Source organism: Coregonus lavaretus (genome assembly GCF_964263955.1).
Source record: "Coregonus lavaretus genome assembly, chromosome: 2".
Classification (NCBI taxonomy): domain Eukaryota; kingdom Metazoa; phylum Chordata; class Actinopteri; order Salmoniformes; family Salmonidae; genus Coregonus; species Coregonus lavaretus.
In genome coordinates, this window is record NC_139989.1 from 42663715 (window position 1) to 42734877 (window position 71163).

The 71163-nt window shown below is 42.0% G+C and overlaps 5 protein-coding genes and 1 pseudogene across 7 annotated transcripts; 3 read left to right on the plus strand and 3 right to left on the minus strand.

Annotated features, from left to right (window-relative positions):
* The first annotated feature begins 20278 nt into the window (after positions 1 to 20278).
* On the plus strand, positions 20279 to 23122 carry LOC311139076 (DNA-3-methyladenine glycosylase-like; annotated as a pseudogene). The gene is made up of 3 exons: positions 20279 to 20574; positions 22084 to 22259; positions 22679 to 23122. The product of its transcript is annotated as a DNA-3-methyladenine glycosylase-like (transcript).
* A 2438-nt stretch (positions 23123 to 25560) lies between these two features.
* LOC311102455 (GATOR1 complex protein NPRL3-like) lies at positions 25561 to 38857 on the minus strand. 2 transcript variants are annotated; one of them, XM_084143812.1, is made up of 14 exons: positions 38378 to 38678; positions 38214 to 38283; positions 36358 to 36396; positions 33760 to 33892; positions 32060 to 32134; positions 30382 to 30535; positions 30041 to 30122; positions 29808 to 29945; positions 29042 to 29198; positions 28236 to 28342; positions 27664 to 27793; positions 27034 to 27226; positions 26631 to 26823; positions 25561 to 26071 (listed from the first exon to the last, which is right to left on the minus strand). In XM_084143812.1, exons 1-14 carry the CDS (start codon positions 38589 to 38591, stop codon positions 25906 to 25908), a joined length of 1851 nt encoding a protein of 616 aa, XP_083999938.1. In that variant the 5' UTR covers positions 38592 to 38678; the 3' UTR covers positions 25561 to 25905. The 2 variants fall into 2 exon arrangements, with proteins under 2 accessions (XP_083999938.1, XP_083999939.1); XM_084143813.1 differs by lacking the exon at positions 36358 to 36396 and having other exon boundaries at positions 38378 to 38857.
* A 4287-nt stretch (positions 38858 to 43144) lies between these two features.
* Positions 43145 to 44067, minus strand: LOC311105966 (hemoglobin subunit beta-1). Its single transcript, XM_084148210.1, has 3 exons — positions 43927 to 44067; positions 43468 to 43690; positions 43145 to 43331 (listed from the first exon to the last, which is right to left on the minus strand). The coding sequence occupies exons 1-3, from the start codon at positions 44016 to 44018 to the stop codon at positions 43203 to 43205; spliced, it is 444 nt and encodes a 147-aa protein (XP_084004336.1). The 5' UTR covers positions 44019 to 44067; the 3' UTR covers positions 43145 to 43202.
* Positions 44068 to 45322: 1255 nt separating this feature from the next.
* Positions 45323 to 46199, plus strand: LOC311105982 (hemoglobin subunit alpha). The gene is made up of 3 exons (XM_084148233.1): positions 45323 to 45459; positions 45671 to 45878; positions 45988 to 46199. Exons 1-3 carry the CDS (start codon positions 45365 to 45367, stop codon positions 46114 to 46116), a joined length of 432 nt encoding a protein of 143 aa, XP_084004359.1. The 5' UTR covers positions 45323 to 45364; the 3' UTR covers positions 46117 to 46199.
* A 4944-nt stretch (positions 46200 to 51143) lies between these two features.
* On the minus strand, positions 51144 to 52513 carry LOC311105957 (hemoglobin subunit beta-like). The gene is made up of 3 exons (XM_084148198.1): positions 52357 to 52513; positions 51520 to 51742; positions 51144 to 51379 (listed from the first exon to the last, which is right to left on the minus strand). Exons 1-3 carry the CDS (start codon positions 52446 to 52448, stop codon positions 51248 to 51250), a joined length of 447 nt encoding a protein of 148 aa, XP_084004324.1. The 5' UTR covers positions 52449 to 52513; the 3' UTR covers positions 51144 to 51247.
* Positions 52514 to 54383: 1870 nt separating this feature from the next.
* On the plus strand, positions 54384 to 55297 carry LOC311105977 (hemoglobin subunit alpha-4). Its single transcript, XM_084148222.1, has 3 exons — positions 54384 to 54538; positions 54735 to 54942; positions 55034 to 55297. The coding sequence occupies exons 1-3, from the start codon at positions 54444 to 54446 to the stop codon at positions 55160 to 55162; spliced, it is 432 nt and encodes a 143-aa protein (XP_084004348.1). The 5' UTR covers positions 54384 to 54443; the 3' UTR covers positions 55163 to 55297.
* The last annotated feature ends 15866 nt before the right edge of the window (positions 55298 to 71163 follow it).

Sequence of the window (71163 nt, forward strand, 5' to 3'; positions counted from 1 at the left end):
AGCAAGCATGCTATTGACCTGCCACTGTAGCAAAATAAACATTTTAAGCCACTACTAACTTAATGGAACTACCAATACTCTGTGATTTACAATATTCAAAGAGAGAGAGAGAGTGAGAGAGAGAGTGAGAAGGGAAAAGTAGAGTACAGTAGTGCAGGACTATGGAGCCTCTGATTAGTAACGCTTGGATCTGCTTGTCAGCTGACAGAGATATCAGGTTAAATTTAGCAAAAGTTCAGTGAGGCGAACAGAGGAGGCAGAAAACACTGTGTTCTAAAGTTGTGACTACTTGCCTTAAAACTTCATGTTAGGGTTTAGTTATGATTTATTTACATTGTGTGGTACTGCAGCAGCTATTTTCTTCATAGTTCCTTTGAGTCTAATGGTGGCTTCAGGTCTGTGTACTGTTAGTTGTCTGCTCTCAGCTCTTCTAAATGGGTTATGACAGTGCTTAATTAATGTTGTTTGTCCTTAAAGAGTAACGTGAGTGATGATGGGGCTGCTGTGGAGAGAGTTAATACACTAAACAAAAATATAAAATATTTTACTGAGTTACAGTTCATATAAGGAAGTAAGTACATTTAAATAAATAAATTAGGCCCTAATCTATGGATTTCACATGACTGGGAATACAGATACGCATCTATTGGTCACAGATACCTTTAAAAAACAAGTAGGGGAGTGGATCAGAAAACCACCATTTGCCTCATGCAACGCGACACATCTCCTTCGCATAGAGTTGATCAGGCTATTGATTGTGGCCTGTGGAATGTTGTAACACTCCTCTTCAACGGCTGTGCGAAGTTGCTGGATATTGGTGGGAACTGGAAAACACTGTCGTACACGTCAACCCAGAGCATCCCAAACATGCTCAATGGGTGACATCTCTGGCGAGTATGCAGGCCATGGACGAACTGGGAGATTTTCAGCTTCCAGGAATTGTGTACAGATCCTTGTGACATGGGGCCGTGCATTATCATGCTGAAACATGAGGTGATGGCAGCGGTTGAATGGCACGACAATGGGTCTCAGGAGCTCGTCACGGTATCTCTGTGCATTCAAATTGCCATCAATAAAATGCAATTGTGTTCATTGTCCGTAGCTTATGCCTGCTTGCCCATACCATAACCCCACCGCCACCATTTGGCACTCTGTTTACAACGTTGACATCAGCAAACCATTCACCCACATGACACCATACACATCTGCCATCTGCCTAGTACAGTTGAAACCAGGATACATCTGTGAAGAGCACACTTCTCCAATGTGCCAGCGACCATCGAAGGTGAGCATTTGCCCACTGAAGTCGGTTACGACGCCAAACTGTTGTCACGTCAAGGCCCTGGTGAGGATGACGAGCACACAGATGAGCTTCCCTGAGACGGTTTCTGTAAGTTTGTGCAGCAATTCTTCAGTTGTACAACCCCACAGTTTTATCACCTGTCTGGGTGGCTGGTCTCAGAAGATCCCGCAGGTGAAGAAGCCGGATGTGGAGGTCCTGGGCTGGCGTGGTTACACGTGGTCTGCGGTTGTGAGGCCGGTTAGACGTACTGCCAAATTCTCTAAATTGACGTTGGAGGCAGCTTATGGTCTGGCAACAGCTCAGATGGACATTCCTGCAGTAAGCATGCAAATTGCACGCTCCCTCAAAACTTGAGACAACTGTGGCATTGTGTTGTATGACAAAACTGCACATTTTAGAGTGGCCTTTTATTGTCCCTCAGCACAAGGTGCACCTGTGTAATTATCATGTTGTTTAATCAGCTTCTTGATATGCCACACCTGTCAGGTGGATGGATTATCTTGGCAAAGGAGAAATTCTCACTAACAGGGATGTAAACACATTTGTGCACAACATTTGAGATAAATAAGCTTTTTGTGCGTATGGAAAATGTCTGGGATCTATTATTTCAGCTCATGAAACATGGGACGAAAACTTTACATGTTGCATTTATATTTTGGTTCAGTGTAGTTTGAAGATAATATACATTTGGCATGAGGGGAAGCATAATGAAAAGCATGCATGATTTAATACTCCCAAACAGTATGGCTTTGCTCCCTCTCCTTTGTGTGGTACACTGAGCACAGTAAGCCAAGCAGGTGCACCACTGAAACATGAGAGGGTTGCCATCTGTCTGTTTAAACATTTAATAGGTAAATCATTACATATCACACCATGTAAAAGCACAGTTAATATGCTTGCATTGACAGCTTCAGGGGTTTTCCCTGAGAGCAATACATCTTCCAAACACCTTTTACAAACAAGCAAATTATTTCCTAAATGCTGTGTAAGGAGTCACTGGTGGGTCAGAGTGAATTCCTCCTGGGTCATGTTCAGTAGGGCACACTGTAGCAAAACCTATTCAATGGAAAACAAAAATGTATTTGTATTCTGTAATCTCAATGGACTAGTTCAGTCCATTTCAAAATGTTTTCCACCTACTGAATACAACCCTCGTTTTATGGCTTTATGATTGGTTAGTGGCTTCAAATATTATTGAGTAAATCCAAAGTATACTGAACAAAAATATATAACTAAACATGTAAAGTGTTGGTCCCATGTTTCATGAGCTGAAATAAAAGATCCCAGAAATGTTCCAGACGCACAAAAAGCTTATTTCTCTCAAATGTTGTGCACAAATGTGTTTACATCCCTGTTAGTGAGCATTTCTCCTTTGCCAAAATAATCCATCCACATGACAGGTGTGGCATATCAGAAGCTGATTAAACAGCATGATCATTACATAGGTTCACCTTGTGCTGGGGACAATAAAAGGCTACTTTAAAATGTGCAGTTTTGTCACACAACACAATGCCACAGATGTCTCAAGTTTTGAGGGAGCGTGCAATTGGCATGCTGACTGCATGAATGTCCACCAGAGCTGTTGCCAGATAATTGAATGTTACTTTCTCTACCATAAACTGCCTCCAACGTCGTTTTAGAGAATTTGGCAGTACGTCCAACAAGCCTCACAACCGCAGACCATGTGTAACCATGCCAGCCCAGGACCTCCACATCCAGCTTCTTCATCTGTGAAATCGTCTGAGGAGGGGTGGGGTGCTGATGAGTATTTCTGTCTGTAATAAAGCCCATTTGTGTGAAAAAACTAATTCTGATTGGCTGGGCCTGGCTGCCAAGTGGGTGGGCCTATGCCCTCCCAGGTCCACCCATGGCTGCACCCCTGCCCAGTCATGTGAAATCCATAGATTAGGGCCTAATGCATTTATTTCAATTGACTGATTTCCTTATATGAACTGTAACTCAGTAAAATCTTTGAAATTGTTGCATGTTGCATTTATATTTTTGTTCAGTATAAATCTGAAAGGCCTTATGTGGGTCAGAGTACTATGTTTGGGAATCAAACAAAGGGACTTTGTTAATCTCTCAAAAAAGCCTAGACACAAATATTCAGGTTTGACAACAAAATTCTCTGGAGCAAGTTTCCACCAGTAGCAGATCAAAGTGGCACTATGCTATACTGAACAAAAATACAAACGCAACATGCAACAATTTCAAAGATTGTACTGAGTTACAGTTCATATAAGGAAATCGGTCAATTGAAACAAAATTCATTAGGCCCTAATCTAGGATTTCACAAAGTAGGGGTGTGGATCAGAAAACCAGTCAGTATCTGGTGTGACCACCGTTTGCCTCAAGCTGCCATTACAAAACTCCTTCGCATAGAGTTGATCAGGCTGTTGATTGTGGCCTGTGGAATGTTGTCCCACTCCTCTTCAATGGCTGTGCGAAGTTGATGGATATTGGCGGGAACTGGAACATGCTGTCGTACACGTCGATCAAGAGCATCCCAAACATGCTCAATGGGTGACATGTCTGGTGATTATGCAGGCCATAGAAGAACTGGGACATTTTCAGCTTCCAGGAATTGTGTACAGATCCTTGCGACATGGGGCCATGCATTATCATGCTAAAACGTGAGGTGATGGCGGCGGATGAATGGCACGACAATGGGCCTCAGGATCTCGTCATGGTATATCTGTGCATTCATATTGCCATCTATAAAATGCAATTGTGTTCGTTGTCCGTAGCTTATGCCTGCCCATACCATAACCCCTCCACCACCATGGGGCACTCTGTTCACAATGTTGACATCTGCAAACTGCTTGCCCACACGATGCCATACAAGTGGTCTGCGGTCCTGAGGCCGGTTGGAAGTACTGCCAAATCCTCTAAAACGACGTTGGAGGAGGCTTATGGTAGAGAAATTAACATTTAGTTATCTGGCAACAGCTCTGGTGGACATTCCTATAGTCAACATGCCAATTGCACGCTCCCTCAAAACTTGAGACATCTGTGGCATTGTGTTGTGTGACAAAACTGCACATTTTAGAGTGTCCTTTAATTGTCCCCAGCACAAGGTGCACCTGTGTAATGATCATGCTGTTTAATCAGCTTCTTGATATGCCACACATCTCAGAGAAACGCTCACTAACAGGGATGTTAACAAATTTGTGCGCAACATTTGAGAGAAATAAGGTTTTTGTGCATATGGAACATTTCTGGGATCTTTTATTTCAGCTAATGAAACATGGGACCAATACTTTACATGTTGCATTTATATTTTTGTTCAGTGTAATTAGGGGGCTATGAGTCACAGTGCTATAAGATATTTAGACAGTCTGTGCTGCCTAGCGCTGACTGATGCATTCTGGTTGCTGTACCGAGACCATCCATCTGTGCATCACAGACAGGTCCTTGGTGTCCCTGCAAAGAAGCATCGTCATAGCTGTGTTCACCTCAGAGATGAAAGGGGACCATAATGCAAAAGGACAGCCAAGCTCTGCCCACCACTACCCACCCAGCCCATTTAACTCATCAGTGGCACTGCCAAGCTGCCAGGCCCAGCCCAGAGCCCATCCACACTGCTGACAGTCACAGGAAATTCAGCTAACCGAGCCAACAGATAGAGCCAGAGCATGGGAATGATGGCCTCAGCCAGACCATCAGATCAGATATATGGCAGAGTCATCCAACCATCCCTGGCCTCTACTACCAGAGCTGCTCTTGGGGTTTGTGTCTGGCTCCCCCCTCGGCTCACCATCAGTCAGTCACAGACCTGTCGCCAATAGGAATTAAAGGACACCTGGTTTCCACAGTGGCCACACATTACATTTTTTTTTTTTTTTTACATTTTAGTCATATAGCAGACGCTCTTATGCAGAGCGACTTACAGGAGCAATTAGGGTTAAGTGCCTTGCTCAAGGGCACATCGACAGATTTTTCACCTAGTCGGCTCGGGGATTAGAACCAGCGACCTTTCGGTTACTGGCACAACGCTCTTATCATCCAATAACTTCAACATGCTGCTCTCAAAGAATAGAAGTATTTGATTTGCACTGAATTGATGTACTCAATGTACTCAAGTAAGGCAAGGAATTGATGTACTCAAAAATGGTTGAGCTCTCTGTTAATTTTGGATAATGGCAAGCTACCCTTTTCTCGATCGCCACATAAAAAGTAGGGCATTTTCATCATAAAAATTAGGAATAAGCAAAGGCTTTGATTTCTGGTCAAACAGATGGAAAAGGGTCTTAGGAAACATCTAGCAAAAAAGCCTTAAAAGGTATTAGAAATACATCAAAACACAATAATGTTGACGTAAAGACCCCTGCCAACTAATATCAACATTTATATTTATTTTTGCAGAAATTATTTGCCTTCTGTAAGTTTAAGAAATATGACCTACTGTCTTGTCACTGTTACCAAAAACCCACATATCTTTAAGATATTTTCTAATTTCTCTCTCTCATGAGGAGGGAGGATAATGAAAGTTCACAGAAGTAACAAGTAAAGGTAGACCTACCAATTAGATGTTTATGATTTATTAAGTGATTAAAACGAGTCATTCTGTCACCCAATCGGTACCAGAATGACAAAAAATCTGTAACAGAATGACTGCAATTGAATTGGCTACAATGGGTATTCACAAACCACAGTTGGGTCACCTGCTAATGTCCTCCCATCCACTGGCATACTGTTATGTTCAGCTCATAACTGTTTTCTTCTTTCTGTCTCGTGGTGGTTAAAGCAAGAGTGTGAAAACTGTCTGAACAACCCCTCCCTCTCTCTCTCTCTCTCTCTCCAGTTAATGTCAGCTCTCCTGGCTCTTACTGACACCTATCCATGAGCCCCCTCTATTTCCATTTAATGTAACCAGCCCTCTCACCCACTGACCATCGACCGACACCGAACGTCCATGGATGTTGAAAAGTAGTTGAAATTTGGTCAGTCCAAATCTGAACCAATCATAGATGTCTGTTTCACAAGTTTGAACAGCACAGTACAGTACACTAGAGTAGAGTGCAGTATGATTTACTGTGTTGCACTGTACTTTACTGTACTGAACTATAGTGTACCGTACCGAACTCTAGTCTACTGTACTGTGCTCTACCGTGCTGTACTTTGATGTCCAAACTTGTGAAACATAGACGTCTATGATTGGTACAGATTTGGTCCATTCCGGACCAACTAAATTTGGTCTTGTTTGTGGGCGGAGCTCATTAAAATAATAGCCAGTGTGTAGAATAATACCCAAACATGCAAATGAGGTCATTCAACTTTTCTACCGTTGTGTACTTATTCAGGATAGATCACCATAAAGAGAATGACATTCGTAATTAAGCCTTTCTGTATAGCTCAGATCAAGGACCCATGATGTCATTCTGTTACCCGATGTTGATCCACTTCACTTACTGTAGTTCAATAACCAAAATAGATTTTTTCAAACTCAAGGTGTCATATCATAGCTGATACCCTATTCTTTCTGCAGACATCTTTGAATCTTAATTCAGATTAGACATTTAACAGAGAGTTTGGAAAACGTTGTCACATAAACTGAGGGAGATTTTACCGTCATTCTGTTACCAAACTTTACATCTGCACTGTTTGAGTAAGTGTGTTTTTGGTATTGTCGGCTATTATTCATTCTAATCAGACAGGTTTTTTACAAGGAAGATACATTGGAGATAATATAAGGCAAGTATTGGAAACAATAGAACATTATGGAAAATCGGAGAAACCAGGCCTGCTATTCATAGCAGACTTCGAAAAGGCATTTGATAAAGTACGACTGGGGTTTATATATAAATGCCTGGAGCATTTCAATTTTGGTGAATCTCTTATAAAATGGGTCAAAATCATGTATAGTAACCCAAGGTGTAAAATAGTAAATAATGGCTATTTCTCAGAAAGTTTTAACCTGTCAAGAGGAGTGAAACAAGGTTGTCCACTATCGACCTAGCTATTTATTGTGGCCATCGAGATGTTAGCTATTAAAATCAGATCCAACAATAATATCAGGGGATTAGAAATCCAGGGCTTAAAAACAAAGGTGTCATTGTACGCTGATGATTAATGTTTTCTTTTAAATCCACAACTAGAATCACTCCACAGCCTCATAGAGGATCTAGTTACATTTTCTAACCTCTCTGGATTACAACCAAATTATGACAAATGCATTATATTACGTATTGGATCAATAAAAAATACAATTTTTACATTGCAATGTAGTTTACCAATAAAATGGTCTGATGGTGATGTGGATATACTCGGAATACATATCCCAAAGGAATAAATTATACTTCAATAAATTATAATAGAAAGTTAGCAAAAATAGATAAGATCTTGCTACCATGGAAAGGTGGGTGCCTGTCAATTTGTGGAAAAATCACCCTGATTAACTCTTTAGTATTATCCCAGTTTACCTATTTGCTTATGGTCTTGCCTACGCCTAGCGAACAGTTTTTTAAATTATATGAGAAAAAAATATTCAATTTTATTTGGAATGGCAAGCCAGACAAAATTAAACGGCCCTATTTATATAATGGATATGAATTCGGAGGACAGAAATTATTAAATATTAAAGCATTAGACCTATCACTAAAAGCTTCAGTCATACAAAAGTTATACTTAAATCCGAACTGGTTCTCTAGCAAATTAGTAAGATTGTCTCACCCAATGTTCAAGAATGTCCTTTTTCCCTTTATTCAGATTACATCCACTCACTTTCAGTTATTTGAAAAGGAAATCATCTCCCAGATATCACTATTTCTAAAACAAGCCATAGAAAGTTGGATGCAATTTCAATTTATTCCTCCAGAAACGACAGAACAAATAATGCAACAAATATTGTGGTTAAACTCAAATATACTAACTGACAAAAAACCTTTTTTTTGACAAAATGTTTAAAAAAGGTATAAACTTTGTAAATGATATCATCGGAAGGACTGGTGGAGTTATGCAGCTAACAAAAACATATGGAAATGTCTGCTCTACCCAAAATTACAACCAAATAATTGCAGCCTAAGGAACTTGTCTGTCGGCCTTGCATTAAAGAACATAATTGGTTAACGAAAACTGTGATAAATAAAAAGGTATATCAGTTTCATTTAAGGACCAAAGGATTGACAGCCGTCCCATATAGATTGCAAAATAGTTGGGAAGAGATTTTTGACGTACCGATCCCATGGCATAGTGTTTATGAACTGATACGCAAAACGACACCGGATTCAAAGCTTAGAATCTTTCAATTTAAATTATTATATAAAATTCTTGCTACCAATAGAATGTAATTTATATGGGGGATACAATCTTCCCAGCTCTGCAGATTTTGCTGCGAAGAGACAGAATCATTAGATCATTTGTTTTGGTACTGTCCATTTGTAGCTTGTTTTTGGACACAGGTCCAGGAATGGCTAAAGGATTGCAATATTTACCTGGAGCTAACCCTGCAGATAGCACTACTGGGTGATCTGAAAAGTCATAGTAAATCGATCAATAACATACAGTGGGGAAAAAAAGTATTTAGTCAGCCACCAATTGTGCAAGTTCTCCCACTTAAAAAGTTGAGAGAGTCCTGTAATTTTCATTATAGGTACACGTCAACTTTGACAGACAAATTGAGAAAAAAAAATCCAGAAAATCACATTGTAGGATTTTTTATGAATTTATTTGCAAATTATGGTGGAAAATAAGTATTTGGTCACCTACAAACAAGGAAGATTTCTGGCTCTCACAGACCTGTAACTTCTTCTTTAAGAGGCTCCTCTGTCCTCCACTCATTACCTGTATTAATGGCACCTGTTTGAACTTGTTATCAGTATAAAAGACACCTGTCCACCACCTCAAACAGTCACACTCCAAACTCCACTATGGCCAAGACCAAAGAGCTGTCAAAGGACACCAGAAACAAAATTGTAGACCTGCACCAGGCTGGGAAGACTGAATCTGCAATAGGTAAGCAGCTTGGTTTGAAGAAATCAACTGTGGGAGCAATTATTAGGAAATGGAAGACATACAAGACCACTGATAATCTCCCTCGATCTGGGGCTCCACGCAAGATCTCACCCCGTGGGGTCAAAATGATCACAAGAACGGTGAGCAAAAATCCCAGAACCACACGGGGGGACCTAGTGAATGACCTGCAGAGAGCTGGGACCAAAGTAACAAAGCCTACCATCAGTAACACACTACGCCGCCAGGGACTCAAATCCTGCAGTGCCAGACGTGTCCCCCTGCTTAAGCCAGTACATGTCCAGGCCCGTCTGAAGTTTGCTAGAGTGCATTTGGATGATCCAGAAGAGGATTGGGAGAATGTCATATGGTCAGATGAAACCAAAATAGAACTTTTTGGTAAAAACTCAACTTGTCGTGTTGGGAGGACAAATAATGCTGAGTTGCATCTAAAGAACACCATACCTACTGTGAAGCATGGGGGTGGAAACATCATGCTTTGGGGCTGTTTTTCTGCAAAGGGACCAGGACGACTGATCCGTGTAAAGGAAAGAATGAATGGGGCCATGTATCGTGAGATTTTGAGTGAAAACCTCCTTCCATCAGCAAGGGCATTGAAGATGAAACGTGGCTGGGTCTTTCAGCATGACAATGATCCCAAACACACCGCCCGGGCAACGAAGGAGTGGCTTCGTAAGAAGCATTTCAAGGTCCTGGAGTGGCCTAGCCAGTCTCCAGATCTCAACCCCATAGAAAATCTTTGGAGGGAGTTGAAAGTCCGTGTTGCCCAGCGACAGCCCCAAAACATCACTGCTCTAGAGGAGATCTGCATGGAGGAATGGGCCAAAATACCAGCAACAGTGTGTGAAAACCTTGTGAAGACTTACAGAAAACGTTTGACCATGGGCGGTGTGTTCAATAGGGCGATATGGGCGACGCACTGCCAAACGGGAAAAGGAAGGGATTTTTTTTCTAATCAATTATATCATGGCAACAGTAGTTCAGTGTTCACGTCTGATCTGCCAGCCACTAAATGTCCAATCAGGCTAAAGTCGTGCTTCAAATGTCCCCGCCCGTTTTGGGGCGATTTCAGTCAGGTTGAAAATCGCCCAGAAGTCTCTCATAGCCTCTAATGTAAAAATTTTTTTTTTCAAATTTCGGAGCTTTCAATACATTCTCTATGGGTGTCTGAGGGCTTGCACTTACGCGCTTTCGTCATACGTAACGTAACGTAACCATTAACGGCAGACAGCAACGCTTGGACAGCGACTGGTGTAACCGACATGCACCATCTTTCAGAAAAGATTAAGAAAAATGAGCTGTCAAAGACCCACATTGATAGCTGTTTGAGATTGTCTGCTTTGGTGAGAGTGAATATTACCACTCAACTGGATGAGGGATACAGGCTAGCTGTCCGCCGCCACAACGATGAGGTTAGCAACAGCAGAGTCGTGAACACTGTCTACGAGAATCGAGACGACCTCATAGAATGTTTTGAAGCCATCCGGACGGGTTCATTGGGTTCATTTGACCAGCCCACCGTACCAGAAGCTACAGAATAAGGACATCGATGCTGTCTTTATCAAACGTGCCCTCGACAGCTTCGCAAGCAGTGTGCAGGCCATAAGGTAAGATAAAGATTAAACAATATCATTCGATTTTTCTCAAAGCAGAGCTTTATTTGAAAATGTATGCATGAAAGGAGACTGCATTTGTGTTTGAAATTACATTATTGTCATTATATATGGCCAGTGGTGTAATCTATCTTATTTTATATACTATGTGTACTGTACAGTGGTGCTCATAAGTGTATGAACACATTCTAAAGCTGACTAAAAAGAGGAATAAAAAAATAAAAAAATCATCTTTTGGAAATTGATCTTAATGACTTAATTAAAAAAGTTGGAAAATCCAACCTTTAAGGACACCAATTTTCTTTTCTTTTTTATTCCTCTTTTTAGTCAACTTTAGCATGGGATCATAAGCTTATGAGCACCACTGTATACTGTGCTGAACATCCAGGCTATGTGAGACACAAAGGCTAACTTAAACACTAAAGACTTTATGCATCCCTGCCCATTTTAAGTGGAACTGAAGTATTTGTACTATACATGGATACATTGCATATACCTGTGCATCACATAGACAACAATACTGTACAAAGCCAACAAACACATTGGTCTGTTTGCCTTCAGGGACTCCTCTCAACAGCAGCTGCAAGAAGCAACAGGAGCCAAAAGACCCAGAACAGCTTTGAGAGAAGAGGAGAAGCAGAGGCTGTCTGAAGAGGTCTGCAACACCATCCTGGATCACACCAAAGAAAGGTTATCTTTCTCTGGCCACCTTGTGAGTGCTACCTTACTGCAAGCAGACATGTTTGAAAGGTACTGCCATTCAAAAAAATAAAAAATCTGTTCATGTTCATTTTTACAAATCTATACAATTGGCCAGAATATGGTTGTTCATATTTACAAATCTATACAATTGGCCAGAATATGGTTGTTCATTTTTACAAAGCCATACATATTGTTTATGCAGTGTTGAGGAATGTGAAAGAACACCCTTGATTATTTTTACTGTGATAACTTATTTTGCTTTTGTAAGCCAACACTTTTGAGATCAGTCAATAAATGCTTCTGGTATTGACTTATATGCTGCCCCTGTCTTCATGTTGTTGCTGGACATATCTTTTTAAAAATGTGTGTAGGTCACCTAAATCATCAGAAAAATTGCCCCTCCTGAGAATTTTTTCAGGAGCCGCCACTGCGTTTGACCTGTGTCATTGCCAACAAAGGGTATATAACAAAGTATTGAGAAACTTTTGTTATTGACCAAATACTTATTTTCCACCATAATTTGCAAATAAATTCATTAAAAATCCTACAATGTGATTTTCTGGAGAAAAAAAATCTCATTTTGTCTGTCATAGTTGACGTGTACCTATGATGAAAATTACAGGCCTCTCTCATCTTTTTAAGTGGGAGAACTTGCACAATTGGTGGCTGACTAAATACTTTTTTTCCCCACTGTAATAATACTATTAGCAAAAATGTTTATTTTCAATTCACAATCTGTAGAAACAATGAGAATAGAAAGGTTCAGAACTTTTGTAAGACATCACAGTACAGTTGAAATATATATGGCAAATAGAAATCCTATATGGATGGTGTTAAAAGATAGATGGGAGGTGTTGAATGGAATTGAAGGATGGGACTAATAACAACTAACAACAAACAATTACAAGATAACTAATAATGTAGGCACGCAGTGTCCATAATAAGTGTATGGGTTGTAGGTTGGGAGCTTTTGTAAAGGAGCACAGTTAGAAAGATATGGCAAATTGGATGGACATCATGAAAATGATCAGAGAGGTTGAGAGTAGAAGAAGTTCAGGAGAAAGAACAAACAAAATGTAATTACTGTAAAATTGACTGTGTCCATAAAATGTAGATAGTGGGTATGGGCTGGAAGTAGAGGCCTAGGCGTTGTTGTTCACTAGTTTACTCCAAGTGGGGAAAGGGTGGCGGGGTTGGAAAGTAATAAAGGGGAATATATATATATTTTTTAAAGGATATGTATGTGTATGTATGCATGTGTGTATATGTGTATGTATGTGTATGTGTATGTATGTATATACAGTGCCCTCCACAATTATTGGCACCCCTGTTTAAGATGTGGTCGAGGACTTCCAAAAATTCTCCTTTTTTTTTTAAACAACATAGAACCCAAATGCAAAAAAAAGAGAAAAATCCAACCTTTTATTGAAGTACATTACTTTGGTGTAAAAAAAAAAATCACACACTTAAAAAAAAAAAACTTGAAATCATGTGTCCCACAATTATTGGCACCCCTGCTGTTAATACTTTGTACAACCCCCTTTTTCCAACAAGACAGCACTTAATCTCCTCCTATAACATTTCACAAGATTGGAGAACACAGAGAGAGGGATCTTTGACCATTCTTCTTTGCACAATCTTTCTAGATCATCCAGTGCCATGGGTCCTCTCTTATGCACTCTCCTCTTTAGCTCACCCCACAGGTTTTCGATTGGGTTGAGGTCTGGGGACTGAGATGGCCATGGGAGGACCTTGAGTTTGTGACTGCTGAACCATTTTTGTGTAGATTTTGCCACATGTTTTGGATCATTATCCTGCTGAAAGACCCAATGACGACCAATCTTCAGCTTTCTGGCAGAGGCCATCAGGTTTTTATTTAAAATGTCCTGGTAGTTCAAAGCGTTCATAATGCCATGCACCCTAACAAGGTTCCCAGGGCCTTTGGAAGAGAAACAGGCCCACAGCATCACAGATCCTCCACCATACTTCACGGTGGGCATGAGGTGCTTTTCGGCATACTCATCTTTTGTTTTACGCCAGACCCACTTAGAGTGTTTGTTGCCAAAAAGCTCAATCTTAGTCTCATCTGACCAAAGCACACAATCCCAGTTGAAGTCCCAGTGCCGCTTAGCAAACTCCAGACGTTTACGTTTGTTAGTGTTAGTGAGAAAAGGCTTTTTCCTTGCATGCCTCCCAAACAGCTTGTTGGCATGTAGAGAGCGTCTGATGGTTGTTTTGGAGACTTTGTGACCCCAAGATGCCACTCTTTGATGCAATTCTGTGACAGTGAGCTTAGGACTTTTTTTTACTTCTCTTACCATCCTCCTCACTGTGCGTTGTGGCAAGATAAACTTGGGACCTCTTCCAGCCTTGTTTGTCACTGTTCCAGTTGTTTTAAACTTCTTAATGATTCCTCTGACTGTAGATACGGGCAAGTTAAGGCGAGTGGCTATTTTCTTGTAGCCATTGCCTGACTTATGAAGGTCGACACAAATCTGCCTTACTTGAATTGTGTGTTCTCCTGTCTTTGCCATGTTGACAAATGGGTAAGAGAATTAGGCCTCTGTGTCACGTCATATTTATACCCCAGGGAAACAGGAAGTCATGAATTACTAATTAAAAGTTCCTAGATACCCTGACCAACTTTAGCAACTACAGAAAAATATATTTTTTAAAAAATCAATTAAAATTTTCAGCGGAATTGTTAGGGGTGCCAATAATTGTGGGACACATGATTTCAAGTTTATTTATTTTTTAATGTGTGATTTTTTTTTTACCACCAAAGTAATGTACTTAAATAAAAGGTTGGATTTTTCTCCTTTTTTGCATTTGGGTTCTATGTTGTTTAAAAAAAAAGGAGAATTTTTGGAAGTCCTCGACCACATCTTAAACAGGGGTGCCAATAATAGTGGAGGGCACTGTATATATATATATATATATATATATATATATATATATATATATATATATATATATATATATATATATATATATATATGTATATGTGTGTATGTATGTATGTATATATGTGTATATATATATATGTATATGCAGGGGCGGTGTGTTCAATAGGGCGATATGGGCGACGCACTGCCAAACGGGAAAAGGAAGGGATTTTTTTTCTAATCAATTATATCACGGCAACAGTAGTTATCAGTGTTGTAATCTAGATGTCTGATCTGCCACAGTGCCACTAAATGTCCAATCAGGCTAAAGTCGTGCTTCAAATGCCCCCCCCCCCCCTTTTGGGGCGATTTCAGTCAGGTTGAAAATCGCCCAGAAGTCTGTCATAGACTCCCATGTAAAATCTATTTTTTTCAAATATCAGAGCTTTCAATACAATCTCTATGGGTTTCTGAGGGCTTGCACTTACGCGCTTTCGTCATACGTAACATAACCATGAACGTAACTAAGAAAAGAGCGGGTAGCCTCATCAATCAATTCACGTACTACTATCAAGATGGCTATAGCGTTCAGTGCAACTCGATTGTCTCTTTGAAATAAGTTACTTTTTGTCGGCGAACAAATGAAGATAAATTGGCAACGAAACAATTAGGACCTCCCAGACCAAATTTAATAATTCAACAGGTTTCTACTAAAGGGGGGAAGTCCTACACCCGAGGATTTTCCAAAAATTGGTACAACGAAAAACCTGGCTAGCAGGCTGCGATGTAGCTAATGCAGTCTTCTGCTACCCCCTGCTTACTCTTTCACCCTGAAGGCGGCACGGCAGACAGCACCGCTTGGACAGCGACTGGTGTGTAACGGACATGCACCATCTTTCAGGAAAGATTAAGAAACATGAGCTGTCAAAGACCCACATGGATAGCTGTTTGAGATGGTCTGCTTTGGGGAGAGTGAACATTCCCACTCAACTGGATGAGGGATACAGGCTAGCTGTCCGCCGCCACAACGATGAGGTTAGTGTTGATAATCACAAGTTTACTGGAGAACTGAAACTGACAAGGCTGACAAGATAGGACCCTTTTGTCCATTGTTATTGGATAGGAACAGAACTTATAACCAGCTCCTGACCTAAATAGATCTTAGCACAACATTTTACTCAACATATCATATTCCATATTCACTATAACAAATATATTTACTACGACATTAGCAAGAACCGCCACATCCTCAGCCGGCTAATCCAGTGTGTGAAGTTTTGCGGAGTGTTTGAGTTAGCTTTGCGAGGCAAAGATGAAACTGAGGGCTCCACCAACCCTGGTAAGCCAACACTTTTGAGATCAGTCAATAAATGCTTCTGGTATTGACTTATATGCTGCCCCTGTCTTCATGTTGTTGCTGGACATATCTTTTTTAAAATGTGTGTAGGTCACCTAAATCATCAGAAAAATTGCCCCCCCTGAGAATTTTTTCAGGAGCCGCCACTGTGTATGTGTATATATATATATATATATATATAAAATAAAAAATAAATTTAAAAAAGTGTGTTTTTGTAAAATTTTCTGTGTAAATTGTTCAAAGTAGTCCTTTTGCATAGAGTTGTATGGTTTGTTTAACTTTGCAATCAATGGTTTTTGTTTGAGATACATTATAATGTGACAAATCTGAGTCTCATTCTGCTATTCCAATACCGTATAATTGCCTAGTATACATTCCCAAATTACTGAGAGGTAATCAAATCAAAGTTCTTAATAACAATGATATCTTCAATAAAATCAATCCGATCTTCTAACTCTGGAGCATTAGATCACTTGGTCACACAAGAGCAAGTGATAAAAGTACTACGGGACAGCTGCCATGACATCATAAAAACGAGCCATGCAAATATTAGATCTAGGAATGTTTATGCCATCCTTAAGTTACTGATATCAACTTACCCCCACTGGCAACTTCCTGCGTGCCCTTCACCTATTTCTGCCATGCTTACACATAAGACCACCACTCCACAAGCACACTGCTGTCTCTGGCAGGCCTCCAAACATTGACTGACTGACTGATCCACACAGGGAGGCACTGCTGGGGTGCAGAGATCAGCAGTTAGTACATCACCACCCAGCCATGCATTGCATTTCCCCGATTGAAATATACAGTATCATCTTTTCTCAGGAGTGGCAACAGACCAAAACTAGAGAGAAAGGCCAGTATTAATATAAGAAAATATGTAATAAAGAACATACACTGCTAGTCCAAGATCACTTATCACCCATAATTTGATCAGCTACGATATGGGCTAGCATAAATAAACCAAGTCCTTAAGGCCACACATCTCCCAGTCTATCAGCCTCACAACAGATGATAGGCCTGACAGTTGACTGACAGCTGGTTTAAATGGACTTGTTCTCTAGGAGGTGCAATAACCGCTTCAGCTCTGGGTCTTCTCTCCCTCTTCTCCAGCTTGATCCTAGCAGCCTGTTGCTTGGTAACAGACTGCGACCACTTCAAAGTCCCTCTCCCTTAAGTGCAAGAGGCCTGCCTTGGAAAGGCTTCAGAGGGGCTTGTCACTGGACCATGGGACAGGGGCTCCACCATGTTCCCCTCTACTCCTGTGTTCCTGTGCTGGTTCAGAGCAGCTGAGCAGGCTGTCTTTGGGGAGCAGGAGGAGAAGGCGGTCGACCAGGCGGCTGGGAGCACGTCTGGCTGGTGCTGATGACAGAACCGTACAGCAGGGAGAGGCAAGTGGGACCAAGCTAGAAACCACAAAGTCTGTCAATCCCATCAGAGCTACTAACCATCACACAGTGTTAGGCAAACCTGGCCAACATGGGGCCCACTCTCATCCTGCAAAGTTAAGTTCTAGAAGAATGTGAAAGCCAAAACGGGAGTGGAAAGTGACCCTGCCTCATAATACTAAAGCACAACATCTTTCTCAATGCATCTGCTGTTTCTATTTTCTAGAATTGTTGTTATTGCAGGCAGTTTCAGTGAGTAATACTGAAAGTGGGAGGTAGGGTGAAAGTATAATTTATTTATTCCCTGTACGGGAACTCATACACGTGCACCAAAACATTTGATGGGCTAATCATAGAATTACACTTGCAACAGGAAAGAGATAACTGTTACACAAAACACCAAGAAGTGTAATGACATTTTGGCGATTGTCATTAGCCCAGAATTTATGCGTCCACTCAGGAGGCCAACATTTTGTTTTAATTATTGTGATAGGCTCATGTTTTAGCGGTATAGCGTACCTCCACTATTTATTTTGCTGGGACGCCATACCGGACCGTACCGCCTTACTTTCACGCCTATGGCTGACCTGGAGAGACTATGAAACACCATGGCACATTCAAAAATAATAGCTCATTTCATATCACTACCTCTGAAAGGCCTCCTAAACTATTGTGTCACAAAAACCTTTAAAACACAAGGATATTGGACAGACTGCTGTACTGTACTGTACTTTATTCCCAGTGTGCCATGCTGTGTGCACGCTCGTGTCACATTCTGTTATAGACGGCCAGACTGGCACATCGGTCAACACAGCCTGGAGCCAAGCTGCCTGGTGCAGACAGCCCTCTTCCTGGGCACGGGCGGGCGGGCAGGCACGAGGACATCAGAACTATCTATAACCACTTATTAGACCAGCACTGTTTTCCTAATGAAGCTGTGTCAAATGATAAGGCAGAAAGAGGAAAGAGTGGACCCAGGTCTACCACATGCAGTACAAAATGCCCCTTGGAGATTGTATATTTATTCCAACTTAGCCCTTGATATTGATGGATGAATGCCAGAGGAGCAAAGTGATTATTAAAAGTTAAAAAAAATTGAGATGGCCCAGTTGAGTGAATTGTGCCATTGTTTGCAGCCAAGCATGTAAATGTATAAATCTAATTTAGAGTATACACTGATTTTTCAAAACATTAAGGACACCTGCTTTTTCCATAAGATAAACTGACCAGGTGAATCGAGATGAAAGCTATCATCCCTTATTGATGTCACTTGTTAAATCCACTTCAATCAGTATAGATGAAGGGGAGGAGACAGGTTAAAGAAGGATTTGTAAGCCTTGAGACAATTGAAACATGGATTGTGTATGTGTGCCATTCAGAGGGTGAATGGACAAGACAAAATATTTAAGTGCCTTTGAACGGGTATGGTAGTAGGTGCCACCGGTTTGTGTCAAGAACTGAACATGGGCCAACATCCTTGTGGAACACTTTCGACACCTTGTAGAGTCCATGCCCCGACAAATTGAGTCTGTTCTGGGGGGGGGGGAACAACTCAATATTGGGAAGGTTTTCTTAATGTTTTGTAATGTTTACATTGAGATAATACAAAACAAACTCAAACTGAGCATAGCAAAGTGAAATGCCATCTCTAGGGAACCATCCAGATGCTCTAAACGTGTACAATGTGAAGTGATATCCATGGAATGTTATGAACGTAACCACACAAAGGCCATTGCCTTATCAGGATCAGCTAACAGACATATTCTCATTCAGACATGGCCAAGACAAAATATTCATAAAATAACAGGAAGCTGACACAATCTGATGTCACTGTGAATCCATCCCCCCAGTCACCTGCTTTGAGTCTCACTGGCAGTCCAAGCAACACATCTGGAAAGTATTCACTGTGAACAAAGAGAAATTGTGGAGGGAAACTCAACAATCATCCTAGGTTTACACGAAGGTCAAGTCACTAATTTGAAACATCCCCTGTAGGTCCCCTGTAAGTAACTATGATCTGCTTGCCTGTAAGCATATATTTACAATGTGTAATTGCACAACCACTTGTTAAATGTAGCTAGGTAGCCTAAATAGTGATTTTCTTTTGTGAGTTGCAGTAAGAAAAAAGAAAAATAAAAAAAAGAAGTAGAATGAGAAAAATAAGTGGAAATTAGAACATATCTTCCCCCACCATTCAATCATATGATTTACTTGACATAAATTAAATTCTCTATATAAGAGAGTACATTTTATAATACTAAATTTTGGGATTGAATTTGTTCATCTGAGGTGTGTGGTCCCTTTAAGAGGAGTCAAAAGAGAATACTGCGTTCCTAACCAAGTGGGCAGGTGGTATTTCCTACATATGACTGGGAAATCTAGTTGAACGCAGCATTACCAACTGGTAATTACTAGTGGTAAAGTCGTCTACAATCTCTGAGCTCCAATTTCTCACACATGCTGAACTCTGACGTCACATGTTAAGGAAACGATCTCACTAACAGTATTTTCGGCTGTAAAATGCAACAACAAAACATTATTTATTAAAAGCAATCTTTGAATGTGGTTTTTTAACAATTTAATTTGTTTGCGAGCATAATAGCTGTAATTTTTGTCGATGGTTGACGCAGCTTGTTTGGCATTAGCCAATCAACAAGTTCAAAGCACGTGAATGCACCGAACTCGTATTTACGACTTCATAATTGATAATTACCCCCTTCCCACTTAGTTATGAACGCAGCAGAAGTCCCAGCATCCCAAGCGAGATAGCTAGCTAACTAGTAATCCAAGCCGGCTATTTGACAAATATTTCTTATATCAAATAATTTGTGGGTGCAAAACCAATTTCAGATTAATGCATAGGAAACGGACATTGTTGATGTTGCGTACTGAATACGCCTATATGTTCTGGCTAGCAGAAATGTACCTCAACAACCCTAGTTCATCGTTGCAACAAAACAAAAACACTAGCTAGCTAGCTAATGATTTTAGCCTTAGTATAGGCAAAAAAAATCATGTCTAACTAACAAGCTAGGTCATAGATGAAAGAGTTAGTTATACGTATCTCTGACTAGGTAGCTGTGTTTACTAGATTACAAACTCGTGTACATCAAGCAATGTAGCATGTCAGGGCGAAAGAGGAAGCAAATATCAGTACCTGAGTCCGAGGACCAAGTAAAAAGGGGCGTGTCACTGAGAGAGGTGAAGTCTACCGTCCATGACCATGGGAGCAGGGATGTTGATGATGTCAAACCAGAGACAGTACTTTTCCAAGGAGGGGGACCCCCAAAGGCTTGGAGAAGAGTTCTTCAACCAGCCCTGTATCAGTTTGGCTAAATCATTCCTGGGCAAGGTGCGTTCCCTAGAATCAAACATAATTGTAACCCAAACCGCCGTTGAATAACCCTTGATCAGATACATATTATATGTAACACAGTAGATAGGCCTATGACTAGGGCAGCCCTCATGATGTGAAGGGGGGCTCTTTGTAGACTACCCTCTACCTCTGATATAGCTACAGATTGTTACACCAGATAATGTGATTTAACCAACTAATGTGTCCAGATAATGTGATTTAACTTTTTAGGCTCCCTGAAGTAATCCAACAATGTGTACGCCGCCATCTTGTCTATTTCAAGTCTTCTGTCATTGATCGAGACTGGTGGGTGTCCACCCCAAGGTGCAGCATGTCATGATGACAGACACCTGTCTCGATCAATGAGAGAAGACTTGAAATAGACAAATAATAATAATAATATAATATGCCATTTAGCAGACGCTTTTATCCAAAGCGACTTACAGTCATGCGTGCATAAATTTTTGTGTATGGGTGGTCCCGGGGATCGAACCCACTACCTTGGCGTTACAAGCGCCGTGCTCTACCAGCTGAGCTACAGAGGACCACGATGGTAGCATACATATTTTTGGATTACTTAATGACACAAAAAAATGATTATCTGGCGTAACAATCTGTAGTTACCTCTAAGGATTATCGTTGTAACAAAGAGTTCGAAAGGTTATCTATTTAAATCCTGAACAGAAGCACTGTGCTTGCATTCAAACGACCAGCAAATGTCAAAGCCAGGAAGCACTTGTGTATGCAGAGTGACTATTAATAATCTTAGCCATGTCTTTTTAAGCCCTCCAGTGCCTGAGTATGTTTGTGTTTAATGAAGCTATGTCTGGACCAGTTTACAGCAAGACTGTAATAAAAAGTATGAAAGCCATTATCATGTGGCAAGGCTTCCGGGCTGGTTGTTAATTGTCAGAGAAGCTTGGTTCCCCCCGTGTGATCATGCATTCCACCAGCCTTCCAGCACACACTGCCTCAGAACACTGTGTGGTTTGTGAACAGTCCTTTGCTCAATGCGGAAATAATTGCTCTCCTCAATGGTGACTTCTTTCATCGGCACTGAAAGAAACCCTCCGACTCTCTGAGTAGTTGGTGCTGACTGAGATCCAAACAACTAATGGGAGTGGACTTATCTTGTAGAGAAATATTTTTTTCCTTCTCACTTTAACCTAATTTTCTTCTAGTTTGTTCCCCCCAGCTCCATCTATACTAAATGCCTTCTCAGTGGAGTCTCATGGCCTCTGCTGATGGGTTGAATGATCTAGCTAAACATGATGGGAAAATGTGTATTGTCTGTGTATTCCTGTATCAACATTGAATGGAGTCCAGCTAGCGGTTGCACAGCCGTTGGCACACATACACCATCTACAGTGCTTATTGTGACCACACACATGTAGTCTAGTTCTCTTCAGAGATAACAATAGATCAAGTTCCTTCTGAAGACTTACCCACTGAGGACACACATGAAAGAAAGTCTTTATTTAGGCTACTCCTTGTTTTCCCTGCAAGGTGTTGGTGCGTCGGAGCGCAAATGGCACTGAGCTGAGAGGGACGAGGGGACAAAGCCTCTCACTCTGCTGGGGGAAAATGCACTGAGAGGAACACAGCGATGTTTATGAAACCTGGCACCATCTATGTATACCCAATCTATGGCATCTACCTCTGTATGAATGTTTCCAGTCAAGGTAAGACCATACAACAGAACAGTACATCAGCCACGCTTACCCAGAAGGCAGTGGAACTAACCACCATTAATAAACCAAACTACCATTAAAACCACACGCAGTAAAGTTCACATTTTGTGTTGGCCTTATCTGTAGGAAAATCACCTCATTAGAGACTAAATAGTGTAGTACCTCCCAGGCTCCCCCATGTTACTTTCATTAGGCGATAGTTATCTTTGGCCACAGGTGCTGATATTTGTTTTGCCGTGTGCAGCCTGTGAAATGTTTTGATGTTTTTTTTTCTCTCCAACTGTTTCTCATTATTGAATACGTTAAATATGTTGCACCATGTTATTATCCATTCATTCACACTGGAGAAAGGGCAAAGGAAGGAGACAGAGTGGAGCCTTACTATCATGCCTTGTGTGTGTTCTCTCTAGGGGAGGGTGCTGCCGTGGGCTCTGGAGCCCCTACAGGGCCTGCCTCTAATGAGGCAGTTGCGGGGAGCCAGGCGAAGGGAGGGGGCTCGGCCCCTGAAGGAAAAGGAGCTATGCAACGGCCCCTCAAAGCTGTGCCAGGCCCTGGACATACCACGCTGCTTTGATCAGAGAGACCTAGCCTCTGACCCAGATGTGTGGCTGGACAGGGACCCCCAGATAGGACCACAGGAGTCAGACCTCAAGGAGGTGGTCTCAGCAGCCCGGATCGGCATTGACTCTCATGGGGAATGGGCCACCAAACCCCTGTCCTTCTATCTGCGTGGTCACCACTGTGTGAGTGTAGTGGACAAACAGGCAGAGACAGACTCACTCAATGGCCAACACTGTTATATCAGACGTTGCGTCCTCCTCAGTGGACTTACAGTGGGGGAAAAAAGTATTTAGTCAGCCACCAATTGTGCAAGTTCTCCCACTTAAAAAGATGAGAGGCCTGTAATTTCCATCATAGGTACACGTCAACTATGACAGACAAAATGAGGAAAAGAAATCCAGAAAATCACATTGTAGGATTTTTAATGAATTTATTTGCAAATGATGGTGGAAAATAAGTATTTGGTCAATAACAAAAGTTTCTCAATACTTTGTTATATACCCTTTGTTGGCAATGACACAGGTCAAACGTTTTCTGTAAGTCTTCACAAGATTTTCACACACTGTTGCTGGTATTTTGGCCCATTCCTCCATGCAGATCTCCTCTAGAGCAGTGATGTTTTGGGGCTGTCGCTGGGCAACACGGACTTTCAACTCCCTCCAAAGATTTTCTATGGGGTTGAGATCTGGAGACTGGCTAGGCCACTCCAGGACCTTGAAATGCTTCTTACGAAGCCACTCCTTCGTTGCCCGGGCGGTGTGTTTGGGATCATTGTCATGCTGAAAGACCCAGCCACGTTTCATCTTCAATGCCCTTGCTGATGGAAGGAGGTTTTCACTCAAAATCTCACGATACATGGCCCCATTCATTCTTTCCTTTACACGGATCAGTCGTCCTGGTCCCTTTGCAGAAAAACAGCCCCAAAGCATGATGTTTCCACCCCTATGCTTCACAGTAGGTATGGTGTTCTTTGGATGCAACTCAGCATTCTTTGTCCTCCAAACACGACGAGTTGAGCTTTTACCAAAAAGTTATATTTTGGTTTCATCTGACCATATGACATTCTCCCAATCCTCTTCTGGATCATCCAAATGCACTCTAGCAAACTTCAGACGGGCCTGGACATGTACTGGCTTAAGCACGGCGCTTGTAACGCCAAGGTAGTGGGTTCGATCCCCGGGACCACCCATACACAAAAATGTATGCACGCATTACTGTAAGTCGCTTTGGATAAAAGCGTCTGCTAAATGGCATATTATTATTATTATTATAAGCAGGGGGACACGTCTGGCACTGCAGGATTTGAGTCCCTGGCGGCGTAGTGTGTTACTGATGGTAGGCTTTGTTACTTTGGTCCCAGCTCTCTGCAGGTCATTCACTAGGTCCCCCCGTGTGGTTCTGGGATTTTTGCTCACCGTTCTTGTGATCATTTTGACCCCACGGGGTGAGATCTTGCGTGGAGCCCCAGATCGAGGGAGATTATCAGTGGTCTTGTATGTCTTCCATTTCCTAATAATTGCTCCCACAGTTGATTTCTTCAAACCAAGCTGCTTACCTATTGCAGATTCAGTCTTCCCAGCCTGGTGCAGGTCTACAATTTTGTTTCTGGTGTCCTTTGACAGCTCTTTGGTCTTGGCCATAGTGGAGTTTGGAGTGTGACTGTTTGAGGTTGTGGACAGGTGTCTTTTATACTGATAACAAGTTCAAAGAGGTGTCATTAATACAGGTAACGAGTGGAGGACAGAGGAGCCTCTTAAAGAAGAAGTTACAGGTCTGTGAGAGCCAGAAATATTGCTTGTTTGTAGGTGACCAAATACTTATTTTCCACCATAATTCGCAAATAAATTAATTAAAAATCCTACAATGTGATTTTCTGGATCTTTTTTTTCTCATTTTGTCTGTCATAGTTGACGCGTACCTATGATGAAAATTACAGGCCTCTCTCATCTTTTTAAGTGGGAGAACTTGCACAATTGGTGGCTGACTAAATACTTTTTTTCCCCACTGTATGTGATGGTGACACAGGACAGAGTTGAAACTGGGAATATTTTGGAATTGTATTAAACCATGATGAGCACATACTTAATTGATGTTTTTTCTTAACTAGTGAAAATATTTCAGCTATGAGCTATATCAGTAATTTGGTCTAGCTATGGGGAAATCATTGCAAAAGACCCAAAGCCAAAATGTTTGCACTCTGAAGGGAATCCAGACTCAATATATCATTATTTCAACTGAGATCCACATTGTTGCACAAACACAAATCCCACAGATAAGGAATATGCCATACTTGTATGCTACAAATGATTATACTGCATTCCAAACATCTGTAAAATATTTTATCTAGCCCTACCCTCCCTGCTATCAAACCAACTAGAATTTCCATTACAGTCATTCTCAATCTTCCACCTGTTTTTTAATAAATGTCCTTGCTTGAGAAGTTCTCTTGGAATCATTGATTTCACAGATGTTTGGAACGTTGTGCTACCTCCTCTCAAAGCAAAAACAGCATGTCTGATGTTTGGCATCTTTTAATTCTCTCCCTCCCACTTGACTCCTGGGGGGAGGCAGCCTTGCCTTCAGCCTGGAATTAGCATTAGGGTTGTTTTCCTACATTGTGTTTGTTTGAGATGATTTATCGCCTTTGGGAATCACCCAAATCCTCTAATTGGAAAGGCTCAAGTCGAGTACAGTGTTTAAACTGGCCAATTTCTAGGTATCACTAAAGCTCTTCACGCACTATGTTTATTCAATAATGTATTATTGAAAACAAGGCATTGAACGTAAAACATCTAAGAGATAAAGGGACAAATTAAATCATCTAAAAGCTATATACATTCATACCAGTCCCCCAAGCGGAGCAGACAGTTATTCTTTTTTAAATGTTTTTTTGGTGCATTGATAGATGGGTACAGTATATATTAGTTATCTCAAATTGCAATATTCTCCAGTTGGCTGAAAGCAGCAAACACCATAATAAGGCCATTGTACAATGTACAGCAGTAGTCCGTGTTATTCTGTCCATCTGGTATTTCAGAAAGGGTCCTACGTCTCATGACAGACCCCTCTACTCTCTCTACTCCAGAGGAGACTGGAAGAGGGAGATGACAGGGTCCTCATGGTTGATGACAACCAGAACACTTCTGAATTTGTCAAAGAGGGTCTTCAGCTGAGAGCGCCTCATGTTTTCGTTATACATGATCTCCTCCAGGTGATGGTGCCCTCGGAAGTAGTGCAGCAGTCTGAACAGAGGGAAGGAACATCACACAACATTTACATTTTAGTCAACACAACAGGCATATAAATTAGACTAAAGCAAATTCTCCACCAAATCATTAGCTGGATAAATCTAGCATGAAGCAGCACTTCTTAGAGCCAGTAATCACATTAGTGCATCCTGCACATATGCAGTCACACTATTGATTCACTGCTTAGGGCTTTGGCACTTTCCTTCAAGCTTTCTCTCACTTCTACACCTCAACTATATCTTAATTGTTACACAACCGAAAATACCATTCTCTTTCCCATATATTCTTACATGAAGACAGGATGAGAAAAATATATTTTCTTAAAGCATTGGAACAAAAACCCTTTAATTTCCCACAAGACCAAGCTGACAGATGTATGTTTGTTCTGAAGATATACGAGTCACAAGAGCCTCCAGCCAGGTCCTTCAAAACAACCCAGCCCACCTGTCATACTGACTTCTACACAATAGAGGGCGCCATTACGCCACTGTCCAAAGCCACTGAAATACAGTAGGCCACCTTGGTGCCAACAAGTAAAGGGGACATACTGTACCTGGCGAACATGCGCAGGTCTTCAGGGCTCTGTGCAGCTGGGATGTTGAGGATGACCTGGCGCTCGTGCTCTGTCAGGCAGGCCAGTAACGTCTCGGTCATCCTCTTGTTTAGTGGAGAGTCTCCACCAGGAAGTAGCTCTGCACTGGAGTTTTCCATACTGGGACTGGTCAGGGTCATGTCATCACTGCTGGCTACAGGGAGAGAGAGAGGTAGAGACAGACTGATTGAGGAGGAGAAGGAATGAAGGACAGCGGTTGATGATTAGCTGCCTAGAGGCACAATTGTAGCAGGTAACCCTTTTGAACAGGTTACCAGGTACGGTAATACATAAAGACATCCTCTATCATAAGGATAGAGCGTACTTCATCAACACTTCACCCCCAGAGTGCAGATCCACATACTTGGGGATCCGAAGCTGAGTGCGCTGGGCGTGCTGAGGCTGCGACCCCCCACCCGGGTCACCAGGGGGAGCTCCTCGTCCCGCAGCAGACCTGGCTCCTCCTCACTGGGGGGCACCAGCAGACACGCGTAGGTATGGAGCTGGATCAGCAGGCGCCGCTGGAGCATCCACACCACCATCTGGATCAGCTGGGCCTGGCCAGAGGAGAGGAGGAGGGAGGTGGAGGGGAGAGGGAAGGAGAAGGGACAAACTGGGTCAGAGACACCACTCAAAGAAAAAGGCAGAACAAGTAGAGCAGGAAGAAGCGTCACCCTGTAACTGGGCCCATCTGTTTCAGACAGACAGGTTTGATATGTTTCTAAACCTCCAGAGGGTTCCATCCTGGCCCAAAATAGAGCCAATAAATAGCTGCGTGTTCTGGTCCTGTTCTCATGAAAAATGGACGTTGAGAAGGACGGAGTAGATGTGATGTCTTTTATAATTTATCATCTTCACTTAGAGAGCTCGGCCAAACCAGGATGGGTCTGGGAGAGAGCCCAGACATTCTTTCTGTTTCAGACATCAGCATTTCTGAGGTATCAATTATATGCTGAGTAGCTTTCGGGAAGCGTGTATTTCCTATTAGACCTACCTCCTGCACAGAAGCATCCAGTGGGTTCCTGAACTCAGACAGTGAGAGGGGCAGGGAGAAATTGGCCAGCATGGAAGGCAGGTCATGACCTGGGAACTGCTGGCCAAACCCTTCAGCCAATGGAGAGTACCTATGCAAGAGGAAGGAGATGGTGATTTCTTACTTATTCATATTCATATTGTACCCGCTACAAATGTTCACGCAGGAGAGAATCCTTTCAGTATACAGTGAGTGGCCCAAAGAAAATCAATCTAATTCAGTCCAAAAAATAATGTGCTCTTTTTTGCTGCCAAATAAATAATGGGTTAACATAATGACATCACTAACAACACATTTTGTTATAGTCTGTCAATCCATTTAATACCACCCAATCATTAGGTCATAATTTAACATTAGCACCATGATGCTCATGAAGACAGCTTATTATGTTGGTATTAAATGGATGGACAGACTACAGTGTTTGGTTCATTAGTTTAACCACCTCTCAGCACACACCCTGGTAATGAGGCATGGCAGGAAGGAGAGAAAGGAAGCAGGAGGCTGTTCAAACACACACACACACTGATACTCACAGGCTGATGTTGGCGTGTGGGGACAGCATGTAGACATTGTTCTCACATAGAGGGTACACTATGATGGCTTTGCCCCAGTACACCAAGTGAGCAGCAATCTGGAAGATCTGCACACACAACGAACAGAAACAAAAATCTAACTGTGAAATTGCATTATTGGGCCTGGACAGAACCTGTCTGTATAGAAATGAAATAGTACTGAAGAGAAAGAAGATTCCTAATTTACTCCACTAGATGGCAGTATGAGACCAGCATTATTTTGACACCAGTGCTATGGTGTGACATTGAGGACAGTTTGTAATGACTTGCAATACTTTATATTGCCAAGTCTTTCTATTGCAGCATGTTAGTGTTCAGCAACGTACAATAAATGTTGTTGAAAAGTGGGGCGATGTCAACCAAACCTGGCTTCAACTACTATTTAGGGTATTTCAATTACTTTCAAAGACAAGTATATAGATTTTATTTTTAAAGACTAGTAGTTGAATATTGGAACATATTTGAAAATACTCAAATACACTGACTCAAATAAACTCCCATGCATTTGACCCAGGCATTTGAAAATAGTATTTGAAATTAGTATTTGAAAATGCTTTCAAATAGTAGGCTATTTATAGGACATTATTTGAAAATACATTTAAATACTTCCAATAGAAGTATTTGATTCGGGCCACATTATTTGAAAATACTAAAATAAACAGAATATAAGTATTAAAACAACAAACAATCAAATACACATGTATTTGAACCCAGGTCTGGTGATCTTAAGTGTGTACTGTGTACTGATGCAAGGTGCTCCTACCAACCTGTAGCAGGTTCAGGTCTGCATCCTGTGCCAGCTGCTGCAGGTTCTTGACTGCAGAGCAGGTCTTGATGAGGCGCACCAGAGCAGGAGAGCAGTCCAGAGGCAGCTGGGCCAGCAGAGCCTTCTCACTGTCCAGCAGCAGCAGGGCATGATACGGCCTGGGGGACAACAACACATACATTTAACACACAGCTCATGTTAATGACTAATTAGCATATTTTACATATATAGTCCATGAAGTGTATATAAATGCACTTGGTGCTTCTTGCTTCTTTATTGCTAGAAATGTACTCATTCTCTCTTGGAAAAGACAAATAATATATTGCTATCATTATGTCTTATATTTAAGTTTCAATGCATGTTTTACTAAGGGCAAGATTGTAGTTATAGTAGTGTTTTGAGATGAGGATGCTGTAACATTGGTCTGACTAAACATAAGCACGTGAAAGGCAGAAGTAAATAAATAACTCCAGTAGGTGGCGCTGTGGCCTACAGAACATTCTTGGTGGAGCTGCTCACCAGATGCAGTTAATAGTTTCACATAAAGAAGCAGGCCACAAGAGCTAACTGTTACCACAAAGAATTCTCTCTCACAGCCCCGGTATATTATTACTGTCAATAAAACTTTCCATAATATAGATCTGATCAACCAAATGTCCACATACAACGAAAGCCTACAAAGTTCTGGTGTCAGTTACAACTTGTAACCCACACTTCACATACAGTGTTCAGTAACTCACAAAGGACAAACTCACACACATACACACCTTATGGCCTTGAGGCTGCGCTCCAGGGCCTCTGGATGTACGTGGTTGCCCCCTACCCGGTGGATCTTGTGAGGCAAACAGAAGCTCACCTCCAGCCAGTTGTTGATATGGAGCCTCACCACCCCTGTTGTACACAGGCTAGAAACACAACACAGACTCTATTAATACACCTGCATTGTAAGAACAAAGAAACTAACCACAAATACATGATTTTGTAGGGTGTTTTTACAAACCTGTCATATGCCTCCTTCAAGTCCCTGGCAAGCTTGCATTTAGGAAGGATTTGTCTGAACGGTGACTGAGGGCTGCCATCAGCTTAGAACGAAAACACAGAAAACCAAGTCACATACAGCCATTGACCTCTCCATGACATCCATGTCATGTGAAGACTTTAACAAAGACACCTCTGATCCCCATCTTATTTGGGACAATATGAAGAGGAAAATATCTGCATTGTTCTGTAAAATGCTATCAGAGTAAAGTGGGTACTTCATGGTTCTTAATGGTGGGTACTTCATGGTACTAGACTCAAGCACTGAGTGGTGTGTTTTGGGTAATGTAGTATGTGACTCACTCTCGGTCATGGTGGTGACCTCGTCCTGCACTGCCAGCATCAGCTTGGCCTCTCTGGTGAGGTACTGGCAGCGGCGCTCCTCATGCTGCAGGGCGATAGCGATGCGCCGGGACAGGTTGTGCATGCAGCTGATGACTGACGGGTCGGCATTGGCCTGTAGGGGGCGCCAGGACAGAGAGAAGGCATAATGAGACACTTGGCTCAATAACCAGCCATGGTGCAAAGCAACTGGAACACTGATCACATTTCAACGCTTTGTTAAAGGGATACTTCGAGATTGTGGCAATTAAGGCCCTTTATCCATTTGCCCAGACCAAAATCGCGAAATATCCCTTTAATTTTTTACTGCTAAAAAATATTTCTAAATTGCTTATACACGGTTTATTAATAGTTTATTATTAGTTTATAGATGATTATGAATCTGTAATAGTTATAACACATTGGTTGAAATTGTGAGCATCTACTAAATTATTACATTGTAATTGTAACAAGAAGTGAATCTATGGTCCGGTGACTCAGTAACCCAAGATATCGGTTTGTTTACGTCACTAGATCTGAGTATTAGCAGCATTGCTGACTGCAAAACATGTTGACTTCCAAATATCGTAACCTATAAGTAACTTCAAACCAGCAATATTAGAAACATAATCCATTTAGAAGTTCAATAATAACTTTATTAAAAATATATTTTCTTGAGTGGTAAAAGGGGCCCTAGTCCCAAACTGCTAATTTAAAACATTTGCATACTATACAAAACTAATATCAGATATTTTATCAATACATGCATGTCAAATTTTATTTTTGCAGTTAAATAATTTTGGGTGAACCGACATTGAGTGACATTACAGGCACTCAATTTCAAAAAATATGAATCAATAGTGTATGTAAACAAATTACTCATATTTCAAAATAAAAACCAAACAAGTCAAAAGGGCAGGACAGAATTTTTTGCATGGTCATGTTAGGCACAGTGCCATGGAAAATGCCAGTGAGTGACAGGCTGGGTGGGTTGCTGGGCAGATATGAGGTTAGAACATGGTCCTCTGTAGCTCAGCTGGTAGAGCACGGCGCTTGTAACGCCAAGGTAGTGGGTTCGATCCCCGGGACCACCCATACACAAAAATGTATGCACGTATGACTGTAAGTCGCTTTGGATAAAAGCGTCTGCTAAATGGCATATTATATTATATTATATTATATATATATAACATGACTGTGCACATTCCGCCCAGCCTCCAGTGACTCAGCAGTCTGCCAGGCTGAGTCATGCCCAGGGGAGGGTAGTGCCATGCTGGGTAGAGTGATTAAACAGAGCCCACTGCCCCCGCCCAGCTCTCACCCTCCTTTCGACCACAGATAGACCCCATGCTGGAAAGTTATCACCCCAAGAGACCCCTCCCTTTCTGGGAAAGCAGGCTCCCTGACCTGGCCTCACCCACCCAAATTACCAGCTGATTTATTTCATTTAATTAGAGAAAATGTATTTATAACCAATGAATGTGTTGTTTGTAAAATAAGCACATAATGTGGAAAACATTTAGATAATCCAAACCTGAGTATTAGCACTTATTCATCAAATTAAGAAGAATATTATTGACATGACAATAATTATATTCATGAGGAAAGAGGCTATTAGAAAGCTATTTATGGAAAATAAAATAAAAAAATACTTTCTTACCCTCAGAGCAAACACGACACTGAACAGGATCATGGTGGGCATCTCCCTCTTAGGTGAGGGGTCTATCTTGGACACCTGGACAGAAAGAAATAAGATAATAAATATAATAGATATAAGATGTTCTAAATCATTCTGACTATGATCAATGGCTTTGTATCCCGTTATTTAAATCATAATACTTGCTATTGTATGTATTGAAATGTATAAACAACACAGTGAAAACAATGTTTGTCCTGTGACAAAGCTCTCTAGACAGAAATAAACAGCTGTAAATGATTCATTTTATTAATGCCTTTTATACTGGCATTTCCAACATCTTATTTTCAAAAATACATAAATATGTAACTGCACTTTTTAAAGCTTGGTTTATTACACTAGGTATTCAATTAAGCTTTGAAATAACATTCTATGAGAGCCATAGCTCATGAATTGTTGGTATAATTTCTGAAAAGGGCCATTTTGTAAGGATTCTAACGTACAGTTCAGGCTCTGTTGTTAGGGGATCACACTTTGATGAGAAATTGCCATTTGGATACAATCAACAGTTTACGAATCACATGGATTCAATACATGTATTTTTGGTAAGCAAATGATTCACTGCACCAGTTGAGTAATTTGTTATCAGGTTAATCAGGACACTAATTTCAACCCTCCAATAGGCTAAATCTAGTCCAGTGAATGTAATAGTACCTATCATTAACCTACTTAGGTTAGATACGTTTTATTTACATTACAAATCATTTCAATATTTGTCTAGAATTTTCACTGGAAATGATTTACCCCCCCCCCCCCCTTATGTTCAACCATTCTATCTTACTTCTGTGAATTGTTAAATAATTATTGTGAACCACTGAGATGTAAGGCACTTCTTCCACTAGATGGAGCAAGGGACCTGAATTCAGAGTCTCAGAGGGGAACTAGAAGTCAAAGGAGAATTGCTCTTTCAGATCCAGGGGAGAAAAACTGTCCCCTCTCATTGAAGCCACGAAGTTCAAGGCCGACTGCAGTACTGCAGGCATTGTTAGCAGAAAATAGGATCCCCCATTATAGTGATTGGGAAAATGTCGATCTTTGTGGTCAATCTTTGTGTAAATAAATTAAAATATTCTAAAACAAACAAGGTACCAATAATTGCTTCTATTACACCAGATGTATGTCCTTTAACTGATTATTTTAAAATCGCACACAGAGAACAAGTTATAAGGATCAGCGGTTAAGAGCGTTGGGCCAGTAACCAAAAGGTTGTTGGTTCCAATCCCCGAGCCGACTAGGTGAAAAATCTGTCGATGTGCCTTTAGGCACTTAACCCTAATTGCTCCTGTAAGTCGCTCTGGATAAGAGCATCTGCTAAATGACTAATGAAAGCCTGCAGTACCCCGGTTGGCCTTCAACTTGATATATTCAATGAGAGGGTGCAGCACTGAGCTACCCTGCAACGTCACTTTCTGAAGTAGCTTAAACTGGGCATGTTATATATCCATGAGACGCCATATTAACCAACTTCCTTGGCTTCAAATGTGCTATTGAGTCTTCACAAAGGGATGAATTGTGTCACGTGATCGATGGCTTTGTCCATCCATTCATATACAGTCATTGTTCAGATCTCATGGTACTGCTGGACTGACTGACAGAGAATCTTTGCAGTAAATGGGTATTTATGCTCAGGCCATCACAAATTCATCCCCAAAAAAGTATCTTACCTGAATGGTGTGAGGATGCTGGAGGAGGGTGGGGTGCCCAACAAAACGCACATTGTCTATCTTCAGCTCAAACTTCTTCCCACACATATCAGACTTGGTGGCCAAGATAGTGGCAAGGATGATGTCAGAGAACCTTGTAGGAGAGAGAGGAGAAACAGACCTAATTAAACCAGCCAAGAGTAGAGAAGAGAGGGAAAGGAAGGGAGGAGGAGAGCAACAAGACATCTGAGAAAGTGCCAATTATATCTCATTTGGTTTCATTGTCTCTGTTTTATTATTTAGTCCATCAACCTATAATGGTAGCCATAGTGTGTCTATGGATAGGAGGGTTAGGTTAATCACATGGATCAGCCTGCAACCTGATTGACGGATCACAGTTTGAAAGGAGCTGGTGTAAATAGTACTGTGAGAGGAGAGACAGTGAATAAGCCCCCTCTGGCAGAGAAGGGGAGGGCTTTGTAAAGGGGAGGTGACAGACTCATGCTGGTTTACATAGCTCATGCTGCAGGCTGGACCTATCATCAAATAAAAATTGTATCACCATCATCAGGTGGTATTATTCCACCAGAAAACTGAAAAGGGCCAGATTCTAATCCAATCTTAATCATGACTATGTTTTTGTTCTGAGAAATAAGTGAGGATATTATTATGGCTATACTTGGCTTAGCCATGTAGAAGAAGTATTTGATCCCCTGCTGATTTTGTACGTTTGCCCTCTGACAAAGAAATTATCAGTCTATAATTTTAATGGTAGATTTATTTGAACAGTGAGAGACAGAACAACAACAACAAAATCCAGAAAAACGCATGTCAAAAATGTTATAAATTGATTTGCATTTTAATGAGGGAAATAAGTATTTGACCCCCTCTCAATCAGAAAGTTTTCTGGCTCCCAGGTGTCTTTTATACAGGTAACGAGCTGAGATTAGGAGCACACTCTTAAAGGGAGTGCTCCTAATCTCAGTTTGTTACCTGTATAAAAGACACCTGTCCACAGAAGCAATCAATCAATCAGATTCCAAACTCTCCACCATGGCCAAGACCAAAGTGCTCTCCAAGGATGTCAGGGACAAGATTGTAGACCTACACAAGGTTGGAATGGGCTACAAGACCATTGCCAAGCAGCTTGGTGAAAAGGTGACAACAGTTGGTGCGATTATTCACAAATGAAAGAAACACAAAAGTACTGTCAATCTCCCTCGGCCTGGGGCTCCATGCAAGATCTCACCTCGTGGAGTTGCAATGATCATGAGAACGGTGAGGAATCAGCCCAGAACTACACGGGAGGATCTTGTCAATGATCTCAAGGCAGCTGGGACCATAGTCACCAAGAAAACAATTGGTAACACACTACGCCGTGAAGGACTGAAATCCTGCAGCGCCTGCAAGGTCCTCCTGCTCAAGAAAGCACATATACAGGGCCGTCTGAAGTTTGCCAATGAACATCTGAATGATTCAGAGGAGAACTGGGTGAAAGTGTTGTGGTCAGATGAGACCAAAATCGAGCTCTTTGGCATCAACTCAACTCGCCGTGTTTGGAGGAGGAGGAATGCTGCCTATGACCCCAAGAACACCATCCCCACCGTCAAACATGGAGGTGGAAACATTATGCTTTGGGGGTGTTTTTCTGCTAAGGGGACAGGACAACTTCACCGCATCAAAGGGACGATGGACGGCGCCATGTACCGTCAAATCTTGGGTGAGAACCTCCTTCCCTCAGCCAGGGCATTGAAAATGGATCGTGGATGGGTATTCCAGCATGACAATGACCCAAAACACACGACCAAGGCAACAAAGGAGTGGCTCAAGAAGAAGCACATTAAGGTCCTGGAGTGGCCTAGCCAGTCTCCAGACCTTAATCCCATAGAAAATCTGTGGAGGGAGCTGAAGGTTCGAGTTGCTAAACGTCAGGCTCGAAACCTTAATGACTTGGAGAAGATCTGCAAAGAGGAGTGGGACAAAATCCCTCCTGAGATGTGTGCAAACCTGGTGGCCAACTACAAGAAACGTCTGACCTCTGTGATTGCCAACAAGGGTTTTGCCACCAAGTACTAAGTCATGTTTTGCAGAGGGGTCAAATACTTATTTCCCTCATTAAAATGCAAATCAATTTATAACATTTTTGACATGTGTTTTCTGGATTTTTTTGTTGTTATTCTGTCTCTCACTGCTCAAATAAACCTACCATTAAAATTATAGACTGATCATGTCTTTGTCAGTGGGCAAACGTACAAAATCAGTAGCGGATCAAATACTTTTTCCCCTCACTGTACCTACTCATAATTGATTTCCCAACAATCAAATATCATCAGATGAAGTGTATTCCAATGCTAAATGAACTGAAGACTCTACGTTGCTGGTTTTGTAGCAAGCATTTAACAATGCTTAATTGAAATGCAGGATTTACCCAGATAGACCAGTGAATCATTCGATCTGCAATAGTTCAACAGGAATTTCAGAGATTAAGGTTGGCGTAGGCATATATATGTACACACACACAGGAAACATATGCAAGACACAAAACAGGAAGGAAGGAGTGAATAAAGACAAGTGTGTTCTAAACAAAGGAAAGGTGGTTTTAGAATGATTTGGTCTTACCCTGCTACCAACTGTTCATCAGTTAGTGGAGTTTGTTCTCTGAAATGGGAATAGGGCCATAAAAAAGAAAAAGAAAACAAAAGAAAAAATGCAGCAGACAATTGGACAGAATGCATAACAGAAGGACATCACAAACAAAGCTAAACAAGACTACCACTTGAGAGTGACTTCAAAGCAATTTCATCTCATTTTTTATACCAAAGACTTGATTACAGAAAATGTAACACTTCACAATACATTGCTCTTGTACCGGAGTACAAATGCTATAATTAACCTAGTAACAATGTTATGAACATGTTGTTACAAAGTAATTTAGCATTTGCTTTGTAATTGCATAGTAGTCTAGATTAGTTTTTTTGTTAGTGGACTCAACTCCATTAAAATTAAACTACAAAGCAATAACAAGTTACTACAGTAATTACCATGTTAATAGCATAGATGGTTTGAAATAGGTAAAGAGTAGGCCTAATTTGATGTAAATAGGCCTGTCTCTTTTATTTGAGTAACTATCAATAGCAGGGCATGTGCATTTTTGTTAAATTCTTGCTTTTAAAATAAATTAGGCACACTGACATTTCCATAAAACTATTTTCAGTATCTTGTGGCCACCATTTTGCAGGCCAGCAATTTATTATCTGAATGTTCCTGATCAGATATTCAGTGTTTGACTATCTCACAAGTCACTCTGAAAATCAAATGAAAACATTTTAAAAGCCCACATGTTAAACAAAAGACACTTAAGTAACAAGGTTAAAAAGCACATGTAGCCTAGCCATTTATTTGACATACATATAGAGTGAGTTTCATAATCACATATTTCATTTTAGTCCTAACTTTATAGCCACTAAAGAGAACATGCAGTAATGAAATCCTGCAAAGATCAATAAAAAAAACTTTAGATTGTAAGACAATGTCCACAAATGTAATCTGGGTCCTGAAATCTGTATTGCCATGAACCCATGCTGTAATATCACAGACATTTGCAAGAGGGCACAAATACAACCCTAGCCCTCTTAGGTGAATCAGAGCCAATAGCACCCTAGCCAACACACATGCCACCATTGTTTTAATCACATTTTGACTAATTTAGTTCTTATATGAACATATCCAAAACTTGACTGGTTAACAAAATGTATGATGAATATGATGAAGCCAGTCACACTGGTGCAAAGTGTAACACAGTCCCCTACCCCATTAATAAACGCTAACTACTTTAGCACCTATTGATGATAGTATTTTCTGACTGGGGGAGTTTTGTTGAGAGCCCCGACGCTTGCTCTAAGGACTCATAAGGACGGATCTTTCATATCAGAGAGAAATCTTTTTTTTAATGAAAGGAAAATTACTACACACCTTTATAGGGTTAGTGTTCCCACACGGCCACATCTCCACTTTACAGCACTCGTTTATGGAAGACATAGGCCGCCACCTGTGCAATTTGGCTATCTAGCGTGCTCTGAACACCCGTGTGTAAGCTAACTGGGGAGGAAGTGTAGTTCCAGTGTATGGATCTGTACAAAACTGCTACAGTACGTGTATCTTTTTTATTTGAAAGATTATTTATCGATGCCATGAAAGATAAGGGGCATATCAGCATATGTTTCGAAAACCGTTTCGGAAGTGATGATTATTGACGTTTTTCAACGTTAAAACACAGCATCGGAATTGCAGTTTACACAGAGCCAAATGTGGGCGAATGTAATGACTGAAACCCCTACATAAGGAGAAGAGTTTAAGAAAGCTAACAGTCCCCATTCAAATGGATGTTCTTCATTTCCCCATCGTGATGTAGTCCTAAACTGTGGTTACAGCAAGATGGAAACATTATGTAGGTGACATAATAAGATGACCAATACCTTGAATCTCCATCTGGGTCTTCAAGAACATCTCCTGTAGTGTTCAATGCATATGGACTTCGCTGTTTTTCTTTTGGGCAAAAACATCAGATTAGAAGATTGTTGACCAAATCTGACATATCACACCACATAGCAAGCTAACGTCATACACAAGGACTACTTACTCGTGAGTGATGATGTGCAATCTGCAACCCGTTGAAATGGGTACCTAAAGAGCAATTTGTTCCCTCGGCTACCCGAAGTAACCAAAATTACACTGATAGGGCTTGTCTTTTCACCACTTTTGTAGGAGCTATTTTCAGACTGTTTATACATAGATTTTCGCTCCCCTTGTAACTCAAATGAAGAGGAACTAATATACATATTGTAACGTCGCATTGGCAAATTGTTTGTTAATTAATATTTAATATTAGCTAGTTAAATGCTTATAAGAAACCTAGCTACCACTTGCCAGACTTTCCAACAATTGTTAAATATAGCTAGCTTGCAAGCTAGCTCCGAGCTAGTTAGCTAATGTTAGCTAGCTTGTGCTAGCTAAGAAATGTTGAGGGTTAACGTTAGCTATCGCAGCACCATTAGGTAAGTATATTGATGAGCTACTTAACAACACTCGGTAACAATATATTTTAATACTTATATAATTCTTATATAATATATAAGAATATTATTATATAATTATCTGCTAGATTTGTTGTTGTTTCTCTACTCCAGCTCAGCGCTGCCTGCTTCCTCATCAGTGGCTGCCTGCCAATGTTGTGTGTTACACTGATATGTGATGTAGACAGTAAAAATAGTTCCGCTAGTGGGGTGGAAGATGACCGATTCTGAACCAAATACCCTGTTGTAAAACTCGCATTTTACCAATTAATATCATCATTGTTATGTTTCACATTCAATAGCAATGCAACTGTAGAGCCAGCATGATCTCGTGAGGCTAATAAAACTGGAAAGCATAGAGCAGGGGTTCTTAAACGTTATCACTTCGAGACCCAAACAAGACATTGACCGCCCTCCCTTGACCCAAATGGTCCTCCAACTACCCAAAATAAGAAGAAATAGTGCGCATTGTAGACGTATTATCATAACTCATATGTTGTCAAATCCGATCAAAAGTCGAACGAGCACTAGATGGCGCGCGCGAGCAAGATGAAACATAATTGCGCGAGTAAACGCTTGAGTCGAGAGAGAATAAATGTTGTCGAGGGAGCAGACGGGTTCCGCGAGCGCAGGCCAGCATGGTGCGCGCAAATTTCACTTGAGAGTTTATTAGTGTCACTTTGAGCTAGCAGTACTGCATTACGGCACGCAGTAAATTAATTAGAGAGCGGAGATTTTTGTTCGGCTGAAGAAATACTTACTACATGTCAAGACTCAGAATTACTACACTCTCACAAATACACAGCTTCCCTACACGGGTGTATTTTCTCCTGCCCACACCAATTCTCCAGTTCGCTCTCCAAAATCAATTTTGCTCTCGCAACTGTTTACTGTAAGTTTATAACGGGGAAGTTCTAGCCAATGCTCTCTAACTGGATTTTTGACCATGGAATGGAAGGTGAACGATGGCTGTCAAAAATAAAAAGGTAAATTCGATAGTTTTTCAGTGGAGAAACTAGTTAACCAACTAGCTAGCTAATCAACTATGATTTTAATATTTAAATTGAAGTAGGCAGTTATTTGGTATTCTGATATTAAAACAGGCTATTGATGAGGCAAGCTAGGTGAACGTCAGCTAGCTAGGAAGCTAACTAATGTTAGCTAGCTAACTATTGTTTAGCAATGTGGTTTAACCAAAGTTGCTGTCTATTATTGGTTAGAAAGATGGTTCTATACTGAATGTATGTGATAGTCATTGCTAAACAATATGAGTAGTGTAGGTAAGGGATGAAGTTAACCTATAGGAGGATAGCTCTCCACGAGGTTGGTTGGGCATGACCTAACGCGACATACTGTTCAATACTGAGCCATGCTTTCTGTCAAGTGGCGTGTATTGGGACAAGGAAATTCCGATGTAAGGGGGTGATGCTGAACTTTAAAATGTATGTCAAACAAACCAATGATAACAAATTGTTAAAAGTAGTCCTTGTACATAGAGTTGTATGGTTTGTTTGATACAGCAGTCTTAAAATGGACTGCTACCCGATTAAGATGTTAAAACATTTAAACTCCAATTGAACTTTCCTGGCATCTTATTTTCCTCTCTCTCTCAATCCAGTTCTCAGGAGACAGGTCAATGTGTGTAGAGAGAACACATTTGATCAGGTGGAGTCAGGCGTCTACTTCATCGCCCTGGACCACTACACCAATGAGGCAGAGGTCCTCAAGTTTGAACCAAATTTCTGCCCTACCAGAGCTGCCCCGGTCAACTGTAAGTGTTGTTATTGTGAAGTGGAAACGTCTAGGAGCAACAAAGGCTCACAAGCACACAGAACGGGACCGCCGAGTGCTGAAGCGTGTATCGCGTAAAAATTGTTTGTCCTCGGTTGCAATACTCACTCCGAGTTCCAAACTGCCTCTGGAAGCAACGTCAGCACAAGAACTGTTCGTCAGGAGCTTCATGAAATGGGTTTCCATGGCTGAGCAGCTGCACACAAGCCTAAGATCACCATGCGCAATGCCAAGCGTCGGCTGGAGTGGTGTAAAGCTCGCCGCCATTGGACTCTGGAGCAGTGGAAACGCGTTTTCTGGACGAATCTGGGTTTGACGGATGCCAGGAGAACGCCAGCTGCCCCAATGCATGGTGCCAACTGTAAAGTTTGGTGGTGGGGGAACAATGGTCTGGGGCTGTTTTTCATGGTTCGGGCTAGGCCCCTTAGTTCCAGTGAAGGAAAATCTTAATGCTACTGCATACAATTACAGTCTAGACGATTCTGTGCTTCTAAAGTTTAGGGAAGGCCCTTTCCTGTTTCAGCATGACAGTGCCCCCGTGCACAAAGCGAGGTCCATACAGAAATTGTTTGTCGAGATTGTTGTTGAAGAACTTGACTGGCCTGCACAGAGCCCTGACCTCAACCCCATCAAACACCTTTGGGATGAATTGGAACGCCAACTGCGAGCCAGGCCTAATTGCCCAACACCAGTGCCCGACCTCACTAATGCTCTTGTAGCTGAATGGAAGCAAGTCCCCGCAGCGATGTTGCAACATCTAGTGGAAAGACTTCCCAGAAGAGCGGAGGCTGTTATAGCAGCAAGGGGGGGGGGGGACCAACTCCATTAATACCCATGATTTTGGAATGAGATGTTCGACGAGCAGGTGTCCACATACTTTTGGTAATGTTGTGTATGTATCGCTCCACCTTCCTCAAACTCCAGTGCCATACTTTTGTTTACCATTTTACCAATGTCTATGGATTGTACAAGGATTTTAATTTGGGACTTCGACTCCATACTAAATCTAATCAGATCTCCTGTATTGTTCTGCCCTCTATAATTATGCTGATGCCCGACTGTAAAAACCTGGAGATCTTCACTGGTTCTGAGGGAGGTGATGTGGCCACAAACAGTGCCTGGGACACCTTCTAGTGCTACTGCTGTCTGGAGAACAGCCAGAGGGTGGTCAAGACATTTCCCGCAACTTCATCTTTAGTGTGTCAGCTCTGCTGCACCTGAGAGCTAAATTATGGCACCGCACTCCCAACAGTCATGTATGCTTAAACATACTTGTATGCTCATTTATGTGTTTCTGAAAGCAGTTGAAACAATAAAAAAAAATTACATTTACATTTTAGTCATTTAGCAGACGCTCTTATCCAGAGTGACTTACAGTTAGTGAGTGCATACATTTTTCATACTGGCCCCCCGTGGGAATCGAACCCACAACCCTGGCGTTGCAAGCGCCTTTTGTGGGGAAAAACTCATTCTGGCTGCCAAGTTGGTGGGCCTATGCCCTCCACCATTCACTCACTCACTCAGTAACAGCCTGATAGTCAGCAGCAGCAGGTCACAGTGAAATATATATAGTTTTTTAATTAAGAGAAATGCCATGGCCCAAAAACCCAAAGTAGCCCAATTTTTCTGGAAAACTGAAAACATGGCAACACTGTCTGCAGTGCATCACAAACAGAAGGTCCATAATAACCAATCACAACACTAGACTGGCCAATGGCAGGAATTTGTTAGTTCCTCCATCACTGCAGTAAACCCAAAGGTGCCAAAACTTGAGAGAGAGCAATTTGAGAAATTGAGAGCAAATGACAAGTGACTATTGCTGGTGCACAATTTAATGCGCTCAAAACCTTTTTTTTTTACACGTTTGAATCACGTTTCTTTGCTTACAGTTCTATATGTAGTGTTTAATACATTTTTCTTTTTGATCTCTCAAGTTTAATTTGCGCTCTTGACTGGCCTGTGCTCTCGCGGGACCCCTCTGCTCAACCATTTTCTTATCTCTCGACTCACAATGCAGAGGGCTCCGTATAGCTCCGCATTGACATGATTGGTTGACGGTAGGTGGGGGCGGGAGGTCCAGTATAAACACAAACTCACTTCCTTTATAACTTCCTTCACAGCAGCTCTGCTCCGCTTAGCCAAGAAGTATGAAAGCCCTGACGTCTGCGGAGGCTGCATGGCAGTAAATGCTGTACGGCCACTGTACAAATTGACCATGCAGAGCTTTTTACGCACTAATGCCAGATAGCCTAAAATAATGAAAGAAAAACCTTAATGTAGCCTATAGTTATAAATTGCTCAAGAATTATACATTTATGGATATTTTTTAAATGGATTGTTTTCTCTTTATTCAACCTGCCCGCCACCCACCCGCCCTTTATTCACACAATATTCCATGACCCCAAACCATCCTTTCCCCATCGGTCAATGCCCTTCTCTATATAGCCTAAATATTGATGTTATGGATTTTGTGGTGGAACTTTCCCCAAAAATTGCTAACCCCCCAATCCTAACCATCATTTTGTTTGAACAAATACAACAGCTTGTTTCGATGTCTTTATTTTCACTCAGGCAGGAATGTCAGAACACAATCACTTGTATTTAGAAATACCGACTGCCCATGGCTGCGACAACCACTTTCATGAACTTCTGCCAGGTTGCCTGGATTTCAGGAGTGAAAGAGGCTCCGAACTTGGCGGCAATGACAATTGTGAGGACGTCAGCCAACACCTGTGGACAATAAACAAAGAAGGAAGATGTTAAATAAGACTGCCGTTTTTGTTTTACATTTGGAATTAGACGTATTATTCTGAGTGTTACACGTGAATATCAGTGCCTAAAACATTGCGCAAGACAAAAGGCCTACCCTGAAATTGTCAGGGTCGACGAAGAGTTTGTTGGCATGGGTCTCGCTCAGTGACTTGTATGTGGCCAAGATGTTGCCCATGTTCTTCACAGCTTTATCCAGAGCTCCACACACGACCTTGCCGTGAGCAGCAACTTTGGGGTTGCCCATGATTGCAGCGGGAGTGGATATATCTCCGAAAGAGCCGAAATAACGCTGAGTCCAGGGGTAGACGATCAGAACTCTGTCATTGCAAGAACACAGACATATGTGAATTATTATCAAATGCTATTGAAATACCTAATTAATACTCTAACATGCTCAATTCAAACTTAAAAATAGGCCAATCAACTATTATCAATATGAATAGTAGTGATAAGATAATAGAACACGTATAATAGTGTTATAATTACGCATAATCATCTTCACTATAAGATACATTTTACTATGTATTTGAATGAAGCTGAAGCCATGGCCTACCTTCCCAGAGCCAGTGGTCCGAGTTCATTGATATCTACTTTGCCCCACACAGCACTGATGGTGCTCTTCTCGGCGTCTGTCCAGTCAACCATGTCGGTGTTTGTTCTCCGGTTTTGCAACAAGATAAAACAAATTAATGTATTGTGTAGGGAGACACTTTGTATGCAACTTATATTTATGAGTGCTCTCCGCCCACTGGAGGCGGCACATGTGATTGGCTCTGGCAAAGATCAGTATTGGCCATGTGTTTAATAAGCGCTTCAGCTCTTGAACAAAATCCAATCAATCATGTATCTGTTAAAAACGACAGTAAATTATAATGTATTAGTTGTTACAGAATCAATTATGAAGGTTAGATCCTGAAATCATATGTAAATATCTAGATTACCAACGTTTCAAAATTCGTATGATCACAAGCTAAACAGTTTTCTTGATCCAGCTGATGCAAGAATAAAAGCAAGATTATTGCAAAACTATTCAAAATGTCTTCATTGCCGTGTACAAGGCTATTCAAAAAAATAAAAAAAATGTAAGGGATGCAGTCACTTTATTTAATTTTTTAATGAATTTGGTTTACAATTTGGCACCGTTTCTTATCTACTAGAATATTATGCCTTTCTTTTTTATCGGGGTATTCAGACCGGTCCCGCCCATTTTAAGTAATTGATTTCAAGACATTAAATATGATAAGCAGGAATGTCCTGTATTATTTGCAGATAGGTGTGTACCCATGTCCTCGCATGACCTCTGACCTTTTTTCCGATCATCATTCGAAGTCCAATCAACCTTTTAATTGGGGATCATATCAAACTTTAATTGAACAAATGTCAAGTATGTCACCTTGAATAAATATTTTCCAATTGACTGCAGGTCTTTGAAGGTGGAATTAATTTCTAGGTGAATCGTAATGTTAAATAGCAAATTAACTATCAATGAAATATTTTACTATTTTGGCAAAAGCAGCTGCAACTTCAGAATTAGCCTATTGGAAATATATGATCGATTATACAGAAATATTTCGTTCTATGCAACGAAATAAATAATAATTATTATTATGATGTATTATTATTATCTTTATCAATCAAACAAATTGTAAAATTGTTGACATCTCTGGTACAATTTATTTCCATACATTGTTTCACAGTACTGTCATAGGACGAAAACATAAGCTAAAACGTTAATGATGTATATTACTACAAACATAGCCCTCTGACATCTTATGGAAGAGCCTAATATAGAACTTCTAACTTAAAATTTGATAAAGGCCAAGATAACGTTGGATTTTTACCAAGATGGTTGCAGTGGAGGGGGAGTGTACCCTAGTAGCTGGGCGTGTCTGCCGCTCTACGGTAATATAAAGGCACCTAGTTGTATAGGCAGTCATCTTCTTAAGTTCATTTGTTGTAGATTTAATACAGGTAAATCAAAAAGGAGCAAAATGAGTCTGACAGCCAAGGACAAAACTCTGGTCAAGGCCTTCTGGGGCAAGGTTAGTGGAAAGGCAGATGTCGTCGGCGCTGAGGCTTTGGGAAGGTAAGCCTTCTTCAAAAAAGAATTATGAGAATGGTTGTGTTTAAACTATTGACAGCGGTATATTGCCTGCCCTGACCAAGCATTTTAACATACAATAAGTCAACTAATTTGATTACGTTGTAGACAGACGACGTGAGGAGTAAGATACGCGTAATGCTTAAAAGTTAATGCATCTAAATACGCCTAAAATGGTATACAAACTATTTTGCAGGATGCTAACCGCCTACCCCCAGACTAAGACCTACTTCTCCCACTGGGCAGACCTGAGCCCCGGCTCTGCCCCAGTCAAGAAGCATGGAAGCACCATCATGGGTGCAATTGGTAATGCTGTTGGAATGATCGACGACCTCGTCGGTGGACTGAGTGCTCTCAGCGATTTGCACGCATTCAAGATGCGCGTTGACCCTGGCAATTTCAAGGTTTGCACCCAGATAACTTATTATCTTTATATTGATCACACTCGACTTCAACTCTAAGTCTGTTGCTGCCTTAATCCGTCAATATTAACTTTTAAAATCTACCTTTCAGATTCTGTCCCACAACATACTTGTGACCCTGGCTGTTCACTTCCCTGCGGATTTCACTCCCGAAGTGCACATTGCTGTGGATAAATTCCTTGCAGCCTTGTCCGCTGCCCTGGCTGACAAATACAGATAAGACCATCATGAAAGTCCAACATTGGAGTTCAGTTCCTGGTCTGTTGTTATCACAATAAAATAAACGGGCAATTAATTAAGTTATGTTCTGTGTTTGTGTCCTTATTCCACCACATTTCACCATCAATGTCATATTTGAATGTCAGCACTACAACAGGCTAAATACATTAGATTCCCACATTATAAAAAATTGAATGACAAAGGAACGAATGCCTTATAAAAATAGAGTGCTTTAGGCCCACCATGTTGTTTCCCATAACTGTGGATAGCCTATCTAATACGTGTAACATTTATTTTGATGAATGTGGAGTAGTTGCTGAATGGGCTATACTACTAGAGACAGTATAGGCACAATAAAAACTTGGAGATGGATACTATTTATTTCACATGAATTTTAAATATTTAAATTATGATACTTTTGAGTATCCTAATTTGGGTTGTTTTTAACCGAGCATTTTTTAGAGCGTGCCTTGACTTTCTTTCAAACCACTTTGAGCCTCACTGGCAACTCTGATTACGTCAAGCTCATGGTAAGATATCTCATTTCTGACACCAACGCAGCAAATTTGGAGTATTAGAGGGCCACAAAGCTTTGCAGACTTACACTATGAACTGTGCCAATTGTCTGGTCTATTGGTACTGTTTATAGCGTGTTAACTAAGGGTCACTGGTTGCTTAATAGCCTAACTAATTTTAGTTTACAAATGTATTTTCTGTTTTTCGATTAACTAAATACAATTTGAGTAATTAAATGTATTTTTGACACTGGCATTTTGTAGTTTATCTTTGATACATGGTATTTAGGGTATTTTTTATTCAAATACAACAGGTGTAGACCTTACAGTGAAATGCTTACTTACAAGCCCTTAACCAACAATGCAGTTTTAAGAAAGAATACTTAAAAAAATAAGAAATAAAAGTAACAAATAATTAAAGCGCAGCAGTAAAATAACAATAGCGAGGCTATATACACTCTAAAAATTAGGGGTTCAACAAGGGTTCTTTTAAGATCCTCAAAGTTCTTAGAAGAACTTTAAGGTTCTTGGCACTGAAAATTGCCCCCAAAAGGTTATTCCAAGAACCCCATAGGAGGTGGGGTTCATCGAGGAACCTCATTAGTTGGTGGGGGTTCTTGCAGGAACCTAACTGCCCAACTGAAATATTTGGATTTGAAGGACAGCAGGTTCAGGCAGGTAACGAAACATTTTAAGATCTCCTAAATTTTAGGTAAGGGCTGTCCCTTGTATGATGTAAATTGATATTGTTTTATGATGATACCATCTATCTTTTCATATTTGTGCAAATCTTTCCAAAACAGAAAATGGACCCAATTCAATGGATATCAATCAACAAAGCGATGAGAATATGTATGCTATAAGATTATGTTGAAGGCTAGCTGTATTGGGTGCAGATTAATGAACTGCTCACTTTTGTGTCTGTGTCTGCAGGTATACAGACGTATGTCAATTGGTATTAGTATGTTATGCAGATCACATGTACCATCCTCCTCCCTTACCTCTTCAATGAAAATCCCATAGGCCTCTACATTATGGACAAGGTATGTGTATGAAAACCATTATCAAAACGGTTTTTTTTTTCATTCACATTTACCACAAAATCCAAGGTATGAATACTGTTGTGTGCATGTTTTGTTAAACATCTGTATAATTACAATTTTTTGGATTCACAGACTTCACCCTCCCTACACCTCTGATTAATATAACAGGAAAGCTGTTCGATCACCATGCACTGCAAAATCATTATTGGCTATGTATACGGAGAACATCAATACATTAACATCAACATGCCAGAGGATATACCCATTGGACTTGGGGCTCTGTTGGGAGTTTACCTCATGTTTGGATTATTTTATTCTGCTTTCCCACTAAAATCATAATGAACACTGACAACTAAAATATTGTGTTATTGTTGTTATTGTTATGCGTATTATTATTATTAATAATAATAATAATAGGGGAGGGGGGGTAGTTCAAACATTTACCCCAAAAGGTTCTTCAAATGGTTATTTGAGGATCCATTGAAAGGGGTTCTTCGAATAACTTATAGGGGTTCCCCCACAGTTTCAATTTGAAGAACCCCTAAAGGATCCTCCTGGAGTCTGGGTAGCCATTTGATTAGATGTTCAGGAGTCTTATGGCTTGGGGGTAGAAGCTATTTAGAAGCCTCTTGGACCTAGACTTGGCACTCCGGTACCGCTTGCCGTGCAGTAGCAGAGAGAATAGTCTATGACTAGGGTGGCTGGAATCTTTGCCAATTTTTAGGGCCTTCCTCTGACACCGCCTGGTATAGAGGTCCTGGATGGCAGGAAGCTTGGCCCCAGTGATGTACTGGGCCGTATGCACTACCCTCTGTAGTGCCTTGCGGTCGGAGGCCGAGCAGTTGCCATACCAGGCAGTGATGCAACCAGTCAGGACGCTCTCGATGGTGCAGCTGTAGAACCTTTTGAGGATCTGAGGACCCATGCCAAATCTTTTCAGTCTCCTTAGGGGGAATAGGTTTTGTCGTGCCCTCTTTACGACTGTCTTGGTGTGCTTGGACCATGTTGGTTTGTTGGTGATGTGGACACCAAGGAACTTGAAGCTCTCAACCTGCTACACTTCAGCCCCGTCGATGAGAATCACTGTTCTGAAGTCCAGAAGCTCTTATCGGTCATAAGAGACGGTAGCAGCAACATTATGTACAAAATAAGTTACAAACAATGCGAAAAAACAAACAAAATAGCGCAGTTGGTTAAGAGCCCATAAAACAGAAGCCATCCCCTCCAGCGCCATTGTAATATACATTTTATTAAAGTATCTTTGCCCATCTCTGCAGATATATGTCTGTAAGTTAAAAGGTTTTATTATTTCCTACAAATGTGTATTGTTTTCACTTTATGTGAAGTGAAATTTGGTGAGATGTAGGCTTGTACATTTAGATTTACATTTAAGTCATTTAGCAGACGCTCTTATCCAGAGCGACTTACAAATCGGTGCATTCAATTTAGGATAGCCAGTGGGACAACCACCCCCTTTTTTTTTTATAGTGGGGGGGTAGAAGGATTACTGTTATACTATCCCAGGTATTCCTTAAAGAGGTAGGGTTTCAAGTGTCTCCGGAAGGTGGTCAGTGACTCCGCTGTCCTGGCGTCGTGGGGGAGCTTGTTCCACCATTGGGGTGCCAGAACAGCGAATAGCTTTGACTGGGCTGAGCGGGAACTGTGCTTCCGTAGAGGTAGGGGGGCTAGCAGGCCAGAGGTGGATGAACGTAGTGCCCTTGTTTGGGTGTAGGATCAGAGCCTTAAGGTAAGGAGGTGCCGTTCCCCTCACAGCTCCGTAGGCAAGCACCATGGTTTTGAAGTAGATGCGAGCTTCAACTGGAAGCCAGTGGAGTGTGCGGAGGAGCGGGGTGACATGAGAGAACATGGGAAGGTTGAACACCAGACGGGCTGCAGCGTTCTGGATAAGTTGTAGGGGTTTAATGGCACAGGCAGCTCAGCCAACAGCGAGTTGCAGTAATCCAGACGGGAGATGACAAGTGCCTGGATTAGGACCTGTGCCGCTTTCTGTGTCAGGTAGGGTCGTACTCTGCAAATGTTGTAGAGCATGAACCTGCAGGATCGGGTCACCGCTTTGATGTTAGCAGAGAACGACAGGGTGTTGTCCAGGGTCACGCCAAGGTTCTTTCCACTCTGGGAGGAGGACACAATGGAGTTGTCAACCGTGATGGCGAGATCATGGAGCGGGCAGTCCTTCCCCGGGAGGAAGAGCAGCTCCGTCTTGCCGAGGTTCAGTTTGAGGTGGTAATCCGACATCCACACTGATATGTCTACCAGACATGCAGAGATGCGATTCACCACCTGGTTATCAGAAGGGTGAAAGGAGAAAATTAGTACTAGTGGGATGGTCTCTCGGGCTTTTCTTGTGCGGCTTGTTCCTGATTGGTTTTACGCACAGGCTTGGTTTTACGCGCAGATTTACGCACGCATGCATAACTTGAGAGACAAAAGATTTATCATGAGAGTTTCAATCCATATGCAGTTTTGCACAGGTTTGATGGGATTACCTGAATTTATGCAATAAATCTTTTTTTATTTTAAAAACGTTTTACCCCTTTATTCTCCCCAATTCCGTGATATCCAGCTGGTAGTTACAGTCTTGTCCCATCGCTGCAACTCCAGTACGGACTCGAGAGAGGCGAAGGTCGAGAGCCATGCGTCCCCAGAAACATCGAACCATGATCTGTAGTGACGCCTCTAGCACTGCGATGCAGTGCCTTAGACCGCTGCGCCACTACGGAGGCAGCAATAATTCTTGCAGCACTATTTTGTATTTTACTCACCGTCACCGGATTTGTTTGAATAAATCCATGCATCAGTTGCCCTCATTTTGCAAGATGGCGTGGTCTGTCACATTGCTGTGGATAACTCCGGTGACGTGAGGGCAACGCTCCCAAATCATATTTTAAATGGATTGTGTTAGGCTACTCAATGTGTTTCAAATAATTTTACATGATTGGGGTATGACATTTAAAATGTTGCTAAAAAGATTGACTTAAATGGGTTTTTAGGTCCAACATTTTTTAAAGCATTTGTTGTCAGTGGATTGCAGTCATTCTAAGGAAATACATATTTACATATCTAAAACAAAGAAAATAAATATCTAAATATACTGTAGCAAACAATAAGCAAACATTATGTGATGGTCGGCAGGTAGCCTAGGGGTTAAGAGTGTTGGCCCAGTAACCGAAAGGTCATGTGTGCCCTTGAGCAAGGCACTTAACTTTAATTGCTCCTGTACGTCGCTCTGGATAAGAGCGTCTGCTAAATGTAAAAAATGTGATCATCTGTCCACGCTTTGGAAATAATTTATTTTTCAAATTTGAAGATGTGTAGGCTAGGCCTATACATGTGCATCGCTTATTCGAACCCAATGAAGGCCTAACTAGAAACCAATTGCCATCAGTAAAATTACAGGAGAGAGTTTTCCATAAAAAAACAACACTTCAAAAACATAAATGCTTTTAAATTGATTTTATTATTTCAATATGTGTAGCTATGGCACAGCTTACAGCCTAACAGACTGGAGTTGGAGTGTCATCTCTCTTCCATATTGATGCTGTCGAGTGATGCTCTAGTGGTACTGTCTGCCGAGAGCGGACACAACTACAGCCAGGAACTTCTGGAAGGCTTCCTGAGTATCAGCAGTGAAACCGGCGGGACCGAGCTTGGCGGCCACGCACACGGTGATGCAGTCGGCGAGGAGCTGTGGAGAGGGGACCGTACAACAACCACATGGAGAATGAAATATTGGAATAAGCTTTACATCGGCTCATTACGCTATTTAATGAAAAAATACTATTTATTTTTGTATTTTGTTTTAGTTTGCTAAAGTTTAATACTCACCCTGAAGTTGTCGGGATCCACGTGCAGTTTCTCCGAGTGCATCACACTCAGTGCAGTATAGGTGTTTTTGATGTCATCCAGGTTCTGCACAGCTCTGTCCAGTCCGTGCATCACGGTCTTACCGTGCTTGGCCACGGCGGGGTTACCCATGATGGCAGCGGGTGTGGACAGGTTGCCGAAGGTGCTGAAGTGCCTCTGAGTCCATGGAGACACGATCAGAAGTCTAAAAAGAAATAAAACAGGCTGTAATTACAATTTACATTTACATTTACATTTACATTTACATTTACATTTACATTTACATTTACATTTCTCCCGAGTGGCGCAGTGGTATAAGGCACTGCATCGCAGTGCTAGCTGTGACACTAGAGATCCTGGTTCGAATACAGGCTCTGTCGTAGCCGACCGGGAGACCCATGGGGCGGCGCACAATTCGTCCAGGGTAGGGGAGGGAATGGCCGGCAGGGATGTAGCTCAGTTGGTAGAGCATGGCGTTTGCAACGCCAGGGTTGTGGGTTCGTTTCCCATGGGGGGGGGGTATAAAAAAATAATGTATGCACTCACTAACTGTAAGCAGACGCTCTTATCCAGAGTGACTTACCCAATTAGGGTTTAGTGCCTTGCTCAAGGGCACATCGTCAGATTTTTCACCTAGTCAGCTCGGGATTAGAACCAGCGACCTTTCGGTTACTGGCACAACGCTCTTAACCACTTAGCTACCTGCCGCCCAATCGCACCAAAGGTGAACACCGCGATTTCCTACTACGCAATTAGTGCTAAATAGCCTAGGTAGTGTTATTATTTAATGATATCCACATAAATATTACAAGAATGTACCTGGCCAGGGCCTGGGGTCCGATCTCATCCACGCTGATCTTTCCCCACAGGCCTACGATGGCACTGCGCTCAGCATCTGTCCAGTCGACCATATTGACGTTGTTTGTTGATTTCCGTTGGTACTTGCAAAATGTTCCAAGGGATCCCTGAGCTTTTTGTCTCCGGGGACGTCCAATTTATTGATGTTCAGCATCTCCGCCCTGAACAAAACACAGAAAATGATTGGATGAATGTCTTGAGGGGGCAAGGTCCTCCGGTGAGGCACAAATCGGCATTGTGCCAACTTCATCCCACCTTTAAAGAATTTGCTTGGTCATTTAGGCGTTGCCAAATTCAAATGATTACGGATGAAATAAACAAGTCATGATTAGCCTTCATAAACACATTGAGAGCTTGGGACTATAAGATTCTATCGGCATTTTTGTCAAAAGTTATTGAGTTATTGACGTAGCCTTGTTCTGTTCAATGTTCTCTACATACTGTATATAGTACTTAATACCCCAATTCATATAGTTAAGTTCAAAAGAATACAAGATAATAAATTGGTGACACCATTCAAACCAATGAGGGTTCGGAACTTTAATGCCAATTATCTCAGGATAGAACCTTATTTAGCCCTAAATTCTCTTTTAATATATTGTTGTAATATTCACATTGAATTGCAATATTATCTTTATAAAATGCTAATTATTGATGGAAGTGTTTATGTAGGGTCTCATAAAAAATAAATAAAAAATAACTAAATTGGGAGTAAACTATTAAAGAAAGAGCATGACTCAAAATGTGTTTTATCTTCATATTCAGACGGCCCCACCCATTTGATAGTTGCATATTTCTGTTTTTTTTTAAATGATTCATCGAAATGTCAGATGGGGAAAAGTCGTTTTTATAGGCCTTCATCAGGGGAATTACATGATAAGTTCTAACTGGACACTATTCAATTAGGATATTAGCCTATTTAATTAAATGAAACTACAGCTTTTTGTTTAATTCCTCTGAAATACAATGCACGTAGCCTATATATTGTTACAACGATTTGTGATAGGCCCAGGCTACGCTTTGCAACCAGAACAAAACCTTTCCGATTATCAGGCCTATAATTTGTCTTAGTATTTATGTGTTAACTGTGAATATTGACTATATAGGCCAAATTGGACACTTCTTCATTTGATTGCTAGTTGCCAATCCGATCATGTTGCAAATATTTGTCAGTGTTGGGGAAACTACTCTGAAAATATCGTTTACCAAGCTAGCAATTACTTCACACTGGAAGAAATTAAGCTACAATAAAGCTACCCTTAAGAAAAATAGAAAGTTACTTTGGCAAAGTAGCTCACTATCCAAACTACTTCGTGAAAAATGATCATATGTAAATCTGAAATGCCATTGAGTAAAAATTGCAAGTCAGATCACTTTGGGGTAATATGTTGACAGTGTGTATTTTAGCCTATTAACACAAAAACGATGTTTCAAGTCAGAATTAGGAAGGTATAATGCCAAAAAAAGGAAATGATTGCCTACTTCATCCATATTTTATTTTATTTTGCAAAAAAAGCAGTGTGTAGTTCCAGTAGTTAGCTGCTACATGACAAAAAAAAGTAGTTAACTACCAAGCTACTGCAAAATGTATTTTAATTACTAGTTGAAGTACATGCAGTCCACGACTCCCCAACACTGTCTTTTGTACAGAATCACATAGCCTATACTCACCAGTGAGTGCTGCAATATTGGACCTTACGACTAAACCTTAATTGTAAAGAAAATATTGAGGTATTAAGTGTTTCAGAAACACTTTGTTATTCAATCTATATGAAATAAATACATGCAATGTTATGACAGTATTTTTAAAAACGAAATTATTATGTGCAAATGTCATATTTTGGGCACTACACGAATTGGCTCAGTTCCATAAAGTATAAAAAAACATGAATCATGTCTTGGGAAAATGCCCAATCAGAGGAGGAGCGGAGATTATATCGGGGTGTGCCTTCTCTCATGCCTCAATAAAAACAGCCTCTGAGAAGTATACCCTCACACGCTTCTTTTCTTAGCATCCTCATTTAAGTGGATAAACGGACAAGACAGCTATGAGTCTCTCAGCCAAGGACAAAGCCAACGTGAAGGCCATCTGGGGCAAGATCCTCCCTAAATCCGATGAGATTGGAGAACAGGCTCTTTCCAGGTAATTACATAACGATGTATGATAAATTATATAAGGACATGTTTATTCAAATTATTAACACATAACTCCTCAGTCAATTCTATGGAAGCTATGAATGCGTAGCCTATCTCAGCAAAAATATGGACGGGATCCCCGACCGTGTGAATTATTATTTAAGATGAATTTTGGCTCACCTGATTTCTAATGTCCACGACAGGATGCTCGTCGTCTACCCCCAGACCAAGGCTTACTTCTCCCACTGGGCTTCCGTGGCCCCCGGTTCCGCTCCAGTGAAGAAGCACGGCATCACCATCATGAATCAGATCGATGAATGTGTTAACAACATGGACAATCTCTTTGGTTTCTTGTCCAAGCTCAGTGAACTGCACGCCACCAAGCTGAGGGTGGACCCCACCAACTTCAAGGTAAGAGAATAAGACTGGAAAGAACACACACAAAAAATCGGAGTTTTTACCTGTGTGAAGGTGAAATAATCTATTCCCTTTTCATTTGCAGATCCTGGCTCACAACCTGATTGTGGTCGTTGCCGCCTACTTCCCCGCCGAATTCACCCCCGAGATCCATTTGTCCGCGGACAAGTTCCTGCAGCAACTGGCTCTGGCCCTGGCCGAGAAGTACCGCTAAACGGGAGTTCAGCTGTTAAACTGTCATCCGAGCTACAAGCTCTCAGTCTCACGTCAGAATTAGACGTTCATCCATGTTTCTCAAATGTAATGTCCTTCTGTAATTGACACTGACAATAAACCTAATTGAAACTCATACCGAGGTGTTTGTTTGTCATTTTCGTTGTCTCACATTCAGAGGGGTCATACCCATAGGGGGCCCCTCAGATTTGTCCTCTTAAAAAAAATAATAATGATAAGAATAATAATATTTTTTTCTCTGTAATACTACTAGCCACTTAGCAATTGTATGAAGTTGGCTTTAGCTAGCTCAGACGGGTTCCCAATCTCCCAAACTCATTATCTACCAATAAGTCATTTCAGGCTATCAATCAAGTTAGAGAAGCATGCTTGTCTAACTATCTTAGCTGGCATGCCTGCTGGCAAGGTTGGTAGACTTTAGAAAAGCAAGCAATAACTACATGTACTGAATAAGAATAACATTCCTTTCAATCTTTTACCCAGATTTTAGCAGAGATGCAGAGAATAATATTTCATTTCTTTAAAAAAGAACAGGAGGATACAGACAGCTCAAGATGTATGTTTAGATATGCAGAAAAATTGACATATGTTTTGCATAGAATTAAGCAGGAAACATCTGTTTCAGGTGTTTGAAAAATGCAAAATCCTCAAATTTAGGGACCACCCCCCAGCCATCCTCACTTACTTTGTGCCCCCTCAGATATTTGGCGGGCATGAAGCCCCTGCTCACATTGTTTTGTGATTTACAGTGCATTTGGAAGGTATACAGACCCCTTGACTTTTTCCACATTTTGTTATGTTACAGTCTTATTTTAAAATGGATTAAATTAAATTGTCTTTTCCCCCCTCATCAATCTACATACAATACCCCATAATGACAAAGCAAAAACAGGTTTTTAGAAATGTTTGCAAATTTATTTTAAAACCCCCCCGGAAATATCACATTTACATAAATATTCAGTAATTTGTTGAAGCACCTTAGGCAGCGATTAAAGCCTAAAGACTTCTTGAGTATGACGCTACAAGCTAGGTACACCTGTATTTAGGGAGTTTCTCCCATTCTTCTCTGTATATCCTCTCAAGCTCTGTCAGGTTGGATAGGCCACTTTTCAGGTCTCTCCAGAGATGTTCGATCGGGTTCAACTCCGAGCTCTGGCTGGGCCACTCAAGGACATTCAGAGACTTGTCCCGAAGCCACTCCTGCGTTGTCTTGGCTGTGTGCTTAGGGTCGTTGTCCTGTTGGAAGGTGAACCTTCGTCCCCAGTCTGAGGTCCTGTGCGCTCTGGAGCAGGTTTTCATCAAGGATCTCTCTGTACTTTGCTCCGTTCATCTTTCCCTCGATCCTGACTAGTCTCCCAGTCCCTGCCGCTGAAAAACATCCCCACAGCATGATGCTACCACCACCATGCTTCACCGTAGGGATGGTGCCAGGTTTCCTTCAGACGTGACGCTTTGCATTCAGGCCAAAGAGTTCAATCTTGGTTTCATCAGACCAGAGAATCTTGTTTCTCATGGTCTGAGAGTCCTTTAGGTGCCTTTTTGCAACTCCAAGCTGGCTGTCATGTGCCTTTTGTTGAGGAGTGGCTTCCGTCTGGCCACTCTACCATAAAGACATCATTGGTGGAGTGCTGCAGAGATGGTTGTCCTTCTGGAAGGTTCTCCCATCTCCACAGAGGAACTCTGGAGCTCTGTCAGAGTGACGATCAGGTTCTTGGTCACCTCCCTGACCAAGGCCCGTCACCCCCGATTGCTCAGTTTGGCCGGGCGGCCAGCTCTAGGAAGAGTCTTGCTGGTTCCAAACTTCTTCCATTTAAGAATGATGGAGGCCACTGTGTTCTTGGGGACCTTCAATGCTGCAGAAATGTTTTGGTACCCTTCCCAAGATCTGTGCCTCGACACAATGCTGTCTCTGAGCTCTACGGACAATTCCTTCGACCTCATGGCTTGGTTTTTGCTCTGACATGCACTGTCAACTGTGGGATCTTATATAGACAGGTGTGTGCCTTTCCAAATCATGTCCAATCAATTGAATTTACCACAGGTGGACTCCAATCAAGTTGTAGAAACATCTCAAGGATGATCAGTGGAAACAGGATGCACCTGAGCTCAATTTTGAGTCTTATTGCAAAGGGTCTGAATGATTATGTAAATAAGGTATTTCCGTTTAATTTTTAATAAAATTGTTTTCAATTTGTCATTATGGGGTATTGTGTGTAGATTGATGAGGGGGAAAAAAACAATTTCATCCATTTTAGAATAAGGCTGTAAAGTAACAAAATGTGGAAAAAGTCAAGGGGTTTGAATACTTTCCGAATTAACTGTATGTTGTGGCCAGACATTACTCTGGATTGTCATATAGCCTACACTCAGGATAGCGTGATTGATTTCCCTGCTGTAACTGCCCACAAAACCATTTATGGAACTACACTCTAAAATGTAGGGGTTCAACAAGGGTTCTTCTAAGATCCTCAAAGTTCTTTGAAGAACCTTTAGGGTTATTGGCACTGAAAATTACCCGCAAAGGGTTCTTCCAAGAACCCCATAGGAGGTGGGGTTAACCGAGGAACCTCCTTAGTTGCAGGAACCTAACTGCCCAGCTGAAACATTTGGATTTGAATTTGAAAGGACAGTAGGTGCAGGCACTTAACTGAAACATTTAAAGATCTCCTCAATTTAAGGAAAGGGTTGTCCCTTGTATGATCTAAATTGATATGTTTTATGATGATACCATCTATCTTTTCATATTTGTGCAAATCTTTCTAAAACAGAAAATGGACAGAATTCAATGGATATCAATCAACAAAGAGGTAAGAATTTGTCTGCTATAAGATGGTGAAGGCTAGCTGTATTGGGTGCAGATTACTGAACTTTTGTGTCTGCAGGTGAGGAGGCATACAAAGGTATGTCAATTGGTATTGGTATGTTATTTTACATTTTAGTAATTTAGCAGAAACATTTATCCATTAACTTACAGTTAGTGAGTGCATACATTTTTGTTTTTCATACTGGCCCCCGTGGGAATCGAACCCACAAACCTGGCGTTGCAAGTGCCATGCTCTACCAACTGAGCACCACGGGCTATATATTATGCGTATCACATGTACCATCCTCCTTCCTTACCTCTTCAATGAAAATCCCATAGGCCTCAACATTATGGACAAGGTATGTGTATGAAAACCATTATCAAAACAGTTTTTTTCATTCACATTTACCACGAAAACTAAGGTATGAATACTGTCGTCTGCATAAAACATTAACATCAACATGCCAGAGGATATACCCATTGGACTTGGGGCTCTACTGGGAGTTTACCTTATATTTGAATTTTTTTATTCTGCTTTGCTGCTAAAATCATTTAAAAAATGACAACTAAAATATGGTGTTATTGTTGTTATTGTTATGGTTATTATTATTATTATTATTATTAAATATTATTATTATTATTATTATTATTCATAATAGGGGAGGGGGGAGTAGTTCAAAAATTAATCCCAAAAAGTTATTCAAAGGGTTCTTTGAGGATCCATTGAAAGGGGTTATTTGAAGAACTTGTAGGATTTCCCCCATAGTTTCAGTTTGAAGAACCCCTAAAGGATCCTCCAGAAACTTTTTAGAGTGTATGTGGTAGCGGCCTATAAAACCAATGTAGTTTCTAGACCAGGGGTGTCAAACGTCCGGCCCGCGGGCCGGATCAGGCCCGCAAACGGGTTTAATCCGGCCCGCGAGATGATTTTGTAAAGTATAAAAATGAGCTGCAATTTTTCAATAAAAGAAACTGCTGTTCCAATTGTGTCCACTGGATGGCGCAATGGCAATTGTGTTAAGCAAGCAAACTGTTTATACCGGGGCAGAGCAAATAGGTCAAGCAAGTGCAGCCAGTCCGGATGAGCTACTTTGTTTTGCCCGCGATATTTATTACGGCTTCTACTTTTAACATTATGTGCTTTGGCACCCTCATTGCCCCAATATGTCTCTGTCAAAAAAGAGAAAAGTGGACGCAGAGTGCAGAGTGTTCCAAGAAAAATTGTCATCCTTCTATTTATTCACGGAATTGAATGGGAAAGCTGTATGTTTGGTGTGTTCACAGCATGTTGCAGTGCTGAAAGAATATAACCTTCGTCGCCACTATGTGAGTCTTCATGCCAACAAATAAGACAACTTTCAAGGACAGCGGAGAAGAGAGAAGGTGAATGAACTGTTGGCGGGTCTGAAGAAACAGCAGTCTGTGTTTACTCACAGCCGAGACATCAGTGACGCTGCAGTGAAAGCTAGCTACCTCATTGCTAATGAAATCGCAGTGGCTTCAAAACCATTTAGTGAGGGTGAATTTGTAAAAACATGCATGATGAAGGCAGCAGAGATTGTGTGCCCTGAAAAGCACCAGGCTTTTGCAAATATCAGCCTGACAAGAAACACAGTTGCAGACAGGATTTCCGATCTTTCAGTGGATTTGGACAGCCAGTTGAAGCAAAAAGTAAAGTAATTAATTGCGTTTTCGGTTGCAATTGATGAAAGCACGGACATTACAGATGTTGCACAACTGGCCATTTTCATCCGCAGAGTTGATGACACATTGACCGTCACCAAGGAGTTCGTGGAGTTGGTGACTATGACAGACACAACGACAGCAGCTGATATTTTCACTGCACTCGTCAGCGCGCTGGACAGGGTCGGAGTGGACTGGTCCCGCGCTGTCAGCCTGGCTACAGATGGTGCGCCCTCAATGATCGGGAAAAAAGCAGGCGTTGTGACAAAGTTCAGAGAGAACGTGCAATCTGCAAATGGAGGACGTGATTTTTGGACTTTTCACTGTATTTTGCACCAGGAGGCTTTGTGTTGCAAGTCATTGAAGATGGATAACGTCATGAAGGTGGTTATTATTATTATTATATTATTATTATATTATTATATTATATTATTATTATATTATTATTATTATATTATCCAAACTGTTAATTTCATCCGATCCAGAAGCCTGAATCAACGTCAGTTTGACAGCCTTCTCAGAGAGAAAGACCACATCTATGGCCTGCCATACCACACTGAGGTAAGATGGTTAAGCCGAGGTGCTGTGCTGAGGCGTTTCTTTGATTTACGAGAAGAAATTGAACAGTTCATGGAAGAAAAGGGCAAACCAGTGTTAGAATTTCATTCCGCAGAATGGATGCAGGACCTTGCATTTATGGTGGATGTTACAGAGCACCTGAATAACTTGAACAAACAGCTGCAAGGGTGCAACAAAGTTGCCACGCAGTATTATGACAGCATACGTTCTTTCAAGTTGAAGCTGTCATTGTGGGAGACGTAACTCGCCGGTGGTGATGCAGCTCACTTCCCCTGTCTGAAAAATGTGTGCGCGACCCAACATGTGGCAGACATGAAGCGGTTCAAAGATAAAATAACGGGACTGTTAAGGGAGTTTGAGCAACGCTTTCAGATTTTTGGTGAACTGGAGAAAGACTTCAACGTTTTTTGTTCGCCATTAACCGTGAATCCCTCTGATCTGCCCGTCAGCATCCAACTTGAAATAATATACTTGCAATGTGACTCGGATTTGAAGGGCAAATTTGCCGCAGCTGGCTTGGACACATTTTATCAGAATCTCTTGCCAGGTTACCCCAACTTGACAGCCCTCGCTGCAAAACTGTTGTGCATGTTTGGAACCACATATCTTTGTGAGCAAGTTCTCTGTAATGAGCATAAATAAAACAAAGCTGCGCTCAAGGCTCACGCACAAGCACTTGAATCACATCCTGAAGTTGGCTGCCACTCAGGATGTGACGCCTGATATTGATGTGCTGGTGAAAGCTAAAAGATGCCAGGTATCAGGAGTCAAACTATGCAACCCCACTTAAAGTGCTGCATGAGACACCCTGATATAGTTCTGTGATCTGTGATATACTTCTATGAATCACTGAGGCATTGTGTGTTTGTGTGTTGTTTGTCCTCAGAATTTCAAATAACTTGAGGTGTTTTATGATTAATAGTGATGTTGTGCTTTTGGACACACTGTCCTCAGGCTCCAGCTTTATGTTTATATGTTTTTATGTTGATGTGCTATTGTTTTTAATTGATTTTATTTTATTTGTATATTTAACATATTCTTGACTCTGTGGTTCTTGCACTTGTTTGGGGAACAGGATTTCATTATTTGTATCAACATTTCTGCCTGAGAAATGACACCCTGATATAGTTCTGTGATCTGTGAAACAGTTCTGTGAATCACTGAGGCATTGTGTGTTTGTGTGTTCTTTTTCTTTAGAATTTTCAAATAAACTTGAGGTGTTTTATGATTAATAGTGATGTTGTGCTTGTACTATTTTGGACACACTGTCCTCAGGCTCCAGCTTTATGTTTTATGTTGATAGTATTAAAACAAAGAAAACAATCTGAAGTTGTTGTTTTTAAGTTATATATACCATGATTTTACCGGTCCGGCCCACTTGGGAATAGATTTTCCTCCATGTGGCCCCTGAGCTAAAATGAGTTTGACACCCCTATTCTAGACAATTTACAATTTTGCTGACGTTTGCAAATGGTGTCTTAGAGGATGTTGACTCAGCTTGAGGAAGCATCTGGAGAGCATTTCTATAGGGACACCCTAAAACAGAGGAAGTCTGTTATGTGGAGTCCTGGGATTGGTCTGTAGGGGAAAACACCCATATCAGGTTACATAGGATATATATACTATGGTTTGGGACAAAGGAGGGGAGAACAACATATTAAGAGATTGGGCCGTTGTTCTCCAGATGTCTGCAGAAGTCTGTAAATTGGCGCTGAGATCTTCAATGTAATAAATAATTATAATCGAGGACAGTGTCAGCGGATTTCTTGTTCTCACAGCATCTCAGCATAGTTCTCGACACTACACCAACAACAATGTTATTAACATATTGTTGCTTTAGTAAAGATCAGGTTTATTAATTATCAATCGACAATGATCAAGAGCTCATTTATGATTTTCAATTAATAGGATTTGACTGCTTATTTGACCAAATCACAGACTTGAGTACATATAGACCAAGGCTGTGTAGGCAATCACTTTGACTATGGCTGCAAATAGGCTATTGAGGCGGCTTATTATACTTTACGCAATAATAATGCACTAAATCACAGATTGAGCACATCATTGCGCACATGTTGTCACACATCATGAAACACATTGAGGCAAAAAGTACAGACCGTAGCCTAGTGGCAAAATATAACTCAATTGGTTGAATATGAAATTAATTTCAATATGATTGAAATAGCCTTTATATGCCCATGTATGTAGGCTACATATTAATACAGTCACCTCGTTTTTCATTTGAAGCATACTTTTATCCCTCACTTGTTTGTAACAATTGCAGATACTTCAATTGTATCTGTTTTTGTAGTCAACTTCGTTCTGACGTTACCGGCAGTCACAATCAGACAGATAGGCTAAACATCTTGATTCCATGTTTAGCGGATATCTTCTGTAAATGAATTGACGCGGAAGGGCAAAAAAACATCTAACCATGCACTTTGGTTGCTCTATGAGTGGTCTGGATCACTTGTAGACCTGCAAATGTTTTGAAGAGCGTTTTTAAGAGCCACGTTACTTACGAAGGCTCTGGGAAACGACTCGGCTACTAAAGACAAAAAGGTTCTACACTGTAAGGCTTTTCTGTAATTTTCAACAGTAAAACACTGTAGAATGCACAGTAAAATACCTTACATTTATTTTACAGCATTAATGCTGTAGATTGCACTGGATTATGGGTAAAATGCTGAAAAATACAGGTATTAACTGTAATTGTAAGCCCCCTGTAAAAATTACTCTAACTTACTGTATTTCTTTACAGTAGTACCCGAACGCTGCTGTAGTTGGCGACGCCAAACGGTCTGTGGTGTGTGTGTGTGTGTGAGAGAGAGGGAGAAAGAGAGCTGTATCGCATAGCAATGATCTTAAGGCTACGAAGGCTCTGGGAAACGAGGCCCTGCAACTTATATGTATGCTTTGTAAATATGACCTGTAAATAGTTTACTATTGTGTTCTGCATCGTACTAGCCGCACACTTGTTTTCTTTCTTCGATTACCTGCCATATAGGGGCCTAGCTCCACTTCCCTCATCTAAATAGGGTATAGCCTAAATATTGATGTTGAGGATTTGGTGGTGGAACTGTCCCCAAAATTGCTAAACGAATATAATCACTTGTCTGGGGTGCATTTAGAAATACCGACTGCCCATGGCTGCGACAACCACTTTCATGAACTTCTGCCAGGTTGCCTGGATTTCAGGAGTGAAAGCTGCTCCGAACTTGGCGGCAATGGCAATTGTGAGGACGTCAGCCAACACCTGTGGACAAAAAACAAAGAAGGAAGACGTTAAATAAGACTGCCGTTTTTGTTTTACCTTTGGAATTAGACGTATTGTTCTAAATGTTATACGTGTAGGCCTACCTCAGTATAGCCAAAAAAATAAGTATATCAAGACAGAAGGCATACCATGAAATTGTAAGGGTCAACGAAGAGTTTGTTAGCGTGGGTCTCGCTCAGTGACTTGTATGTGGCCAAGATGTTGCCCATGTTCTTCACAGCTTTATCCAGAGCTCCACACACGACCTTGCCGTGAGCAGCAACTTTGGGGTTGCCCATGATTGCTGCAGGATGGTGCTCTTCTCTGCATCTGTCCAGTCAACCATGTTGTCAGTGTTTGTTCTTCGGTTTTGCAACAAGATAAAACAAATTAATGTATTGTGTAGGGAGACGCTTTGCATGCCACTAATATTTATGAGTGCGCTCCGCCCACTGGAGGCGGCGCATGTGATTGGCTCTGGCAAAGATAAGTATTGGCCAAGTGAGCGCTTCAGCTCTCGAACATGATTACATAAATTCCAATCATTTATCTGATAAAAAGGACAATAAACGTTAATTTATTGGTGTTACATTATCAAGTCTGTAGGTTAGATCCTAAAATCTGAAATCATATGTAAATAGGCCTGTACAGTTTTATCTAGTTACCAACGTTTCAAAATTCGCATGATCACAGCTAAACAGTTTTAATTGATCTAACTAATGCAAGAATAAAAGCAAGGTTACGGCAAAACTCTTCCGAATATCATATTTCCTTCATTAATGTGTATAAGGCTATTCAAAGGAAAAAATAGAAAGAGATGCAATTTGATAATTCCAACCAATTCCGGCCTTTAAATTGGCACAGTTTCTTATCTCTGACAAAATTATGCCTTCCTTTTTTAAATTGGGTTATTCAGACCGGTCCTGCACATTTTAAGTTATTAATTTCAAGACATTAAATGTGATAAGCAGGAATGTCCAGTATTATTTGCGGATAGGTGTGTACCCATGTCCTCTCATGACCTCTCTGACTTTTCTTTCGATCATCATTCGAAGTCCAATCAACCTTTTAATTGGGAATCATATCCAACTTAAATTGAACACCAGAATAGGTATATCATAGATACATACAAATGTGAAATACGTCACCATGAATAAATATTTTCCAATTTAATGCAGGTCTTTGAAGGTGGATTTGATTTCTACAATTGAATTTACAGATGTAATATATATTATAGAACTCTACAAATCAAATATATAGCCTACCTTTAATTATTTAACATTATGTAGGATAGAACGACATTTGCGTCATAATCTAAGCCTATGCCATTTCAAATAGCCAATGAACTATCAATGAAATATTTGGCAAAATCAGCTGCATCTTTTGAATTAATTTATTGGAAATATATGCTTGTTTAGGCTACTCTGAAACATTTCGTTTTATGCAACGAAAAAAATAAATAATAATAAAATAATAATAATAATTTCTTAAAGAAAGAATTCTGAGAATTATTGTGTTTAACCTGCTGACAGCAGCCTATGTGCCTACCCGTACGAAGCATTTTAACATACAATAAGTAAACTACATTGATTACATTGTAGACACAGACGATGGGAGAAATGTGATACGCGTAATGCTTAGAAGTTGAAAATCGGATAAAAACGCCTATGGTACAAACTATTCTGTACCTTCCTTTGCAGGATGCTGACTGCTTACCCACAGACTAAGACCTACTTCTCCCACTGGGCTGACCTGAGCCCCGGCTCTGCCCCAGTCAAGAAGCATCATCACAGGTGCAATTGGTAATGCTGTCGGAAAGATGGACAACCTCGTCGGCGGACTGAGTGCTCTTAGCGATCTGCACGGTTTCAAGCTACGTGTTGACCCTGGAAACTTCAAGGTTCACTCCCAGATAACCTATTGTCTCTATATTGATCACTCTCGACATTACATTTACGTCATTTAGCAGACGCTCTTATCCAGAGCGACTTACAGGAGCAATTAGGGTTTAGTGCCTTGCTTAAGGGCACATCGACAGATTTTTTCACCTAGTCGGCTCAGGGATTAGAACCAGCGACCTTTCGGTTACTGGCACAACGCTCTTACCCACTAAACTACCTGCCGCCCACATCAACTCTAAGTCTGTTGCTATGGCTTAGTCCTTCAATATAAACTTTTAAAATATACTTTTTAGATTCTGTCCCACAACATCCTTGTGACCCAGGCTGTTCATTTCCCTGCGGATTTCACTCCCGAAGTGAACATTGCTGTGGATAAATTCCTTGCAGCCTTGTCCGCTTCCATGGCTGACAAATACAGATAAGACCGTCTTGAAAGTCCAAAATTGGACTTCAGTTCCTGGTCTGTTGTTATCACAATAAAATAAACAGGCAATTAATTAAGTTATGTACTCTGTTTGTGTCCTTATTCCACCACAGTTCACCATCACAAAGTCATATTTGAATTTCATCACTACCACATCTAGATTGAATACATTAAATGAAGAAAGGAGGGAATAAAGTATTAAATAGTGCTTTAGGCCCACCATGGACTAGCTCAGTATGTTGTTCTCCATAACTTTGGATAGCCTATCTAATACGTGTAACTAGAATTTTGCTGACCTCATTTAATATTTGATGAATGTGGAGTTGTTCCCGATAGGGGTTGGTAAACTGAATGGGCTATATAGAATGAACGCTGCTTGCACCCACCCGCCCGACTAAAATCACTACTCTCGGCGGGTCTGACTTAGAATTTGTGGACAACTACAAATACCTAGGTGTCTGGTTAGACCGTAAACTCTCCTTCCAGACTCACATTAAGCATCTCCAATTTTATTTTTTATTTTTTTATTTCACCTTTATTTAACCAGGTAAACCAGTTGAGAACAAGTTCTCATGTACAACTGCGACCTGGCCAAGATAAAGCAAAGCAGTGCGATAAAAACAACAACACAGAGTTACATATGGGGTAAAACAAAACAAAGTCAAAAATACGACAGAAATACATACAGTGTGTGCAAATGTAGCAAGTTATGGAGGTAAGGCAATAAATAGGCTATAGTGCAAAATAATTACAATTAATATTAACACTGGAATGATAGATGTGTAAGAGATGATGTGCAAATAGAGATACTGGGGTACAAATGAGCAAAATAAATAACAATATAGGGATGAGTGTCACGGTTTCGGCCGAGGCTGCCTCTCTCCCTTGTTCGGGCAGGCTTCGGCGTTCGTCGTCTCCGGAATTCTAGCTGCCACCGTTCTATGTTCTGTGTTTCCTGTTTGATTAGTTTTGTCTGTTAGCCACACCTGTTTTGTGTTAGGTCTCATTATGCACCCTATTTAGTTCCCTGTTTGTGTGTATAGTGTTGTGTGTAATTGTCGCTTGTCAGATGGTTGCGTAGCTGTGTTATTTTTCCAGTACGCCAGGATTAGTAGTGTCCTCCTCTGTTTAGGAGAGTTTTGCGCACTGTGTTTTCGTGCGATCGTGTGTTGACGCCTGTGCGCGTCTGTTTGGCATCCTGCCGTTTGTGGATTATTTTGCATAGTAAAGTCTTGTTGGACTGTACCTCTGCTTCTGCGCCTGATTCCCCACCACACCATCACTACATCACTGACAGAATTACACACCTTAAACATGGAATCAGCGGGAGCCGAAGCAGCGCCGACGAGACTGGAGGTCCAGGTTCGGGAGCAACAGGAACAGATCCTCCAGATGGGAACCGCCCTGCAGGAGGTAATCACCACGCTCCGAGGCTGGGGCGCACCTCCAACACCTTCCTCACCGCCAGCCCAGCCAGCACCATCGGCCAGCCTGCCCATTCCAGCGCCAGAACACCGAGGGATCCGACTCGCTCTCCCGAGGGCCTACGACGGAACCGCGGCTGGGTGTCAGGGATTCCTCCTCCAGGTGGAGTGTACCTGGCCACCGTACACCCGGCACCCTCGGGGCATGAGAGCGTGTCTGCCCTGATATCCTGCCTGTCCGGGAAGGCGTTGGAATGGGCCAACGCGGAGTGGAGGAAGATCGACGCCGCGAGTATCACCTACGACGAGTTCTCCCGCCGCTTTAGGGCGGTGTTCGACCATCCCCCGGAGGGGAAAGCGGCGGGGGAGCGTCTGGTCTTCCTCCGGCAGGGGAGGAGGAGTGCTCAGGAATTCGCGCTTGAATTCCGTACTCTAGCGGCTGATGCAGGGTGGAATGAGCGGGCCCTCGTCGATATATATCGATGTAGCCTAAGAGAGGACGTCCGTAGGGAGCTGGCCTGTAGGGACACCAGTCTCTCTTTCGACCAGCTGGTCGACATGTCAATCAGGTTAGATAACCTATTGGCCACCCGCGGACGTCCTGAGGGGGGTCCGTCCATTTCACCCTCCAGCGCATCCGAGCCGTGTCCTATGGAGCTCGGGGGCGCTGGCGCTAGAGATAGGAGGAGTCGGCAGGTGAGGGGGTCCATCCACTGCACCAACTGTGGTCGGGGAGGACACACCGCGGCTAGGTGCTGGGGATGGCCTCCTCGGGGAGATGACGACAGGTCCCGCACTGGGGATTCCCTCCAGGTGAGTAGGCGCCCCACTCACCCAGAGCTCACTGTTGCCCATTTTTGTATGCCTGTGCGTTTTCCGCAGGTGGCACCTCATTCCCAGTATAAGGCGCTGGTAGATTCAGGCGCGGCTGGGAATTTTATTGATAAGAAGTTTTGTTTAGAGTTAGGGTTTCCCCTTCTCCCTGTTGATGTTCCTTTTCCCGTTCACGCCCTAGATAGTCGTCCGTTGGGTACGGGCTTAATCAGGGAGGTCACGGCGCCACTTAGGATGTGTGCGCAGGGGAGTCATCAGGAGATAATTCAACTGTTTCTGATTGACTCTCCTGCGTATCCGGTGGTGCTGGGCATGCCCTGGTTAAGTACCCATAACCCCGTTATTTCGTGGCAGGAGAGGGCTCTGATGGAGTGGTCTGCTCAGTGTGTGGGTAGATGTTTGGGCGTTTCCATAGGGGCTACCTCGGTGGAGAGTCCAAACCAGGTGCCCGCATTGCACATTCCACCTGAGTATGGGGATTTGGCTATTGCGTTTAGTAAGGCGAGGGCGACGCGGTTGCCACCCCATAGGCAGGGGGATTGTGCGATAGACCTTCAGGCAGGAGCTGCGCTCCCACGGAGTCATGTGTATCCTCTGTCTCAGGAGGAGAAGAAAGCTATGGAGGTTTACATAGACGAATCACTGAGACAAGGATACATACGGCCGTCCACTTCCCCCGCGTCCTCGAGTTTCTTTTTCGTGAAGAAAAAGGATGGGGGTTTGCGTCCGTGCATCGATTACCGTGGTCTCAATCAGATTACGGTGAAGTATAGTTATCCACTCCCGCTGATTGCGACCATGACTGAGTCGTTGCATGGGGCGCGTTTCTTCACGAAATTAGATCTCAGGAGCGCGTACAACTTGGTGCGCATCAGGAAGGATGATGAATGGAAAACAGCCTTTAGTACCACCTCGGGCCATTACGAGTATCTAGTCATGCCATACGGGTTGATGAATGCTCCGTCAGTTTTCCAATCATTCGTGGATGAGATCTTCAGGGACATGCAGGGACAGGGAGTCGTGGTGTACATAGATGACATTCTCGTGTACTCACCTACCCGTGTCGAGCATGTGGCCCTGGTGCGCAGGGTGTTGCGGAGGCTGGTGGAGCACGACCTGTATGTGAAGGCAGAGAAGTGTCTGTTTTTCCAGGAGTCGATTTCCTTTTTGGGGTATCAGTTGTCTGCGTCAGGGGTGAAGATGGAGGTAGACCGAGTGTCAGCCGTGCGTAATTGGCAAACACCAACCACTGTGAAAGAGGTGCAGCAGTTTTTGGGGTTTGCGAATTACTACCGGAGGTTTATCCGGGGTTTTGGGCAAGTGGCAGCTCCCATCACGTCTCTCTTAAAGGGGGGCCCGGTGCGTCTGCAGTGGTCAGTCGAGGCGGACAGGGCGTTTGAGAAGCTGAAGGACCTGTTCACCTCGGCTCCGGTGCTGGCGCATCCGGATCCCTCTTTACCATTTCAGGTAGAGGTGGACGCGTCTGAGGCCGGTATTGGCGCCGTGCTTTCACAACGGTCAGGCGCGCCACCTAAACTCCGCCCCTGTGCCTTCTATTCCAAGAAGCTCAGCCCGGCGGAGCGAAATTATGACGTAGGGGACAGGGAGCTGTTAGCTGTGGTACAGGCCCTTAAGGTGTGGAGGCACTGGCTTGAGGGGGCTCAACACCCTTTCCTCATTTTGACGGACCACCGTAACCTGGAGTACATCCGGGCAGCGAGGAGGCTGAACCCTCGACAGGCTAGATGGAGTATGTTTTTGACCCGTTTCTCTTTTAAGATCACCTACATCCCTGGGTCACAAAACGGTAAGGCAGATGCGCTGTCTCGGCGGTATGACGGGGAGGAGAGGTCCGTGGAGCCCACTCCCATACTGCCGGAGTCGTGTCTAGTGGCACCGGTGGTGTGGGAGCTCGATTCTGAGCTCGAGCGGGCATTACGCACCGACCCTAGTCCACCACAATGCCCGGAGGGTCGGAAGTATGTTCCGCTCGAGTGTCGGGATCGATTGATCTATTGGGCTCACACGTCACCCTCCTCTGGACATCCGGGTATCGGCCGGACAGTGCACTGTCTTAGTGCCAAATATTGGTGGCCCACGTTGGCCAGGGATGTGAGGGTTTATGTTTCCTCCTGCTCGGTGTGCGCCCAGTGTAAGGCGCCTAGACATCTGCCTAGGGGTAAGTTACTGCCCCTGCCCGTTCCACAACGACCATGGTCCCACCTCTCGGTGGATTTTATAACTGACCTTCCCCTCTCTCAAGGGAATACTACACTCCTGGTCGTTGTGGACCGGTTCTCTAAGGCCTGTCGTTTGCTCCCCATGCCGGGTCTTCCTACTGCCCTACAGACCGCCGAAGCACTATTCACTCATGTGTTCCGGCACTACGGGGTGCCCGAGGACATTGTGGCTGACCGGGGTCCCCAATTCACCTCCAGAGTCTGGAGAGCTTTTATGGAGCGGTTGGGGGTCTCGGTGAGCCTCACCTCGGGTTACCACCCGGAGAGTAATGGGCAGGTGGAACGCGTAAACCAGGATGTGGGCAGGTTTCTCAGAACATACTGCCGGGACCGGCCGGAGGAGTGGGCGAGATATGTGCCCTGGGCCGAGATGGCACAGAACTCTCTCCGCCACTCCTCCACCCAACTAACCCCTTTTCAGTGTGTTTTAGGGTACCAGCCGGTTCTGGCACCATGGCATGAGAGCCAGATCGAGGCCCCCGCTGTGGATGAGTGGGTGCGGCGCTCGGAGGAGACGTGGAACGCTGCACACGTCCATCTGCAGCGTGCCATACGTCGACAGAAGACGAGCGCCGACCTACACCGCAGTGAGGGGCCTGTGTACGCACCTGGAGATCGAGTCTGGCTCTCTGCCAGAAACCTGCCCCTCCGCCTGCCCTGTCGGAAACTGGGTCGGCGGTTTGTGGGGCCATTTAAAGTCCTGAGAAGGTTGAACGAGGTATGTTATAGATTACAGTTACCAGTTGAGTATAAGTGTATTAACCCCTCGTTCCATGTGTCCCTTCTCAGGCCGGTGGTAGCAGGCCCACTCCAAGAACATGAGATCTTGGAGACCCC

Excerpts from the sequence above, each read along its gene's own strand:
- LOC311102455 (XM_084143812.1), bottom strand. The coding sequence starts at position 38,591 with ATGCGACGTTACAATATGTATATTAGTTCCTCTTCATTTGAGTTACAA. Across the intron at positions 38,284-38,377 it reads TTGCACATCATCACTCACGA|AAAAACAGCGAAGTCCATAT; the intron begins GTAAGTAGTCCT and ends TTTGCCCAAAAG. Across the intron at positions 33,893-36,357 it reads GATGAACAGTTGGTAGCAGG|GTTCTCTGACATCATCCTTG; the intron begins GTAAGACCAAAT and ends CTCTCCTACAAG.
- LOC311105966 (XM_084148210.1), bottom strand. The coding sequence starts at position 44,018 with ATGGTTGACTGGACAGACGCCGAGAAGAGCACCATCAGTGCTGTGTGG. Across the intron at positions 43,691-43,926 it reads GGACCACTGGCTCTGGGAAG|AGTTCTGATCGTCTACCCCT; the intron begins GTAGGCCATGGC and ends TTGCAATGACAG. Across the intron at positions 43,332-43,467 it reads TCGACCCTGACAATTTCAGG|GTGTTGGCTGACGTCCTCAC; the intron begins GTAGGCCTTTTG and ends TATTGTCCACAG.
- LOC311105982 (XM_084148233.1), top strand. The coding sequence starts at position 45,365 with ATGAGTCTGACAGCCAAGGACAAAACTCTGGTCAAGGCCTTCTGGGGC. Across the intron at positions 45,460-45,670 it reads GGCGCTGAGGCTTTGGGAAG|GATGCTAACCGCCTACCCCC; the intron begins GTAAGCCTTCTT and ends ACTATTTTGCAG. Across the intron at positions 45,879-45,987 it reads TTGACCCTGGCAATTTCAAG|ATTCTGTCCCACAACATACT; the intron begins GTTTGCACCCAG and ends TCTACCTTTCAG.
- LOC311105957 (XM_084148198.1), bottom strand. The coding sequence starts at position 52,448 with ATGGTCGACTGGACAGATGCTGAGCGCAGTGCCATCGTAGGCCTGTGG. Across the intron at positions 51,743-52,356 it reads GGACCCCAGGCCCTGGCCAG|ACTTCTGATCGTGTCTCCAT; the intron begins GTACATTCTTGT and ends ATTTCTTTTTAG. Across the intron at positions 51,380-51,519 it reads TGGATCCCGACAACTTCAGG|CTCCTCGCCGACTGCATCAC; the intron begins GTGAGTATTAAA and ends CCCTCTCCACAG.
- LOC311105977 (XM_084148222.1), top strand. The coding sequence starts at position 54,444 with ATGAGTCTCTCAGCCAAGGACAAAGCCAACGTGAAGGCCATCTGGGGC. Across the intron at positions 54,539-54,734 it reads GGAGAACAGGCTCTTTCCAG|GATGCTCGTCGTCTACCCCC; the intron begins GTAATTACATAA and ends TGTCCACGACAG. Across the intron at positions 54,943-55,033 it reads TGGACCCCACCAACTTCAAG|ATCCTGGCTCACAACCTGAT; the intron begins GTAAGAGAATAA and ends TTTCATTTGCAG.